At 33.6% G+C, this 72,089-nt stretch overlaps 6 protein-coding genes across 6 annotated transcripts in view; 2 read left to right on the forward strand and 4 right to left on the reverse strand.

Moving 5' to 3' along the window:
• Window positions 1-2,115: 2,115 nt before the first annotated feature.
• On the reverse strand, window positions 2,116-2,691 carry LOC114712503 (uncharacterized). The gene has a single exon (XM_028897049.1). The coding sequence runs from the start codon at window positions 2,689-2,691 to the stop codon at window positions 2,116-2,118; it is 576 nt and encodes a 191-aa protein (XP_028752882.1).
• A 19,247-nt stretch (window positions 2,692-21,938) lies between these two features.
• LOC114712504 (coiled-coil domain-containing protein 22-like) lies at window positions 21,939-25,534 on the forward strand. The gene is made up of 6 exons (XM_028897050.1): window positions 21,939-22,201; window positions 23,046-23,438; window positions 23,683-23,906; window positions 24,154-24,300; window positions 24,744-24,968; window positions 25,182-25,534. The coding sequence occupies exons 1-6, from the start codon at window positions 21,941-21,943 to the stop codon at window positions 25,399-25,401; spliced, it is 1,470 nt and encodes a 489-aa protein (XP_028752883.1). The 5' UTR covers window positions 21,939-21,940; the 3' UTR covers window positions 25,402-25,534.
• An 11,799-nt stretch (window positions 25,535-37,333) lies between these two features.
• Window positions 37,334-38,621, reverse strand: LOC114712505 (oligopeptide transporter 1-like). The gene is made up of 3 exons (XM_028897052.1): window positions 38,600-38,621; window positions 38,000-38,454; window positions 37,334-37,927 (listed from the first exon to the last, which is right to left on the reverse strand). Exons 1-3 carry the CDS (start codon window positions 38,619-38,621, stop codon window positions 37,334-37,336), a joined length of 1,071 nt encoding a protein of 356 aa, XP_028752885.1.
• A 6,835-nt stretch (window positions 38,622-45,456) lies between these two features.
• LOC114712523 (oligopeptide transporter 1) lies at window positions 45,457-51,387 on the reverse strand. Its single transcript, XM_028897077.1, has 7 exons — window positions 51,304-51,387; window positions 50,512-50,987; window positions 49,070-49,167; window positions 47,270-47,842; window positions 46,913-47,180; window positions 46,629-46,811; window positions 45,457-46,152 (listed from the first exon to the last, which is right to left on the reverse strand). Exons 1-7 carry the CDS (start codon window positions 51,374-51,376, stop codon window positions 45,532-45,534), a joined length of 2,292 nt encoding a protein of 763 aa, XP_028752910.1. The 5' UTR covers window positions 51,377-51,387; the 3' UTR covers window positions 45,457-45,531.
• A 10,827-nt stretch (window positions 51,388-62,214) lies between these two features.
• Window positions 62,215-63,960, forward strand: LOC114712513 (red chlorophyll catabolite reductase, chloroplastic). The gene is made up of 2 exons (XM_028897058.1): window positions 62,215-62,622; window positions 63,111-63,960. Exons 1-2 carry the CDS (start codon window positions 62,236-62,238, stop codon window positions 63,723-63,725), a joined length of 1,002 nt encoding a protein of 333 aa, XP_028752891.1. The 5' UTR covers window positions 62,215-62,235; the 3' UTR covers window positions 63,726-63,960.
• A 5,580-nt stretch (window positions 63,961-69,540) lies between these two features.
• The window catches only part of LOC114712506 (uncharacterized), a 5,273-nt gene continuing 2,724 nt past the window's right edge, over window positions 69,541-72,089 (reverse strand). The window contains exon 5 of the mRNA XM_028897053.1: window positions 69,541-70,179. Coding sequence (XP_028752886.1) covers window positions 69,729-70,179 — 451 coding nt within the window. The 3' untranslated portion in view covers window positions 69,541-69,728. The remainder of the gene's footprint in view (window positions 70,180-72,089) is intronic.

The following is a 72,089-nucleotide window of genomic DNA, read 5'->3' on the forward strand; positions in this document are numbered from 1 at the left end:
ATCTTTAGGATTCCTGCCATAAGGGATCTAGTAGCCTCCCAATTCAGCCTAATTTTAGTATTTCTAGGCCCAAAATCCGGGATGTGACAATCATCCCCCACCATGCACAAACACAAGACACACACTGGTTGCTCCCTCCTGAAATCCATAGACCTTGCGGAGTTAAGATTGAATTAGGTATTTAATATAAAAAATAAAATATGTTGATTATCAAAATGATAATTAGGAAATTCAATATTTAAGATCATTACTAATAGACAAATATTGTATAACATATAAAAGAGGTTGACTATTCAATATATTAAGAAATTGAGTAGTTCCTATTGTTAAAGTTTCATAATAGTAATAAACAAAATATCTCAGCTAATATATTTAAGCTTGTATTTCTTTTTTTTTATTAAGCTAATTCATAAAAGACATTGATTGTTTTTCTAAAAATTAATGTTTTATTTTATTTTAAAACAAATTTTAATTCTAAATATCAAAAATTAAATAATTTTCCATTAGAATTAGAATAATTTATAAACAAAAAATAATAAATATTTTAGGTATAAACAATAGTTTAGATTTAAGGCATAGGATACTATTTTCAGTACATTAAGAGATTGACCGAAATTAAATTTCAAGCATAATTAATTTTAAAAAATACTATCAAATTAATAAAAATTTCAAATTTTGAACATATATCATGGCCAGTGTATATGCCATGATTTTCGGGATTAGAGAAGTTATATAATTTTATTTATATAACTTAATAGACATGTTATTTCCATTTCTCAATTTAAAATATTTGCAAATAAAGGGTATCTTGGTTTTTACAAAAAAATAGAAAAAAAAAGGCTCATTATTTGGGATAACTTCAATAAATTCCGTAATAATTCAGAATTAATTGAATTAATCAAAAAATTATTTAAAAAATAGATTTATCTCCCATTAGAAACATGGGTAGAAAATGAGTGAAAAATGTGGCCTTTTTTTTAAGGAAAAAAGAACATTTATCTACTCATAGGTGACGCCACATGTCGTGCTGTCAATAACTCCTGCTTTGTATTATACTTTTATACATTAACAGATTTAATGGGCCATTTTTTTAATTTGAATAATTTAAAGTAAATAGTCCAAATAACCTCTTTTGTTAATATACGGGAACCCACTAAAAAGCTTCTACATTATTTAGGATGAGAGTATTAAATTTTATTATTAAAGACATGGTAACAAAGGCATCCTAATAATATAGGGCACTTCAAGACTTGGCCCGTCCTCAACCTAACTTGGGCTCCACAATGAGGCGGTCCATGTTTTTAAATACGGGACCGTGCTTTTACGGTCCGCCCTTGAACTACATTTGTGTTCATATAACCATTATTTTTCTCTTTCTTAATATAAGATTTATTTGACTAATTTAATTAGATTAAAAAATTAAATAAATTAGTTAATTATAAGAAACATGACATGTTTTTTCTAAAATACCATAATTATCTTTCTTAATATCCTCCATCCATGTCCTACTTAATTATAATTGAGAGAATATCAATAGGGTAATTTAAAAGGAATTGCTAAATGTGATAAATAGGTCTTTTATTTAAGATCAAGATCAATTCAGTAATTAGATTCTATATAAAGCATCAGAGGAGTATCATTTAGAAATATGAGTGATTAAAATTGATTTTGGATAGCACTGATTCAATTAAATTTTTTTGTTTTATGTTTTAAAAGATAAGATTCAAAATAACCATGTTAGAAGAAGAGTAGGTACAGTTTTATTGAAGAAAAAAATAATAAAAAATTGTTTGTGGGGCCAACCAACAAAAGTTACTGCTAGAGATTTGCACGTCGACGCACATGTACATGCACCGTGTTCGAGAAAAGTGGGCAAAGCGGGTTTTTTTTAAGAGTTAAGGTATGCGCAATATCGCAAACTATTTTTTCAGGTACATCCAGTATCTTAAAATAATTTTTGATGCATCTATCATCTTAAAATAATTAAAATAATACACCCATATCTTACTTTAACAGAAATGTTTTGTTTGACTTGACTGTTAACCATGACTCAATTCATTTTTTTTTTTTTGCGTACAAGAGGCAAGCATTAGCTTGAAAGGATGGTTTCGAGGTTTACATATGGACATTCGATCCCTCTACAACATGGTGTGGATCTAGCAGAATTCTACTTCGACAATATGAAGGGATATCTGGTAGGAGGACAGTTTGTCCATCAACATCATGCGCTTTCTTGGCCAAACAGTCTGCGCATTCTATGGCCTCTCTATCAGCATATTGAATTGATAAATTCCAGTTCTCATATAAAAGCTGTCGGGTGGCCTCAATCTCATCACGAAAAGGGTGTTGTGTCCCACTGTCTCTCATCAGGATGTTCACAGCCTCCAACAAGTCAGAAAATACCTGCACATGTGTGAATTTCAAATCTCTGCATACTTCTAAACCTGTTTTAATGGCAAGGATTTCTGCTATCATGATTGGATGTGTTCCAAGTAGCTTTTGAAATCCCATGATCCAGTCTCTGTTCTCATCTCGAATCACTCCACCGCATGCTGCATATTGATTGTCGCGAACTGATGCATCCACATCGAGTCTAACCACCCCAGGTGGGGGAGCTTGCCATCGTTCATTCACTTGTTTCATCCAGGGGAAAATCTGATGATGTAGTCTCCTGCGCGCTACTTCTTCCATTAGGTGGAACATGCACTGCTGGAATATTTCGTTGCTTGATCCTGTGCTACCCTCGAAGGTCTGTCTGCATCTAAACTTCTAGATGAGCCAGCAAGCATAAGCAAAGATCCTTGTCTAGTTCCATTGCTGGAAGCGTGCCTTCCCTGGACTACGCGATGTATTCCATTGAAGCCATTCCTGAAAATGACAAGAGAAGAAAGTTTGTAGCATGTTAGGATTAAGTAATATCATCCACACTTCTCTCGCTCGCTTACAGTCCCTCAGAGTGTGCAAGACACTCTCCTCTCTGTCACACCCTAGAGGGCATGTTGCACTATCAGAGAGTCCTCTTTTTGCTCTTAGCGAGTTAATGACTCAATTCAAAATTGACCTCTCTCTCTCTCTTCATTCTCAATCCCTTCCCTCCTCCCCCCCTCTTTTCCATTCTCAGTCCCGTCATGTCTTTTCCTTCCTTTTCTTCCCCTTCTCATCTCTCTCCTCCTCTGCCTCCTCTTCTTCTTCTTCCATCCCACCATTACCACCGCCACTTTTCGCTTCAAATAGGCCCCTTGCTTCTACAACTCTCCCACTTACCTTGTTGTATTCTGAAGTGTTAAGGACCGAATCAGAGCCGAGCGGCGAGCTTGGCAACGTCATCTACCTCTATTCCAATACGACGACATATATGCAATCAATTGTATTTTTGGATCAGATGAAATCCTAACCGTCCTTTGAATGATAAAGTGGCAAGAAATCTCCCAGTTAAATGACCATTTGGGTCCCACATAGACCCAACGTCAATGTAGTTCCAACACGGTTAGGATTCACCAAGTCGGAGTCCAAGTAGATGACTTTGCGGACGGACGGCGGGAGGAGGTTGGTGAGGTAATTGTGGGCATAGTTGAGAGGGCAGTCCAAGGCGGAGCGTATGGAGGAGGAGATGAGGCCGGAGACGAAGCTATCATCAAAGAGATAGATTTCAAAACGAAGGGAAGGAAGTGGAGAGAGTGTGGTTGAGGATGGAGGAGGAGGAAGGCTTGGAGGCAGCGGAGATGAAATGGAAGATGAAGTTGTGAAGACAAGAGGAGTGTCAGAGTTTGGAGAAGATGGCAGCCATGGAACCTTGAAGGTAGAGGAGGTCGAGGGTCATTGCCACGTGGACAGCGGCGGCGTCGTCGTCGAGGAGCTCCGATTCGGTCCTCACCGCATCGGAATACTACAAGGCCAATTTCGCCTACTGCCTCAGCTGGTGTTTGCAGGAACATCACTCTGGGGGTCAATTTTGAGCTGACTCATGCGGTTATCGGTTAAAAAAAAAGTTTCTGTTAGTCTGGATAAAGACGCACCATTTTAATAGGATGTTCTGGTAAAAAAAAGTTATTTTAGGATGCTGGATGTATCAAAAATTACTTTAAGGTATTAGGCGCATCTGAGAAAATAGTTTAGGGTACTAAGCACACCTTAACCTTTTTTTTATTTTTCAAAGTATTTTTTAATTCTCTCTGATTCAGAGTGTGTGCAAAGGTGCGTGAGGCATCTGCTTGAGGTTCAATTTGTTGTTATAAATTCCTAAATTCAAGTTCTTCATCTTGATATACTATTTGCCTATTTTTGCGCAATCCAAAATCTATTTCAAACGTTTTCAATGCATCTATTTATTATTTTTATATGTTAAAATTTTAAAATAATTGTAATAATTTTCTTACGATTAAAAATGAAACAAGAGGCTATTAGGTACGCCGAAACAAAACATTATATTCCTTTTGGCGACAATTTTGTTGAAGAGCCAATCCTAAATATGTGTCTCTTAGTGATGATTTAGAAGAGGAACTCATTAAGGAGTATGAAGCTTTAAATGAAGCTCCACGCCTGCATGGACCCAGTGAAGGAATATTAACCTCTAGGTGATGATCGATTCAGTGAAAGAATGAGCAGAATTCTTTAATGCCAGAGAGTAATTTGTTATTCTGGGCAACGTATTAAAGAATTTTTTAAAAGAAGTATAACCATTGGTACTGAGTTTCATTCTAAATGTCTTCGAGTTGCACTTTAGATCATTAATTCTAGTATCTTGACCCCTCATCTGAAGCCTCGTCTTCATATCGGCTGTGTTGATAGATGCTTCTTGCACTTTCCAATGCTCTCTTCCAATGTTACATCCATCCCTCGGTAGGAAATCTTTTCTCTCACTTATAAGTTCCCCTCTTACCATATTGATGTAATTTCTAAAATTAGTTTTCTTTCTTTTAATGTTGCTAATATAGGTTACCTGACTGTTTGTAATATTTGAACTCTTTATTTTAATATATCATTTTGTTGTAGTTCAAAAAAAAAAAGGGAAAAGTATTTTTGGGTCAATAAATCTTTAAAAAAATTAGGTTACAATATATGTTATGTTAAACTAAATTTTAATTACAAATACGACAAGAAGCAAGGGGATCCTAAACTCCTAATTATGATTTTATTGAATTTTTTTATTTCAATTTGTTCTTTGTGATTTTAAAAAAATTTGAAATTTACAAATTAGAATGTTAAAAAACTATTATTTTTCTTCTAATATTTATTAATTATTTTATGAAATTAACATAGCATGTTTAATTTCAGTGCATTATAAACAGAATTTATTAATCCTGATATAACATAATATATAAAGATAAATGTGAATCTGGTACCCTAATCTTATTTCTCATGTATATCCAACATCCTTTTTTTTTTTTTTATGGTGCGTTCAGCATCCTAATTTTTAGGATGCAAGATGTAACTAAAAAATAATATCAAGATACCAAATGTATAAAAAAATAAAATTAAAGTACTGGATCCACCATAAAAGAAATCAGGAGAGTGAACACACCTTAAAAAAAGGATTAGAATATTGGATCCACATTTACCCAATATATAACGCATAGAAACCCATGGTGAATGGAACGGCTTGCTTTTCATGCTTTGTGTGAATATTGCAACGTCGACCCACTTTTGTTAATTATATTGCTACTTTTGCGTCACGCCGAGTCAAGCTTGAAATATCCGTGCCGTTCGGGTGGCCCTTCATCGTACAAAACATGGCACCACCTCTTTAGGATCCCAGTGCTAAATCTTAGATGATTGTGTTCGTGTTATGTATGTGTGCGTGTGTATTTTACTTTTCGTCCTATAATTTTATTTAATTGTCATTGTTGGTATATGCGTGTCTGTGCGCCTCTTAAATATTTATATCCGAATTCTTATATTTACAAATTTTTATTTCAATACTTATTATAGGGAATGACATAAAATTAACTCCAACGTATAGTACATAAAATAACCAGCACTAAATATAAATTCATAAGTGTTACGCTAAACATTGAGTAAAATTACCAACTCATGTTGACATAGATGGATGAGGGTTTGTGTCCCTTGACTATCACCTGAGTTTGATTCTGCTAAAAGATGGGAATGGAGCTAGCTTGCTTGGAAGGATAGTCCCCCATAATTGAGCCTATGTAAGTCTCGAGAGATTAATCTCCCACTACTTGAGCGGGGATACTTTGGTGCTTTACCAAAAAAAAACACATTAAGTAAAATTATTAAAAAATATTTTATCTAGTGTACATGAACTCAATATTTATTTATTTGAAATAGGCTAATATTTTGTTTTGGAAATATTTCAGAATTAAGGCATGTTTTGTTTGATCATATGAAAGGGATTAGATGTAATCCTAATGCAAATGATTAATTCACATGTTTGATTATAGCCTTATGTAATGTAAAAGAATTACATTTTGTAATGGAGATTACCTTATATAATATAAAAAGAATTACATTGCTACGACATATAAATAAAGATTACAAGTCCACAGCATTTGAGAATATAAAAAAAAATTATTATTTACCCTTACCTCCTCCATAGTTTTTCTTTACTTGACCATCCCATCCACATTGCCGCCCAAACGCTACCTGCGACCCTCCTTCTTCAACCATATAATCCTCCTCCAACGACTTGAGGTCGAAGACAATGAGGAAGAAGGAAAAAAACTGGGGGTTTGGAATTTCCTGTTTGATAAGAATATTTTTGTCATTTTATATCTATTCATATTTAATTATATATAAAAATATATTTACCTAAATTCATACTATTTCTTTTTGGTCCAAAAATCTAAATTCATACTAAACATGCCCATCAGGATCACCCACTACTGCAGCACGGACCTCTTACTTCTGTTTTGGATAACTTTTTATTTTTGTTTTGTCGAGGACATAAAAAGAAGAAAAGTAAAAAGTACTCCCATTTTACTTCTGTTTTGAACAGAGGAGAATAGTAATGTTATTCTCATTTGTTAAAAAGAAGAAGTAAAAAGTACTATTCTCCTCTATTCCAAACAAAAATAAAAAGTCCATGTATTAACTTTTGTTTTGGAGAAACAGACAAGAATAACAACACTATTCTCATCTGTTTCTTCAAAGCAGAAGTAAATACGGGGAATTTTTACTTCTGTTTCTCACAAAACAGAAGTAAATATGGAGACTTTTTAATAGAAGTAAAAAGTCCCTGTATTCACTTCTGTTTTGGAGAAACGGACAGGAATAACAACACTATTCTCATTTGTTTCTTCAAAACAAAAGTGAATATGGGAACTTTTTACTTCTGTTTCTCACAAAACAAAAGTAAATATGGGGATTTCTTACTTCTGTTTTTGAAGAACAGGGGTAAACAGTGTGACTTTTTACTTCTGTTTTTTAGGAACAGAAGTAAAAGCTCATAGTTGTCACTTCCTTTTTTCTAGCAACAGATGTGAATGAGCATTTAAAAAAAAAATCATTTCTTGAGTAGCTTTCTTGCCACATAACCTGCACTTTCAACATATAAAACAACAATAGTTTTCAGCAATTTATCTGGCAAGTTATATATCCAGCCATCATATCAAGATAAGTCATCAATACATTAACTAGTCAAAAACCAAAAAGTGTAAAAGTTAAAATTGATAACCTAAACAGACTAAGTTATCTGTAAACATAAGCTTCTATATCACTCCCTAGACCACCATTCATGAAGAAGTTGTTGTAACAAAATATCTCGGATGAAATCAATATCATCGTTGGTGTATGAGGAGTCATTATCAAAAATCTATAAATTGAGAAATGAATAAATTCAAATGTATGAAGAAATATAAATAAGAAACAATTCAATTTAAAAATTGAACAACTATGACAAAACTAAAATTATTTTCTCTTACCTCTTCAAATTTTTTAGTACATCCACTCTCAATAATTTCAAACATAAAACAGATAATATAATATCCGTACTTTGTTAATCCTTGTTGCTTAGGACACTGCAAATAAAAATGAAAATGGTACAATACAAATGCATATAAGTAGTGATTGTAATCAATGAAAAGACTTGAGTTCAAACTACTTATATTGGGATATATCCAGTTGTTGGACCACACTACAAAAAAATATGTCAATTGTAGCGGTTAGAGTGAAACATTTCTAGCGGTTTTAACCGCAACAAATACAATTTGTAGCGGTTAAAAAAACCGCTAGAAAACCAGGCGCAAGAAAAAATTTCTAGCGGTTATGGCAACTGCTACACATCATGGTCAAAACGCTAGAAACTTTCTAGCGGTTTTTAACCGCTAGAAAATGTGTAAATGAAAAAATTTCTAGCGGTTTTGTAACCGCTAGAAATGTTCAACGGAATAAAATTTATAGCGGTTTTATAACCGCTAGAAACATGCTAAACCATATTGCCGGGAATTAAAAATTTCGCGCCGAAATTTCTAGCGGTTATAGAACCGCTAGAAATGTTTGGGAAATTAAATTTTCCCGCCAATTAAATTGTTGGAATGGCGGCAAAAAAAGTTTCTAGCGGTTAAAACTGCTAGAAATTTTGGCGCAAAATTTAAATTTGACGAAATATTTCTAGCGGTTTGGAACCGCTAGAAATGTTTACCGTGCCAGAAAAAAATTTATGGTTTTTCATATATTATAATTTTAAATACCATTAAATAAATTATGTTGAAGAATTTTTGTTAATTTGTATAATTAGTTATATGTTACATTTTATATATTTAAATTTTGTAATAAACAATATGTAATTAAATTATGAGTGTGTCAAAAGAAGTGAATTTAATTTAATAAGATAATTGAATTGAATATTTAATAAGATAGTTGAATTGAAGATGATATATTTTGTAATATTGAACCTATAGTATTAGGTTGAGGAGTATTTGAGGAGGGTATGACAAGTGTGAAGCAGAAAAATCTGAAAGAAAAGGAGAAATAAATATGTTAGTAAATTTTAAATAAAAACAAATAAAAGATACAATGAATTATGAAATAAAATTCACTTACCATACAGTAAAGAAAAAGAAACCACCATATGAGATAGTAAGAAAAAAAGAGAGAATTATGAAGAAGAATAGGAGAGGAAAGAAAAGAGATGGAGTAAATGAATGTAGAGAAGATATGGTATTTATAGGGATCAGCGACACATTTGTAGCGGTGTTTTTGTAGCGTTTTATTGCATTTTGTAGCTGTTATTCATTTTCTGGCGTATACCTAGTATTTTGTAGCGGTTAATAACCGCTACAAATAAAATTGTAGCGGTTATTTAATCGCTAGAAATTTAAATTTTTTTATTTTTTAAAAATATGAACGAATTTTAATTTATAGATATGTATTTGTAGCGGTTAATACCGCTACAAATTATAATTTTGTGTAATAAATTTGTAGCGGTTATGTAACCGCTACAAATTTAATTTTTTTTATTTTTAAAAAAACTGTACGAATTGTAATTTATACATATGTATTTATGGACGGAAAATTTTTTTAATAATTTATTTTGGATGCTGCTATTCTCCATCATCATCCGGCCTGAAAGAACACATTTTAAAAAAATTTGTTAAATTTATAATGTATTTGGAAAAAATTAGTAATTAGTAGTTAATTATTTAAATAATTTAAGAAAAGACGTGTATCTGATAATTGGCAAATTATCATCTCCTTAAGGAAAAAAGTCTTCAAAATTCGAGGGTTGGAAGGGTTCACTGTCGTAAATAATGTCACCATCACCCATATCATAAAGATCCCGTGGCTTGAGGTGAACGACCATATTCCAGTCTTTATGTTTCTCGTCCTCGACATAGTAAATTTGGTGTGGCTCAGAAGCAAGGATATATGGCTCATCATCTTCAGATGCCCCCGTATGAATAAGTCTAGAGAAATTAACTGAGGTGATACCCAAATGGTCAGTAGCGAGTCCCCGTGAAGTTGTCGTATTTGCCCAGGAGCACTTGAACAGTGTCACCGTGAAAAGCTGGTAACTCAACTCAATAATGTCAATTAGCTTTCCATAGTAAGTGACGCCTCCAAAGCGCATATCGCCATCACTACTGCTAGCATAACATCTCGTTCCGAATGTCCCGCAAACTCCAGAGTTTTGTGTGAGCAATCCCTGATCACGTCCAACCGTACAGAACTTGAAGCCGTTGACATTGTACGCGGTAAACCTTCGTGCATGGTCTAACGGACCGAGAGAAAGAGCTTTGAATTCATCTGTGTATGGGCTGTTGTCATTACGTATTCGACGTGTAAACCAACTGGGAAACTCTTTGTGGACTCTTTTATCAATGTCAGCAGAACGCGCACGGCCCCGTAGCTGACGCCTGAGATAACTCCTAAACTCACTATAGTAAAGTGTAATTTGTTAGAAGAGTCAGTAAGAAACAAATATAAAGTGTAAAAGTTAGTGAACTTATATGATATATATACTTACTGCATGAAGGGTTCAACTTGGCTGCAATTTATCAAAACGTGTCTGTGTGCCTAGAGTTTCTCTGTAGGAGTGAGTCTGAAGAATTCATATCCTCCAACTGGTTTCCCAACAGGAGGAAATAAAGTTGACGTGGAAGGACCAGGAGGAGAATCATCTATGCGATGCGGGCGGTTAAAAGATGTCTCCATGTCATCAAAGTACCTCGAACAGAAAGTTAGGACCTCATCTCCAGAATAACCTTCTGCTATTGACCCCTCAGGCCATGCCTTATTCCTAACATATGATTTTAATTTTCCCAAGTACCTATAAGTTAAAATTGCATTAATAATTACGAGTAAATGAAAGAACAATGTGAAATTTAAAGAGGCGAGAATAAAAGATAATCTAGTACCTCTCTATAGGGTACATCCATCGATAGTGAACTGGGCCAGCAACCTTTGCTTCTCGAACAAGGTGGACAGTCAAGTAAACCATAACAGTAAAGAATGATGGAGGAAATATCATCTCCAAGTGACAAAGTGTAAGAATAATTTTATTTTGCAGCTGATCAAGCTCTTCCGCTATCAAGACCTTCGCACACAATTTCTTGAAAAATGAACATAATTCTACCAAAACCACCGATACATCAGAAGGAAGTGTGTTTTTCAAGGCCAATGGAAGTAACTGTTGCATAAGAACATGAGAGTCATGACTTTTCAACCCAGTAACCTTTCGAGCCTGCAGATCGATACACCTTGAGATGTTGCTAGAATATCCATCTGGTACTTTTATGTTCTTCAACGTCGAGAGGAAGATATCCTTGTTATGCTTTGTCAAGGTGAATTTAGCTGACTGAAACTTGTCGTTTTCATCAGGCCAAGCCTCTTCAGAAATTCCCCAGGCCCGTAAATCTTTTCTAGCTGCGAGATGGTCTTTGGACTTTCCAGCTTCATTGAGCAACATATATAGCACATTATCGCACACATTTTTTTCAATGTGCAAACATCCAAACTGTGTCGTAGCAAATTAGATTCCCAATAAGGAAGAGTGAAAAATATGCTTCTCTTCCGCCATTGCATAGGTTCGTATCAGATGTCCCACGAGATCGTCGTCCCAATCATTCGGGATCCACACTCTTACCAAACTCGACATTAACATCTTCTAACTGCCGCAAAATATCCATACCAGACAAAGTAACAGGAGGATCTCTCTTCTCCTGTTTCCCATCAAAGTGAATCCGTTGCAATCTAAGTCTGTGCTTGGAATCAAGGAACCGTCGATGTCCTATGAAGCACCACTTGCGACTGTGTGGAAGGCGACATGGCACAGAATCAAAATTGCACTTAGGACAGGCCAACCCAATATGCACATTCCAGCCAGACAAAGTTCCCAAACCGGGAAAATCACTTATTGTCCACATCAAGGCTGCACGGAGATTGAATAGTTGCTTGTCATGTGAGTCATATGCCTCAACACCATTCGTCCATAGGTCGATCAATTCGTGTATCAACGTTGCAGGTATACGTCAATATCATTTCCTGGTGCTTTCTTGCTAGGAATGATCATGGAAAGCAAAAAGGAGCTCTGCTTCATGCACATCCAAGGTGGTAGATTGTATGGAATTAACACCACCGACCAGATACTGTAACTTGTGCTCATGTTTCCGAAGGGATTGAAACCATCGGTTGCCAATGCAAGACGTACATTTCTAGGATCATTGGCAAAGTCTGGAAATTTCGCATCAAATGCTTTCCATGCCTCCGAGTCTCGTGGGTGCCTTAACCTACCATCTAGATTTTCCTCAGTCGCGTGCCACCTCATATGCTGAGCCATTTTTGATGACATATACATTCTTTACAACCGTGGTTTCAAAGGAAAGTATCTAAGAAAATATATATATTAAAAATTTAAAATACCGAATATTTAAATACTAAATATCGACTCAATTTAAAAAAATTGATGACATAATCAATTGTTTTAAGAATTTCAAATATCGAATATTTAGAGACGGAACAAGTAACACACTGTAATAATTTGTACCTGAGAATTTTGGCCGGTTTCTTCTTTTGCTTCTTGCCCTTCCGTACCGACTTATAGCGTGACATCTTGCATCTCGTACAAATCTCTTTGTTGGCATCATCTCCCCAGTATAGCATACAGTCGTTTGGGCATGCATCTATCTTCTTATAGTTCAAGCCAAGCTTGTTAATAATCTTTTTTGCTTCGTAAAAAGATGGAGGGAATTCAGCTTGGGGGAAAGCATCTCCCAGTAATTCCAGCAACATGGACATCGCCTTGTCAGTTATACCGCACAAGCATTTGATGTGATACAGCCTCACCAAGAATGACAACTTCAAATACTTTGTGCACCCAGAATAAAGAGGCTTGTCAGCTTCGGTCATGAGGTCAAAAAATTCCCGAGCAGTTTCGTTTCTTAGAAACTCCGGTTGAGGTCCCTCTACTTCATCTTCGTTGGGATTCAGGCTTTCATGAACACCAAAAGCATCACGCACAGCATCATTCACGGCATCGGCTTCATCCACTCGAACTCCCATTGGAACTGACTCAGCACCCATATCTAGCCGTTCCCCATGTAGTTGCCAAAATACGTACTCTCGCGGAAAAGGCTTAAAGATTAAATGTTCCCTAACAATATCTTTGGGATGCCACTTTTTGAAATTACATTTAGGACAGGGACACTGAATCTTACCATTTACGGCAGCATTGGCGAAAGCAAAATCCAAGAAATAGTTTAGACCAGCCAAGTATTGCGGAGTCGACCGGTGCAAGTTGATCCACGACCTATCCATCACTAATAATGCTCAAATTTCGTGAAAATATGACACAAGAAGCTCAAAGAGAAGTTAAAATGGAATTCAGTTGGAGTGCTTCAGCTTATAAAGGAGGCTGTTGGAAAGGTCATTTTTTTGTAGCGGTTACAAAACCGCTACAAATTTGTAGCGGTTTTAACGGAAAGTTTCACTTTCCAACGGTTATTAACCGCTAGAAATTCAAAATATCGGTTACAAACTGATAGAAATTTTGTCTCCAACGGTTTTTGAATTTTCTAGCGGTTTTTCATAAACCGCTAGAAAATTAGGTATTTTCTAGCGGTTTTTCATAAACCGCTAGAAAGGATCGCGTTGTAATGAAATTCGGTTGAATTTTCTAACGGTTTTAGAACCGCTACAAATGATATTATTTTTAAATATTAAATATAAATCTGCGCAATAAATTAATAACATTACAAAAATAAATATTTATTAAATTAATAAATGATTATAGAATTATTTTGATTAATTAACATGTTTAACGTGTTAATAAATTGTAATGTTCATGTTGTAATAAATAAATAAATATCCAATATTAATTAATACTTGACATAAATAAAATTATAGAAAATAAATAAATAAAGTAAAAAAATAAATAAATATCTAAATAGTATATAAAACCATAAAATCAAAATTCTAATAAAATCCTATACAATGAAAGCAAGATAAATCATGGGTGAGGGGCAGAAGCAGCATCATCGTGATCATCTTCTGGATCCTCCGGTTGGGGGTGGGCAGGCCGCTCAACCTGTTGGGACTGGACTGGCGGATGGGGGGGTAGGGGCGGGACTGGTGGCAGGTGTAGGTCGGGGATCTCAGGAACCGAGATGTTTGGAGCTATACTGACCACCACATGACGCAGAGCCGTAGCAGCTGCCAAGAGCTGGTCAAGCTGCGACTGGAGCTGACAATCACGCTCCTGCAGCTGACGATCACGCTCCACGATCCTGGCCTCCATCCTGGCCTCAAACTCTTGTCTGAGCTCCTCTCGCAATTCCTCTGAGGATGAGGGACCCGGCCGCTTCACACTCGCCTGAGAACTCCCGGCAGTATATGAAGGGCCAGCGCCACTTGAGCGGGGCAACCTAGTCGATGTAGATCCAAGTCCAAGCCCGCTAACTCGACCAGGGTGCTGCGGCCGGCCATGACCCGCTAAAAGTGAGGCGGTGGGATCCAAGGCAGACCCCTGAGACTCACGCAACTCGGAATCGACCTGAGTCATCCGTGCCTACCAAAATTAATATAAAGAAGTTAATTATAATATAATGATATCTACACTGTGATATTATATTAATATTTAATTTATTACTTACCGCTATCTCCTCAACCTCATCCAACGCACGCCCGTCTCGAGGTCTATACACCATCGGCCACATCTCGCCATAAGTGGCCGTGTATCCCCTCTCTTGCCGTATCTTTTCCCTCTGTAAATGAAATCAAAGAAATAATTAGTTACAAATTAAATACATATACATATTTAATAAATTTATTTCAAGTACTCACAATCTCGTCATAAGTGATCGCAAAGCTCCTGGATCCAGCCCTATGACGTATCGTCTGATGCCTGACGCTCCCAGCATTTCTCCTAGAAAGAGCCTGAAACAAAATGTAAAAAAATTAAATTAAATGAGTCAAGTCGGATAAAAAATAAAGAAACTATAATTAATACAATATTATCATACCATCTGGTCAGCCGTCATCCTAAAATAGACGTAACTGGACCAGTCTTGTTCCGGGACTCCACCAGGTACATCTGCCAGTATCTCCTAGAGGGGCCTCGTCCCGTCACCTTTCTTCTCCCTCCACAGGTCGGCCCTCCTGTTCTTCCATGCCATCCCAAGCCTCTTGATCGTGTCAGCCCTCAACTCCTCCCACAGAATAAATTTACTCTATGATTAAAATAATAAATTAACTAAATAACAAATTATAAACAAATAATTAAGCAATTTCAATAAAAATATTTAGTTTTTAACTAATTAAGAATATTATAAATAAAATATAAATTAATCAAAAAAATAATAATTAAACAATTAAGTAATTTAAATGAAAAAATATTTTTACTCAACTAAATTTAAAATTGTTATAAGTAATAAATTAATGAAATCAATAACAAATAATTTTCATTTAACTACTTTTAAATAATTTAAATAAAAAATATATATTCATTTAACTACTTTTAAAATATTATAAATAACAAACAAATTAAATAAATAAAAAATTATAATCAAATAATTAAATTATTTGAAAACAAAATATATAATCATTTATTTAAATTACAAAAAATTATAAATAACAATTTTATATTACCTTCATCATTTCCCAACCTTGCTGCTTCTTATCTGAGGTGATCTTCTTCCAGTCCTGCACGTAGATGGGGAACAGCGTCCACTGCTGACCAAGGAGGCGCACGTACTTGTTGTACAACTGGCCACCTTTCTTTGTCGGTTGGCCCAACTCATTGAGCGGCACAACCACTCATCCGCTCGTCATCATAGACAGCTCTCTGGCTGTCAGCCTCCTATAGGACCTGTTCCCCTCAGTGTCTGCAAAATTTAATTAAGAAATAAATTATATATCAATGAATTAATACAATTTCTATATAAATTAAATACTGATCAAAATTTAAAAAAGTTAAATAAATACTTACCGACAAATTCCACCTCAAAACCAGCCTGACTTCTCGAAGCAGGACGCTGCGCAGCCTGGGGATTCTCATTCCCCTGATCCTGCTCCTCCTCCTCCTCCTCGTCATCAGCATCAGCATGGGGTTGCTCATCCCCAGTAAACTTGAGCCTCCTCAGTCCGCTCAATATCATCCTGCTCCATAAAACTGAGGATATCCTCCTCGCTGAGATCGTAGTCATGAATGCTGGGGAATGGCTCACCAGCATCATGATGAACCTCACTGGGTCCAGCTCTCTCAGGATCAACTGGGTCCTTCCCGTGTCGACGACTCATCCTAATAACAACAAATAGTAATTATTTATAAATAAAATAAAAAGGAAAAATTATTTATAAGCCACAACATAATAAATTAAATAACATAAAACATAAAATAAAAATTATTTATCAATAAATTACTATTTTTACCTGATAATAAGGATCTGCAACTGAATCAGAACTCGAATATGTTTTGTGGAGAAAATTCAACAGAGCTTCGCTTCCAAAACGAGTGAAGAAGTGAACGTGGGGGGGTTTATATAGGCCAAGCATTTCTAGCGGTTTTTCCAAGAACCGCTAGAAATTTCTAGCGGTTCATGGAAAAACCGCTAGAATATCCTAACGGTCAGATATTTCTAGCGGTTCGTGTAAAAACCGCTATTAATTTCTAGCGGTTTTTACACGAACTGCTAGAAATTTCTAGCGGTTTATAGATAAACCGCTAGAAATTGCTAAACTCCTCGAGAAATTAAAATATTTCTAGCGGTTCATGCATCAACCGCTAGAAATTTTCAGTATCTAGTGGTTTATTGGCCTGAACCGCTAGAAAATAAACGCTACAAATTTGGCGCCAAGTTCCCGCCAAAACCCGGGAAATTTTCTAGCTCTAAATTTCTAGCGGTTAGGTGGTAACCGCTAGAAATATGCGGGCAATGTTCAAACCGTCAGTAATTTGCAGCGGTTTTTCTAAAAACCGCTAGAAATGTTGGAATTTCTAGCGGTTTTGTTGAACCGCTAGAAATGTTCCGCTGCTAACCCAACATTTTCTTGTAGTGCCATTTTTGCCTTCACGCTTCACACTAGTTATATAATAAGTCTTTAAAGCCCTATAAGTAATAAAAATCACAAGTTATTAAAGCAATTTGCAATAAAAATCAATTTATTTAACTTTAAACTACTGACGAGTTGAAGATGCCTTTCATCTCAGTGTTTGGACCACGACCCACAGAATCAAACCATTATACGATGTTCTCAATAGGACAAGGAACACACAAACTCCAATGACAACTGCAACATAGAGAGGGATTTATATAGTGATGGATGCCCCAATAATTCTTAGCAATTCGAACATGCATAAATAAATATAATTAAGTTACTTGCCCTTTAATAATTGGTGCTCGATAAGGTAGTTTTGTATCTCTAATTGTATTACCCACATACCTCACTCTCTTATCTAGTGAGTTGTATTTCTTCTGTACCGCTGCAAGGCATAAAATCCATATAATATCTTTTCTTCATAAATGATGCGCATTTGTTGTGGAAGTAGCTATTATTAAATTGAAATAAGATAATAATTAGTAAGCATGTGAAAGATAAAAATTAGAAGTTTAAGCTAAAATAAAATGAAATAATTACATAATTGCTAATTGAACTCATGCTTTGTCCAACTCTTGCAAAGATAGGAACTTCCTAATATTTTATTGTCAAATCCAAATGAATATGATTTTTCTTCACCTACAACACTACAAAAAAACATGGTTTTAGCGATGGAATTTAGCGACAGAACGGATTAGTGACGAAATTCCGTCGCTAATTCTTCTGTCGCTAATTGATTAGCAACGGATTAGCGACGGATTTTCCGTCGCTAATTACCCACGGAATTTTTTCGTCGCTAATCCGTCGCTAATTTGATTTTTAAAAAAAAAATAAAATGCCACGTGGCACCTCTACCAATTGCCACGTCATCAATAATACCACCTCCACGTGTCGCTGCCACCTCACATCTACTGCCACGTGTGCGCCACGTGTCACACCTCTGCCTGCCACATGTGCGTGCCACCTCATCTCTGCCTGCCACATGTGCGCCACGTGTCACCACCACATAATTCCCTTCTCAAAGTGCCTTCTCTATGGCTTGAACCTAGGACCTCCTCCGTGCGCACGTGCGGCTTTACCAATTGAGCTGTAATGAACCTGTTGACTTATTATGTAAAATTAAATATATATTATATTATTTTACACAAACAATTATATATACATATATATTATTAAAAACTAAAAATATACTATATGATAATTTTAATCATAACTATTTTAATGAAAAAATAATTTTTAAATATTTGTTTTACTATTTTTATAATGTTTTTTTTAAAAAATATTTTTAATATAATTTTAATTTCTAACGACACTAATTTTGAATTTTACATCATAAATAATTTTTCATAAATAATTTTTAAATTTATTTTTTAATTAACATTAATAAGATATACAATTTAGTTATATAGATATATATTATATTACATTATATTATATATGTATATGTGGTTTATATATTTGAAGAAATCATTTACAATTAGTGAAAAAATCTTGTTATTCAAAAATTCAAAAAATAACTACTACAATAAATCTAATAAATTATTCTATATAAAAATTAAATGATTTAAATATATTATGATAAATAGTATTTTTCTACTTGTATATATATCCTAAGTAATTTATTTTCTTAAAATTTGCGACGGAATTTGCGACGGAAACAAATTCCGTCGCTAATTTTTGACGGAATGCGACGGAATTTCCGTCGCTAATTTTTTGACGGATTAGCGACGGAATTGTCTGACAAAAAAAGATTCCGTCGCTAATTCCATCGCTAAATACGAATTAGCGACGGAATCCGTCAAAAAAAATTAGCGACAGAATTTCCGTCGCAATTCCGTCGCAAATTTGTGACGGAACAAATTCTGTAGCAAATTTCGTCGCTAATTTGCGACGAAATTTATTTCCGTCGCTAATTTGCTGTTTTTTTATAGTGCAATCCCTACAAGCATCTTCACATTGATCTTGTTAATTGTTTATAATCCTTATATAATTGTGCCGAGCAGGGAAATTTGTGAGTAGCTTATTGTCCTAATGAAATAGGAAATAAAGATAAGTGTTATAAGTCTATGTTAAAGAAAATTTGAATAATATAGCAAGGCACTTCTTACCATGGCAGGTATTATCTTCTCAGTACAAGTCTTTTAGGCCAAGAATGAAAGTTTCTATTGCTTGACCTAATTTCACAACTTTAGTAGTAGGAATAGCACATCTGCACCTGCCTCCCCTTCTCAAATATTAGTTACCGCAACCCTTACTTGATCTTCTTGAATTTGTTGATAATGAATGGTGCTCCCTTGAGTACAAATAAGAGCATTGGCAACAACACACGTCCTTGGGACCTCTAAAAAGAGACAACAAGGTTGTCTAACCTCTGGTGTAGGACTGCTAGGATTATGCATTATTAATACCCTTTGTGGATACAGCCGTCTTTAGTGCTTTCAAAGCCAAGGGAATCCTAAATGAAAGGAATACAAGGATTAATTAAGTAAAAAAATATGTTGGCAAAACTCAATATTACTTTACGTAAAATTAATTATAAACTTGAGGTGTGCATTCTTGTTGAAGCGTCCTAATTTGCTTGCTACAGGCCATAGATTTCATTTGAATTCCAACCATTACATTCTCATCAATTCTACGAACCAAACCAGCCAGTGGATAATATACGTTTGTGAGTTTGTATTTCATACTTATATCTAATCTTTAATATAAGACTCAGTTAACTAATTTAAGGAGATTAAAAAAGTTATCAAATTACTTAATTACAACTGATGTTACATGATCTCTTTAAAATATTTATGCATATCATTAGATTATATATCTATTTATATGCGAGACAAAATTAGTTTGGATAGCAACGATAAATATAGATACTTTAAAACAGTGCATATAAATACTTTAAAGCGGTGCGGTGCTAGTTGAAAGTGGTGTGGGCTACAACCCACTTCTTTCTTAAACGTAAATATTTTTTTAATTTTGGAAAATAAAAAAAACAAACATAAAGAAAATGTTCTTTTATGTAACCACCTGCTCAGTTTCATTTTTATACAACCATCGAATCGTAATCATGAGTATAGTAAAAAATAAAAAATATAACATACTTATTATTTTATTAAGTATTTGAATAAAAATATTAATTATTAGTTATTTTTTAATAAAATACAAGAGTTAAAGTGAAATAGATAATAATATATCAAGTTATATAAAATATATTAAATTATATATATTATTTATTATATATTTGTATTTGTTATTAAAAATATTATATATATTTATTTTTGCATGAAAAAATTATAGGAGGTCCTGGGTTCGACCTAGACGAAACCTTACATTTCACAGTTAATCGATCTAAAACAGTTGAATTTTATTTAATAATAAATGACGAATATACTGTTATAGATTATCATTCTGAAAGAATTTGAGAGAATAATCCTTAATATCATTAGTAGGCATAAATCAATAGTTCGATCAGTTTATTGTGTGTATTATTATTTCGTGATTATTTATTGCTTACCCTTTCAATTTTTTTCCCATTTTTGTTACTTCTGCTTCTTACATTTGTTGATTATGTTGTGAACAAAACATGGATGGTTCTGGTGGTCAACAAGGTGACAATCAGCATGGTTCTGATGACCAATTTTGCAAATTTAAATTAACCGATTATTTTTATTAAAAATGGATCTAATTAAATCAAAACAAAGTTATGATATAATAGGAAGTCTGATTCAAATTAAATGATTAAATTCTAGGATCACATTAAAATAAAAAACAAAACACTTATAGAGTTTCACAACATGTTTGTTTCAGTTTTTTATTTTTTATTCTCACAACAATTTATAAAATATTTCTTAAAATAAGTTTTAGATATATATATATATATAAAGAAATTGTTTGGATAATTATCTTAAGAACATTATATTTCAAAATATCAAGTTCTGAAATGCAGAAAAAGCCATTAAGTATAGAAGGAAGGGTCTCTCAATTTTCCCAAACAAAAAAATATAAAATTAAAAATTAGCAAACAACTAAAAGTTGTTTTGATTTTTTTAGTTTTTAAAAATAGATTTTCTTTTCAAAAACACTAAATTAAAGTCAAATTACAAAACATGCTTTTTAATTTTCTCGTTTTTAAAAATAAAAAACTGTTTTTAAAATAAGAAACCAAATAAAGCCTAAATTATCATTCATCTTTTTCTTTCTTTTATAAAACACGTCTTTGTTTCCTTTTTTCCCCCTATTACGCCTTGCTTCATTTCTATCTATTCAGATTTTGGCTTGAATATTTATTCATAGCCACTGTTTCACTTTCCTTGTCTTTAGCCTTCGATGGGGGAAAAAAATTCTTCCTCCTTGCTCACAGTATAAGTCATTTTGATTAATTTATTAAATCTATCTCAAATTTAATTTTTTTTTTCAACTTTACTTGATTAAATAAGCTTGTGAAAGAGAGAGATACAAATAATTATATTTAAGTACTAATCCTAGGAATAAGATTAATAAATACTACATCTAGTCCTTAATATAAGAGTATTTTAAGAAAAATAATACCTATGTATTATAAATGATTAATTTAATTAATTTTTTAATATATTCAAATTAATTAACTAGTCCTCGTATTAAAAATAAGAAGTAGTATATATTACTTACCTTCCATGTTATTATTTTTTTTGTTGACACCCTCCACATTATTTTGTACCGCAAATCATTCTCCTCAAAGCAGTTTATATTGTGGACCCGAAGGAGTAAATGTATACTACCTCCTGCTTTTAATAAAAAAATTAATTGACTAATTTGATTAGATTGAAAAAACTAGTTAAATTAGTTATTTTTAATAAATAAATATTATTTTTTTTAAAATATTCTTGTATATTAATTAAAACTATTACCGAGCAGTGAAACGGAGATTTCCCAGAACGAAAATAGACAGAAGCCTAATCGACAGCCAAGAGATAACATGGAAGAAGAGTTGCCGGAGATCTTCTTGAAATTGAAGAGAAATGGGATTGTGATCCCATCGAGTTTATCGCCCGTTAGAGAACTCAGTCCTAGTAGTTTTGTCTCGATCTGCGCTCAGTGTCTGAACTCGATTGATGATTCGGCTTCAATCCCCATTTCTCTGCCTTCGGAACCAGAATCAGAGCGCGTCAGGATCTGTACGGATATCTCATCGGCAGTTAGGAATCTGGGTTACGCAGGAGATATCAGCTTCGACAAGGTACGTGACTGGGAATAGCGCGTAAGTTCTGGTTCCCTATTGTTTTTGTGTGTTGTTGTTTCAGTCCTGAGAAAAAAAATTGAGCGGGATGACTTTTGAATTTGTAAATTGAATAGAGGGAAAGTGAAGGAAGTTATAGGGTTTATCTTTGCTTGATGAGAAAATAATCCTTGCTAGATGTTACTGAAACAACAACGCGTAATTGATTGTTTATATGATGTCTTTTATGTGTTTATTTATATCAGTTGTTTTGTTTTGTAGGAATTTTTATGGGTAATTTAGGTTGATAGTTGAGGGGCAGTCCATCTTCGATTTTATTTATGCTGCTTTGTTTCCCCTTTGAATATTGCTATAACAAGTCTGACAAGAATTTTTAGAATCTTAATGTAAGCTCTGAAAATGATCTTTAACGTACAAAATTAGGCTGTGCAATTGCTCCTTTGGCGAAGCCATCCTGCTTAGCTTACTTTTGCATCGTCTGTAGAACTGGGGCATCAGATACCTTTTTCTCATTAATTTAAAACAAATGCAAATGCACCGGAAAATTTTGTTAGGATAGGACAATTATGAGCAATGTCTTCACAGTCATTTCTGATGACAGGGGCTTCCACTTTACTTGATTTATTTTGCTTGCAATTATGCTTCTGGTCCATCTTTCTCCTTGATACAGGAACATAATGCCCTTTTTTAGTGGCAGCATGCTTGTGTTACAATAGATGTGATGCTTGTTAATTGTTACTGATTTGGTGTATCGGCTCCTTTTTGTTATTACCGTTTGTTGTTCTTATGTAGTTATGTTCTGGATTTATGCTTAAAAACAGAATGTATATGTTGCTTGCGGCAGTTCCTGGACCCATCTGAAGAGGACCTTTATAACTTGACAAGGTTCATGGCACAGAGGATTTCTGAGTCTTCTGAAACAGGAAGAATTGCTGACACTAAAAATAACAGCAAACTAGGAGATTATAACTTGAGAAGCTCTTTGGAAGGCTCATCTAAAAGGCCAGATGATATCCGCCTGGATGGCCAAACTTCTTACGAATCAAAAGAAACCAATGTAACTACCGCTGCTAATCTGTCCAGCTCCAGCAAGGAAGATTTAAGCAAGGATGAACTGACTTATACATCAAATGAGAAGGATTTGAGCAAAAGACTAGTTAATTCTACAGGTGATTCAGTTGGAAATGAAGAAACGGATGCTCATATTGGCAATGATATGCCAGTGTTAAAACTAAAGGTATCTTTCCCTAAAGAGATTCTGATGTGATATACTTATCTTAAGTAAATGTCATATTTAACAGGAGAATTTCGATAATTTGGCTCTCACTTCTTGATTTAATGAATCTCAAACGAGTATAAACTGTGGATAACAAAACAATATTCAAATCCAAATAACAGATTTTATCTCGTTGAAGGACACGTAGGTAATTTTGACCTATTAAGCTGATGATTTCTTTTATTGATGTTTATGTATTTATCAGACAAGAATTGAATCTGAGAAAGTACAAAATCAAGACAAAGCAGTGATAGATGATCTGATTGCAATGCCTTCAGAGCTAGAGCATCTTGAACAAGAATTGGATCTGACAACTGTAGCAGCTGAAATGGTGTTGAATGACCAACATTCTGTTGACTTTTACGTTGACCAGCTCAATGAACAACTACAATCTAAAAGGAATTCCTTTTTGACGTTAGAGTCAGAGTGGTAGGTTTCCATATGAATTCATCTGAACTGAACTAACTGCATTTGCTAGAAAAGTCTACTGTGAGGTTTCTCTTTAATTCTGTGTCAGCGCTGGCATTGCTTACAGTAGTTCCAAGTTCATATCCCCTCCAGACGACTGATTGGATAAAACTGATATTTTATTGGTTGCTAGCAAATGGATATTTCCTTGCTTGCCATGGAAAGGAATGAAAAACATGTTTTCACTGGCTTTCAATATATCTCGCAGGGATGCTGTTAGAAAACCTTTGGAAGAGAAAAGGAGAGGTCTCCAGGAGTCTCTATTTTCAAACATTCCCGAAGCACAGGAAATGCTCCAACAGTTGAAGGAAGTTGAGCAGGAAGAGCAGTCCATTTTGTCTGAAATTCAAAAGCGGTATACTTCTATCAATAGTTCAGTTTACTTTTGAAAAGCTAACTGTAAATAAATGTTCCCGGAAAGCAAGCAATAATGTCTTAGAAAAATATAAGTCAAATGGTTACCTGAATTTCTACATGTTAGAAGTTTATAAAACTGTTGTCTGTTAAAATATATAATTCACAATGTATCAAGTTTGCTTTGGAAGTTGATAAATCTTAATAGTTGTATGGTTTGCTCTTATCTATCATCATCTTGCTTTCATGAATTCATTGTGAATCTGATTCTTTAATTAGGAAAACGATGGTGTTAACTACGCTGGATTTATCTAATATAATTTAGTGGATGAAGAAAATTCTCAACTGCTTCCAGTCTCTTTCTTTTCCCATCTGGATTGCTTTTGGTAGCATGTCTGTATTCACAGAATCACATTCTCTAAGAACGTATTGCCTTCTTGACAGAGATGAAGAATATTCAAAACTTTCTGCAGATCTTGGGAAGCAGCCAAAAGTGGGGTCTAGGAAATCCTATGTTGAACGAATCAAGGAGATCACAAAAAATAGTCGCAAACAAGATGCTGATATTCAGCGGATCTTGAAAGAAACTAGGGAGGTTCAATTAGAGAGTAATTCTATCCAAGAACGCTTGCATCGAACATATGCTGTTGCAGATGAAATTATCTTTAGGTATGTATTTTTCATTGTTGCCAGCAGAACCACACACATGTGCAGGAACAAATACAGAATAAAGAAGAATTCAAAAGCATCAAAATACAGCAGAACAGAGACGAGGAGAAAGAAGCCAGATCGTCCAAGGAATAGTTATAAATGTTATTGATATATCATTTTGAATGGCTCTGTACGTCCCCAACAAGTAAATGAGCATGCTTTATTTTGCAGGGAAGCAAAGAAAGACCCTATGGGACGGCAAGTTTATAGGCTCCTCACTAGCATCCACGAAAGTTTTGAGCAGATGTCTGAGGAAATTCTGGCAACAGATAGAATTCAGAGAGAAGTAGCCGAGTATGAAATGAAACTAGCAGTTATGGCTTCTAGAAATTTAGATGCGGACAAAAAAAATGCTGATCTTGATGCTCGCCTGAGGCAACCGTTGGGATAAATGATTTTGTTCATTAAGAAATTCTTCCAAATTTCAATTACAATATTATTTGGATGTTCTGAGAGAGGCCTTCATGTTTTGTTCGTAGGTTTTGTCCATCTATGAGTTCCCATATCTTTAAATTTAAGTTCTAAATAGCAAGATTATTTTTGTTGGATATTCATCATGTGTCTATGAATTATAAATTGTTTAGTTGATCTTGAAACCTTTTGTTGGTAATAAGTCAAAATATATAATCCAAAAAATAAAAAGATACATTAAAAAAGACTCATAAAAAAAGCCTATACCATAGCCCATTTGAAATATTGAATTTAGATAAAAGGGATAAAGACCACACCGGCTATAGCCTATACTTCAATGTTAATATCAATATTCAGGTATAAAGTATTGTTAATAAAAAAAAAATTAATTTCCGAAAGGTTATTATGTTTAGGAAAAATTGTATGCAAAACAATTTTATTCAATATAAATAAAACAATTATATAAAAAAGTCAGCTAGTCATATTCCGTCAATTTGAGCAAAGCCCAAATAAATTAAAAGAGGAGATCGGCCTAGAATGTCTGGACGGAGAAGAATACTACATTGAACGTGAAGGATTGCATTCTCTATGTACATAGTGTGGCATCTACGGCCACCATTTTAGTTCCTGTCCTTCTAAAGTGAAAGAACCAATGCAAAATGGTGGGAATATAGAGCAGAGTGTTGAAATGAAACAAGGAATTACAGAGGCTACTGAAAAATCCTTTAATGGGAATGAACAGTGGAGAGTAGTGCAGAAGCAACGCCGGCAGAGAAAAGGAAAAGAGAAGCCGGAAAATTCTTTCCGGCAACAGACGAGGGGAACAAGGTATGACGTACTTGCTGACGTGGAGGAGCCAATTGACTTATCAAAATGGTGGAGGAAAATGTTTTATTTGTAGAGGATAACGGTGATGTCGTACAGATTCGTAGTGCACATAAAAACTACGTACGTCGGCAAAAGGGAAAGAAGACTGAGCACCAAAATTTGCCCAACACGACCAAAGACAGAGCTCTAGTAGTGGTCCCACCAACAGTTATGCAGCGGCCACCGTCTCTTGAGAACAGAGGAAAACGAGAGAAAAGAACGAGGGAGATGTTCAATAATCACGTGAGAAATAACGAGATTATGATGCTGACTGGGGATGATTCGAATGAGCAGGATTTACCCCTAGAGGAAAACAATGATGCGATGAAAAATTTTAATGGTGCTGAGGAATCAAATGAAGACAACATGAAATGCCAGCAAGAGAATCCTGATGTGCCGCATGATCCTAGTGAACCATCGAATAGAAGTGGGCAAATTAGGGTCCTTGGAAATGGCTGGGTAATAAAAGCCACTATCACAAAATGAAAACCGAGTTTGCAGAGTAATGGGTCCATGGTACCTGAGACCCAATTTGGTAATACGTGCTAAATGGGCTGCAGCCCTATTTCTAAAAAACCATTTTATGGATTGTATATTTTATTAGAACTCAAGGGGGCCGTGGTAGTGGGCTCCTGTGTAATCTGAAAATTGCTTTTACTGGGCTTAAACCCATGATTATAATTCTCTGAGACTTGATGTGAGGAGGCGTCCAGATTTTGTTTCCTTTCACAACTGGGTTTTGATGACTCTTCTTTTGTACTGAGTGTGGGCAGATTAGGCGGCTTGGTAGTAGCTTGGAGGAGTAGCGTTGTACAAGTCTGCCCGATAAGAATTGATAGGCAATTTATTCTGCTTCGTTGTACTATGCCTGGATTACCAACATTTCTTCTCACCCCAGTCTACGGAATTCCCCACTCAAACTTGCGTACCGAGCTGTGGGAGAAATTGAAGTTGATCTTGTCTAGTTGCTCTGAACCGTGGACTGTATTAGGAGATTTCAATGATATCTCCGACCCTTCAGAGAGAATGGGTGGAGCTCATTGAAACCCAAGTCGAATTCGCTGGTTTAATGATAAAATTAATGAGTGTCATTTGTCCGATTTAGGATCAAAGGTCCCCTGATGGCTTTTTTATCAAAATACGATAAACAGTAAACTATATACCAAAATACTACACTTTTAAAACTATTTACTAATATGCTACACTTAAAATCGTTCTTGAATGACTTTCAAATTATATACAAGTCGTTCTTGGCATGAACAATTTCAGAAATCGTTTTTGGCGTGAATGATTTCACTTTTAAATTTTTTTTAAATCAAAAAGTGAAATTGTTCTTGGCGTGAACGATTTTTGAAATCGTTCATGCCAAGAACGATTGCACTTTCTGCCTTGCATGTAAAAATAAGAATCCTTGAAATCGTTCATGCCAAGAACGATTGCACTTTCTGCCTTGCATGCAAAAATAAGAATCCCCGACGATGCTCCTGTGAGGCTATAACATATATAGTAAATATTACTTCATCTGACTTATAGTGGATTAAAATTTGAAAACCCCAGTTTTTAAATTTTTTTTTTTCAAATAGAGCTTGATGAAATTTTCTATCATTTCCTCTTCTTTTTATCTTTCTCATACCAAACAGCACGTGACAAAAAAAGTTATGTTTTGATTGTAAATTTTTAATTGTAGCAATTAAGTTGTAAGACTAAATTATTATTTTGGTCACAGGCATAAAAGACCTATGCCCAATACTTGATTTCTTGTCAAACCGAACAAATGCCACACGACAGGCTTTTTTATCAAAATACTACAAGTAGTAAAATTATATATCAATATGCTATACTTTTAAAAGTATTTACTAATATGTTACACTTAAAATCGGTTTTCAAGTGAATAATTTTTAAAGTCATTTATCTGATGAACGACTTCTTCATAATCTGTCCTCGATGTGCGTGAGGTGAATGAAAATCGTTCTTATGGCGAAAAACTTCAAAACTTCATCTATTATTGAATGACTTCTCCCCTTCTCTCCTGACTAAAATGATTGGTATAATGATTTATCAATCATTTGAATGACAAAATCATGACTAAATAATGAGAGAAAAATGTTATAATGATGTTAAAACTAATTGTGAAATAAGTATAAGATGTATATTAATTAAAAATAAAAGTAATAAATAAAGTTTAAGTTTATGATAATAAAAAATTAAAAGTAATAGATAGTATTTAATGACAGAAAAATAACAAATAATTCTATTTTTTTAAGAAGATCGATATTCGCGGCACGCGCATTGTTGTTCTTGTATTACACTTAAAAAATGGAATTATTTGTTATTTTTCTGTCATTAAATACTATCTATTACTTTTAAGTTTTTTATTTATCATAAACTTAAAACTTTATTTATTACTTTTTATTTTTAATTAATATACATCTTATACTTATTTCACAATTAGTTTTAACATCATTATAACATTTTTCTCTCATTATTTAGTCATGATTTTGTCATTCAAATAATTGATAAATCATTATACTAATCATTTTAATTAGGAGAGAAGGGGAGAAGTCATTCAACAGCAAATGAAGTTTTGAAGTTGTTCGCTAGAAGAACGATTTTCATTCATCTCACGCACATTGAGGACAGATTATGAAGAAGTCGTTCACCAAACAAATGACTTTAAAAATTATTCACCTGAAAACCAATTTTAAGTGTAACATATTAGTAAATACTTTTAAAAGTGTAGCATATTGATATATAATTTTACTACTTGTAGTATTTTGGTAAAAAAGCCTGTCGTGTGGCATTTGTTCGGTTTGACAAGAAATCAAGTATTAGGCATGGGCCCTTTTATGCCTGTGACCAAAATAATAATAATAATAATTTAGTCTTACAACTTAATTGCTACAATTAAAAATTTACAATCAAAACATAACTTTTTTTTGTCATGTGCTGTTTGGTATGAGAAAGATAAAAAGAAGAGGAAATGATAGAAAATTTCATCAAGCTTATTTGAAAAAAAAATTAAAAAAATGGGGTTTTCAAATTTTAATCCAATATAAGTCAGATGAAGTAATATTTACTATATATGTTATAGCCTCACAGGAGCATCGTCGGGGATTCTTATTTTTGCATGTAAGGCAGAAAGTGAAATCGTTCTTGGCATGAATGATTTTTGAAATTGTTCACGCCAAGAACGATTTCACTTTTTGATTAAAAAAAAATTTAAAAGTGAAATTGTTTACGCCAAGAACGATTTCTGAAATCGTTCACGCCAAGAACGACTTATGTGTAATTTGAAAGTCATTCTTGCCAAGAACGATTTTAAATATAGCATATTGGTAAATAGTTTTAAAAGTACAGCATTTTAGTATATAGTTTTACTGTTTATCGTATTTTGGTCAAAAAGCCGGCCCCTGGTTTACCTGGAAAGGACCTTAGCAAGTTGGCTACAGAAGACTTTTTGAACGCCTTGATCGAGTCCTGACTAACCATTTGTTTATATCTTCCTTTCCAGAGCACTTCGTCAAGGTACTTCCTAGAACTAATTTCTCTGATCACAATCCTATTGCACTGTCTCTGAATGATTTGACTAGTTGCACAAGAGTTAATAAATCTTTTAAATTTGAGGCTATGTGGCTAGAAGATGATTCTTTTAAAGACTTTATTAAGAGTTCATGGACCTTGGGTGGGAATCTTGATGCTTCTCTAGATTATTTTAGAGAAACTGTTCAAATTTGGAGCAAAGATGTCTTTGGTTAAGTCGAAAAGAAGAAGAGGAAACTCTTAGCTAGATTAAATGGGATTCAAAAATCTACTAATTACCCCTTCTCTAATTTTCTCTGCGATCTGGAGTTACAATTACAGCAAGAACTAGAGGAGGTTCTAAAACTTGGAGAATTGAAATGGTTTCAAAAGTCCAGATCAAAATGGATTTCTCAAGGAGATAGAAATACCAGATTTTATCACCTTAAAACCGATATTAGAAGAAGAAGAAATAAATTCAAAGCTCTAAAGAATTCTGATGGAGTTTGGGTAGATGATGATAATAGGTTGAAAGCACTGGTGGCTGAATATTTTAAGCAGCTTTTTAAAGAGCAGAATCCTGAAAACTACCATATCTCCACTATTTCGAATTTTCTTCCTGTGGATGCTTCTTCTCTCGCTGCATTGAGTGCTATTCCATCGAATGACGAGATTAAGGACGCCATTTTCTCAATGGGTGCTTTTAAAGCACCAGGACATGATGGCTTCTCACCTATTTTCTTTCAATCAAATTGGCAGATAGTTGGCCCTGAGGTTTGTAAGTTTGTTCAAAATGCCTTCCAAGGCAACTCCTCACTGACAAAAGCTAACAAGACTCTCATTGCTTTAATCCCAAAAAGAAGCAATCCTAGTCTGGTGACTCATTTTCGTCCCATTTCTTTGTGTACTGTACACTATAAATGCATAACAAAGGTTATCACTCAGAGGCCGAAACGGATAAAGAATGATTTGATATCCCCTTATTAGGCTAGCTTTATTAAAGGGCGAAGCATCCAGGACAATATAATTATTGGTTAGGAAGTTCTACATACTATGAAGAAAAACAAGAGTCGCAAAGGTCTAGTTGCAATGAAAATTGACCTTGAAAAAGCTTATGACAGAATCAAATGGGATTTCCTGCAATAGGTCCTTTATGATGTTGGGATGGATGATAATTTTGTTTGTCTTATTTTGTCTCTTCTCACCTCTGTCTCCTACAACATTCTCTGGAATGGGGAAAAGACTGATTATTTCTGCCCCCAACGTGGATTGAGACAAGGAAATCCTATTTCTCCTTTGCTTTTGTGCTGTTCATGGATCGGTTATCCCATATTATAAATGATGCTGTTAATAGGGGGAAATGAAAACCAATAAAAATGTCTAAATGGGGTCCTCATATTTCCCATCTTATGTTTGCAGATGATTTACTCTTATTTGGGGTTGCAACAGAAGAACAAGCTTGTTGCATGATGGAACGCCTTGATACTTTCTCTAAAGCTTCTGGAGAACTCGTCAGCAGAAGCAAATCTTCTATATATTTTTCTCTAAGAGCAGCAGCTCCTGTTAAAAGGAAAATTGAAGAGATCACTCAAATGAATATCTCTTCTGATATTGGGAGATACCTGAGATTTCCTCTTAGTAGGAAAAGAAAATCAAGTGAAACATTTTACTATATTGCAGACCGGATTCGATCAAAGCTAGCAGCTTGGAAGGCAAATAGTTTATCTATGGCTGGTAGAATCACCCTTTCTAAGTCTATCTTGAGCTCAATACCTCTCTATCCGATGCAAGTAGCCCAAATCCCAAAGAAAATCTATCATGAGGTTGAAAGATTACAAAGAAATTTTATTTGGGGTCACTGTGATTCTAATAGCAGATACCACCCTATAAGCTGGCAGCACATCACTCTTCCAAAAGATTTTGGAGGACTGGGTTTTAAAAAACTAACCTCGGTTAATAAAGCTTGTGGAGCAAAGCTTGCTTAGAAACTGGTTATTGGGGAGGAAGGACTTTGGTTTGATATCCTTAATAAGAAATACATGATGAGAGATGACGAAAGCTTATTGAATATCTCCCTCGATGATTCCAATCTGTGGAAATTCATTTGTCACCAAAAGGACCTTGTTGAGATAGGGACTGTTTGGAAGGTTCGGAATGGGATGTATATTAATTTTTTTAATGATCTGTGGTTATTCACGGATAAGAGAATTAAGGATCTCTGCCTACGGCCTCTCACCCAAGAGGAAAACGATAGTGTTGTTGCAGACTGGATACTTAATGGCACCTGGAATTTTCAGCAACTTGCTTCTATTGTGGATCAGAGTGTTTGACAGCGGCTAATTAGCATTATGCCACCTATGGAGAATGCAGGATATGATGTCATGTCTTGGAAAGGTACTTCAAATGGCTCTTTTTCCATTAAGAGTGCCTACCAAATGATTGAGACAAGCCCTCCTGATAAATATGACCCGGTATTCAAGTTGATCTGGCAGTGGAAAGGAGCTGAGAGGATTAGAACCTTCCTATGGAGAGCTTATAACAATCGTTTGCCAACAAATGAGTGGAGAAGCACTTGGGCACATACTTCACCCCTTTGTGGCTATTGTCAAGACAAAACGGAGGACATATTACATATCTTACGGGATTATCATTTTGCTCGAAATATGTGGATGGAGAAAATTAAATGAAGGTATGTACAATCCTTTTTCTCCCTCCCTTTGAAGGACTGGATTGCTGCTGATCTCAAAAATTAAAATGGGACATTCCCACATTCAGAGTTGGAATATTTTTTGGGGAGTAGCTGTATGAAAATTATGGAGTTGGAGGAATAATGTGGCTTTTGATACGAACTTTATGAAACCACTTAATCCTACTGCTTATTTGAGGACATGTAAACTTTATGGCATGAACACTATTTGTGGCGAGGCGAATCTGATTGGTGATCATGATGCTGGAACTTCCTATTCCTGGCCTCCACCTCCTCTCAATTGGATTAAATTAAATGTGGATGGTGCTGTGGCTTTGAACTCCTCTAAAGCTGGTTGTGGAGGCTTACTTCGGGACTTTAAGGGCTATTGGATTGTTGGATTTACCCAAGAACTAGGAATCTGCAGTGCACAAGAGGCGGAAGAATGGGCCATTTATAGGGGGTTAAAACTAGCCTGGGACTTTGGATTCAGGAATATCATCCTGGAATCAGATGTCAAAATTCTGGTACAACAGCTCCATACTCACCATTCAAGTACCAATTCCAGTCTTCTTTTTATTCAGATTCAAAAGATGCTGCAGTTTGATTGGACTGTCAAGGTGGACTATATCTCAAGGAGAAGTAACAAGGTTGCTGATGGTTTGGCTAAAATGGGAATTTCCCAATCTCAGTTTTTTGATGCTTGCCCGACTAGTTTAAGGGCTCTCATGCAGGAAGATTGTATGGGATATGATCCCAATATTGTCTAGTTTTACTTTGGCTTTAGCCTCTTTTGTAGCCCCAAAAAAAAAACAATCAATAACAAAAAACTAATAACGGAAAAACATAAAATACATGTGCAACAACACATCCTGCAACACCAACCTCATCTTAAGCAAGCTTACATTAGGCATGCAGGGGTGAGGAAATGTTGTAATCCTTGCTCTGAACGAATAAACCGAAAAGTAGCTCCTCAAGAAAAGCTCCAGTGGGAGTTCAACCAAACATGAGATAGAAACATGGACAAAAAATGCAGCAACTAAAGCTTCTAAAAATTGCACCTTGATGAAGTAACTCAAGACGAAGGAATTCATAGAGACACGAACTTAAAAGAAGATGTAGCATAAAGCCCCAATGCACAAACAAACACCAAGTAACCACCGATACTATCTAGCCATGTATGAATGCACCAAGAGGATGAAGACCATCATGAGCATCTAAATCAAGTTATGAGAAGCAGAGCTCCAATCGTCAAACCATGCCATTTTAAGCCAAAGCCCTACGGACACTTTTGTCCCTGATGATATTAAAAAAAGGATCTGAAAACACCAATAATAAAACAGAACCATAGCAACAATCACCATCAGCTCGAATGAGAATTTTAAAAGCCCGTTAATTTGTCCACAGACAGAGAGAGTAATTACATGCAGGCCTAATAAGGAGCCCAGCATCTCTGCGACAACAATATCTAGAATTTGCAGAAATTATTTAGGCCGTGCAAGGCCCAATAACTAGAGAACAAAATATTCGACCAGACGGCAACCTTGCACAGTAATTATGTTGAGATAAACTCCCTTATATATTTACTTTGTATACTCTAAAATTACTTCTAAAATTTAAGTTTGCTTTCCATCCAAACACTCAATTGCCCCAGCTGCCCACATTGCCGGCAAATTTGTGTGGCTTGCTCAACTTTGACGTGCAGACCTTTTCCCTGGACGTGTGAGAAGCATTAAAATCTAAATAACAACCAAACAAGGTTCTCAGTTCCCTCGCAACTAACTTTGTATAATAATCTAGAGGGAGTCCCGTGACCTGAATCCATACTTACCTCATTTACAATTAAATATGCAATTTTTTATTGGGTCTTTATAATTTTCACAATTATAGGTATTTTGATAGAATTTTCCCTTACAATGTGTTAATTTATATATATCTATATATATTTATATTTATATAAGACATTAGTAGCTGATGGCATCACTCTTAGTATGCATCTGGATTAATTTTGTTACATGAATTTAAATAAAATAAAAATGAACTAACTTACAGATTATATAGAGATTCATTGATAAGGATATAAGTATAATAATTTTTTATGTTGATAATAAAGAAACTTTATTTTAAAAAGCCCTTTTTTTTTTGTTTTGTATTTGATCAATAGATTATGATTATAAATCAGATAAAATTATAGAGATTGATGAATTAATTTTTCTCCATTATTTATGGGCTCTGATCAGTGTGCTTGTAATTGGTTGAATGCCATTTACACACACACACACACGTATACATATCTTATGATTTTTTACCCATTTTATTTATTAGGTTAAATACAATGTTTTTTTTAATTATTTCAATGCTTTTATGTACATTTCACATTAATTGAGGGGCTGTAATGAAAGTCATCCCTTTAGAGAAATTATAAATGATATTAGATTGCTTTTACACATGGATTGGCAAATCAAGTTGTACCACATCAGTAAATATGATCTTACCTTCGCTGATAGGCTAGCCAAGTTATCACAAGAAAGTTAGTGTCTCTTTGCTTAACCACCACCTCTTAATGAGGAGGTGGAACTTGATGAAGGAAAGTAATCAAATCTTGTTGTATTTGGTCTGTTTAGTTTTGTTATACAGATTTTTTTTTTGTTAAAAAAATATGTAAATTTCAATAATTCAATTAGGAATTTCTAATTAATACTTCCAAGAAAAATAGTTCATTTTAGCGGCGGTACCGTGGTTGTTTTATTCCAAAATAAAGAAGGTAAAATTTTACTATATTTGATCCTTAATATAAGAGTTAGTTGACTAATTTGAATGGATTAAAAAAATTAGTTGAGTTAGTTATTTATAATAAATATGTGTTGTCTTAAAATACTCTTGCTAGTTATATTTATTTATTAACTAAAATTACCATGCGATAAAACTCTTAACACGTGTAACTACTATAAGGACTATCTTGAAAAAAGTTGATAAATATGAGATAAAGTGAATCGTGAAATCTTATATTTAAGACAAAATTGTATGCCAGCTAACTCTTATATTAAATATGGGAGGTAGCCCAAGTCAGGGCTTTCTTTTTCTTTTACATACGTTGCCAGAAGTCTCTAAACGCGCACCCAAACAAATAGAATGACTGATGAAGAGGACGAATTTATATGCATATATATATATATATAAATATCCAATAAAACTAACTACACCAAAACCAGTAATTGAATCAATGATTGCAAATCATAGTTAATTATGTTTAGAATAATAGATGTAATGTTAGATTGTTTGTTTTTCGATATAATACTAAATGAAAAAAAAATCAATTTCTTAACATAATTTTACTGCAGACCTGGAGTTACACATTTTGGTGTTAGAATCAATTTGTGGTGATGACAAACATTGGGTAGCAAGTTGGTATTGCTACTTTACTGTTAACTAATAGTTAGTTAAGCATACTTATAAGGGATTTAGCTTCATTGATCGGCTTTTATGACTTCAATCCCTATTATTTTTCGAACCTTGATGCCCAATTGTTTTGCTGCCATTAAACTGATTTCAACTCTATTAGTTGACTTTGTTTATATCACTCTCATTCTAAATATAAATCACTTATATAGAAAAGTTTCGGTGCCAAATATAAGTCATTTATAGTAGATTTAATGCTTGTTTTTCAATTTTATCCTTATTTAATTCTCATTAGAAAAACAAAAAAAAAATGAAGAGATCAGATACGAGAATGATTTGTAAATGTATGAAGAAAGAGAAAAATTTAATAACAGTAAAATTGAAAAAAATTTGTCAACTTAATACATTTATTGATATACTAAAATATGTTATTAGTGACTTATATAAAGAACTAAAATGACATTAATTGTTGTTCATAATCGTTAATTGGGTTTATTAATTTGTGTGGTTGCGCTTTTTCTATGGTATAAAGTAGTCCATGCTTTTACACTGGCCTAAAACAAAGAGTCCATACTTTTGGATAGAGTCGATTCTTGCAAATGGTAGCATTCTTTAGAAATAAAGTGAACAAATTTTGGAAGAAGCAACACAATTTTCAGCAGCTCCACAAAATTTGGAAAGTCTACTGTACCCTAAGAACCAAAGTAAAATTGAATTTTGCGGGTAAAAACACATTATTGCCCTCGAGTTATAAACGACTTTGTTTCTTTTATGAATCACCATATCTTGTAAATTCCTATATATATTCAACTTGTGAATCCTAACTTCCTGACCTATTGTGCATGCTAACTCCACCTGTAAATGGCTCTAATCTAGTTGTAAACAGCCATATTTCTATTATGAATCACCTTATTTTGGTTGTACATTCCCGTATTTCACTTGTAAATCCTAACTACCTAACTTATGAATGTTAGCTCTACTTATAAATGACCTTAGCTTACTTCAATTGTAAACAGCATTATTACTCTTACGAAGGGTCTTATATTAATTGTAAATTCTCATATTTCACTTGTAAATTCTAACTCTCTGACTTTGAAGTTATAACATTTTAATATACATAGAATATTTAGGAAGAATTAAATAGTGGAACAAAATCAATTTAAACTCACTTCTCCATGTTTTAAAATCAAAATTAAAATCTCTATCCCCTTTTTTTTTCTTGATATAATACAATCAAATGTGCTGGGGAAAAAATTAAACGCACACACAAATATGTTAACACCGAACTCGAATCCAGAATCTTATCTAAACATGGTGGGTAGCGTTGTCGCCAGGGCAACTAGCCATTAACATATTTCTCTCCTTTCACTTGTTTAGAATCAAATATATCATGAAAATTAATAAAAATTAAACATTGGAATCGATCATATAACCTAAAATCTCAAGACATGGGGCATCCGGAGGCTCTCACACCTCGTGCGGTAGGGCACTTGGCGAAGTAACAATGGTCATTAGCTTCAAGTCCTACCCAACTGGGTCCCACGATATCATAAGTTTGAAGAGTGAAAAACATAAGAACAGCACAAAAAACAACCCCAGCATCAAGTGCAGCTGAAAGAACACAGGTATGTTTGGCCCACCAAGCCTTGTACCTTTTATAAACATAGAAGTTGAAGAAAAGTCCAACGATTCCCCACATGATAAAGTTGACAGATCTTGCGGGAAGTAAATTCCCAGGTCCTTTGAAGATGATAGGCATTTTTATGAGTGAAATCCATTTCTGGTTTGGGAATTTGCGTGAGAGAAGCCAAACTGGGACTGGGGCTAGCAAACCAATGAGGAAGAACCAGTTCATGCGTGAGTAAATACATTCTTTTGCGAACATATTCTTTGGGCCAATCACTCCCCAGATAATTGATGCATTGTAGAACACGTACCTGAATAGAGAAACAGTCACAAGATTTGTAGGCCACCACATGTAAGGGGAGTCAACAAGAAGTTTTCTAAACACTCCAGCCCATCCATATCCAATCATCTGTTCAAAGTTAATCACAAATTCAATAATGTTAACAAGCTTTTAAAGAGTTATTACTAATTTATGCCATACCTGAGTTGTTATTACAAGCAAATAAGCTGCCAAAGGATGGATGCTCCTCCGATAGAAAACCTTACCAGTGTTAATTAAGTTCATGGCATAAACCCCGGTAGAACCAGACGTTGCGAAGACGGTGATAAGCACGTGTTCTTTCAGAGCAGAAGGCCCTCGATTCAACGAAAACGACCACCTCGTAAGTGGAAACCTAATTTCTTTGGTCGGAAGTATTGCGGCCATGAGTTTCCCAAGTGGTAGGCTTGCAATCTGAGCCGACACAGAGGAAATCGAGAGCTGGTTTGTCCTGTAACTGAAGAACTGGTTCACGAAGGAAAGGATGATACAGGACCCTAAATCTAGGACCCATGTTCGGAACGTCAACGCCGGTTCGCTTGGATCGTCGGAGATCGGAACTGTCAGCCTCACTTGTTCGATCGGACTATCGTCGTTGACCTCTTCGGCATCATCATCTTCATCAACCACAAGAAATAAAACGACAGGTTCAGTAATTTTAACCTACGTCATAGGCATTTGTAATAATTAATAAGTTATTTTAACATAGGATTATACGAATAAATATTGAGTTGTCGGGCATCAAATTTTAGATGAACGTACGTTCCACTGATGAGCCTTCCATCATTGGAGGCAGCTTCAACTTTGAGTTCTGTCTCTCTTAATTTTGTGGGAAAGAAATATGGATGAAGTAATTTAGTTTATTAATTACAAGAGAGAAAAATGGGGGTATCTCTTTTATTTCCCTTTTAGTCTTAGATTGTTTATTAATTAAATTATTCTTATTAATTTCAAACCCACCCATTGCGTTTTGCTAATGGCCTCGTGTAACCTTTCAAGATTATTAAGTGACTCCTCTGGCCAGTTTGGTCTCTTTAATTATCTCTAATATTATTTTTAAAAAGTAAATGTATATTCTTGTGACTTGTAAAAGTTACAGTAGTTTAATCAATCAGTAAGAGTGTGATCATAATTCATAATGACGCGGGTTTAAACAGCACTACAAGTGTGAAAATCTCATTAGTTAATAAGTTGTAAGCACCTTTTGTGGCAAGGCCTATTCTAATAATTCTGATAAACGAGCTGGTTCAACTAAGCTTGTCTATAACATCTTATAAACAGCTTTTTAATCCTGATTTATAAAATAAAAAATAAGTATAAAAGAAGAGTTTTATTTCAATTTATATAAAACATGGTTATAAACACTTAAATAAGTAGATCCAAACAAGTAAATACACACATACTTGGGGTATGCTGAAGAATCATGCAATAAAAGATTACATAAAGTATGAAGAATGATTATTTTTTTTAAAAAAAATATAGGCTTGAAATTAGAGCTCGATGTGACTAGGTTTGCGTGCATATTTTTTCCCATTAATTTATGTTGCTTGTGCATTTAGTTAAAGAAGTGTCATATCCCAAATCCAAGGAAGTTTGTATACGTGAGGTACATGGTTGAGCCAGGAGGGCTGGAACTTATAAAATATCTGGGTTGAGAATTGTTTTTGAAAAAAAATAGTAATTTTTAACTTGGCCTCTTGGCTGGACTGAGTGATAAGAGCTGGACTCAAAACCCCGTAATTAAGGTCTTGAATTCAAATCATAAAATTTAAAGGGGGAAAACATATCGAGAAAGCTTGCCTCCTAGTGAGACCCAACCTAGCTCTCAGATTAGTTGGTGAGAATAAATATTAAATAGTATGTCGGGAGAGAGAAAATAAAAATAACTTCATTTGCTGAATATTTTTGCTGCGTTAACACTTTTTTAACAATGTCATTATTAGTTGTTTTTTGTGATAGTTTTGATGCATATATGGGTACTTTGTTCAATTGAAATGCATTCCCCCCCCCTTTTTTTCTTTCTTGTTATGAGGATGAGAAGCAAAAACACAAGCTAAAGTTCTCCTTAGCCCCTCCCTTCACTCTCACTTTTCTATTGCTTCATGTATGTATTCAGATAACATGAAATCTAGCAAGCTCTTCATTTGTAATATAGGTTCATACTTATTTCTTCATAGATTCTTATTAATTAATTGCTTTATAGCTTGGGAAAATAACAAATAAAAATCCCTGAATTACTAAAATTACAAGGAAGTCACCTGAATAAGCCAAATTGCCAAGAAGGATCCAGTCTCAAATTGTTATTATGAAATCAGGCTAAAAAGACAGAAATGCCGTTATTCTCTTTCTTCCATCACCCCATCTCTTTCTCTTTTCTTCTTCTCTTTCTCTCCATTTCGTCCTTCTCTCCCTCTTCATCTCCCTCCCTCTCTTCTTCCTTCTATTCCTCTCGCTCTCAAAAACATTCATCTCTCGCCTATGCATTTATTAATATGATTAAGGTTGTAGCCATTCCCACCAATATTTATTATAAAAAAGATGATGACCCATCATTAATGCTAGTTGATGACTTTCGACTTTCATTTCCAAATATGTTTTTGATATAGTGTTGTTTGATTGTCGAGAATACTGTCTTCTTTTTGTTTACTTGTATTTGGGAATTGATAATCTCCTCATTTGATTCAGAATTGCTGGTTGCTGTCAAAACACCTCTGGTTTTTTGTTATTTGACTTACTATTATTGTAATTTTACTTAGTAGTATTGTAACTACAGATTGGTTAGTTTGGTTACAACAACATGGCATGACAATCCAAAAATGTTGGTATTTTGTTTATGGACAGAGTAATGTTAACATTTAGTATTTATAGTTGTAAATGATATCAATGTAGATCCAGTTAATGTTCTGAAATTCATGACAAACCTCCTCACAAACTTATAATTTCACTTACCATAGTTGTTATTTGGATTTCCACTCTTGTCAATTGATTTTCATAACTTGTCATTTGCCTTACCCAACTTGTCATGAATTACATATTAGAACTTGTTATCTACTAAAGAAATCTGAAAATTCTGTCATTTGAAAAGAGAAAATTAAATTTTTATGAATTGCTTATCAGAAGTTGTCATTTACCTTACTAAACTTGTTATTCATCTTACTCAACTTGTTATTCACCAAGGATGTTTAGTAAGGTATATGACAACTTTTGATAAGCAACTCATAGACAATTTGCACAATTTCTTAATGAATGACAAGTTTAGTAAGGCGAATGACAACTTATAATAAGCATTTCATACGAATTTAATTTTCTCTTTTCAAATGACAATTTCTAGATTTATTTAGCAGATGAAAAGTTCTGATAAGCAATTTATGATAAGTTTAGTTAGGCAAATGACAATTTTAGTAAGGCAAATGACAACTTCTGATAAGCATTTCATACAAATTTAATTTTCTTTGTTCGAATGATAGAATTTTCATATTTCTTTAGTAGATGGCAAGTTCAGTAAGGCAAATGATAGAATTTTTGTGTTTCTGTCGATGCATTTCTGTTACCACATTTCTAATTAAGCGGACAACATTAAATAGCTCTACATTGTTACAATATAGAGCTGATTAACAAAAAAACGTTAATATTCCTTTGCACAATATAAAAAGACCATAATTATCAAATTGTCATGTGTTTCTATCACTGCATTGTTGTCATAATAGTTAAAAGTCTGCATTAACAACACTAGCAAGCGAAATTACAACAATGGTGATCGTTACATTCCCTCCAATATATGTAACTTCCCTTTCATCACTTGCTTCAGAATGTCCACCAACATGGACGTAACGTAACAAATTCTATGTTTCTGTTACTACACTTCTATCATCTTTAAGATGATTGTTTTTTACTTTAGAAAATCACAACTTAAGTATAATATATGACAAGTTAAGTATATCAAATTATAACTTTGTTTATTTTCATATTTCTTTGGCGAATGACAAGTTGAGTAAGACGAATGACAACTTCTGATAAGCAATTCATAAAAATTTAATTTTCTCTTTTCAAATTATAGAATTTTTAGATTTTTTTAACAGATGACAAGTTCTGATATGTAATTCATGACAAGTTGGGTAAGGCAAATGACAGGTTATGAAAATCAATTGACAAGAGTGGAAAGCCAAATAACAACTACGGTAAGTGAAATTATAAGTATGTGAGGAGATTTGTCATAAATTTTAGAACATTAAATGGATTTACATTAATATCATTTACAACTATAAATACTAAATGTTAACATTGCTCTGTCCATAAACAAGATACCAACATTTTCAAATTGTCATGCCATATTGCTATAACCAAACTAACCAATCTATAGTTACAACACAGCTAAGTAAAATTATAACAATAGTAAGTCAAATAACAAAAAACCAGAGGTGTTTTGATAGCAACCAGCAATTCTGAATCAAATGAGGAGATTATCGATTCCCAAATACAAGTAAACAAAAAGAAGACAGTATTCTCGACAATCAAACAACACTATATCAAAAACATATTTGAAAATGAAAGTCAAAAGTCATGAACTAGCATTAATGATGGGTCATCATCTTTTTTGTAATAAATATTGGTGGGAATGGCTACAACCTTAATCATATTAATAAATGCATAGGCGAGAGATGAATGTTTTTGAGAGCGAGAGGAATAGAAGGAAGAAGAGAGGGAGGGAGATGAAGAGGAGAGAAGGACGAAGACAGAGAGAAAGAGAAGAAGGAAAGAAAGAGAGGGTGATGGAAGAAAGAGAATAAGGGCATTTCTGTCTTTTTAGCCTGATTTCATAATAACAATTTGAGACCGGGTCCTTCTTGACAATTTGGCTTATTCAGGTGACCTCCTCGTAATTTTGATAATTCAGGGATCTTTATTTATCATTTTCCCTTATAGCTTCTTTATGAGAGAGAGAGAGATATATATATATATATATATATTTATGTACCTTCCATATACATGTATCTTTTTTAATTAGCTAGAAATATGGGTTAGGCTAAATATGCTAACCATCCAAAAAGTGATGGCTTTTCCTACTTATATATTTAAAGACAAGCTAGAATATCCCGCAGCACCTAACTGGTCATAAAACCATACTAGCCCACTTAACTCTTATTTTATAGGATTACGGTGCGTCTAATATCTTAAAATATTTTCTCATGTGTATCCAGTGTCATAAAATTATTTATGATACAGTTTCACCCCTCAAGTATTTAAAAAGGTGCAATCCCATCCAAATTGTTAATGGGAGAAACACCCGTTAGTTTTTTAGTTGCAGGTGGCCATTTTCAAATTTTGAAGGATGACTTTTCTTGGCAATTGCTCACTCCTCCTCCTCCCTTTTCGTCTCTTGGTCTCCCTCGACAGCCCTCCCCCCCCCCCCCCCCAAAAAAAAAACCAACAAGACCCTCTCTCTCTCAGTTATTAATAAATGCTTTAAAGTGTGTGTATATACATATGGGCAAATTTCGCAGGAGAATCGATTATTCCAGTGTGTTTCAAGATTCACCCATTATGCCCCTGCATGAAGTTTATTATAACCAATTCATACCCAAAAAGAAACCAATCCATATCTAAGCATCTTGCTCTATCGGTGCAGGATTTCTCTCTTCATCACTGTCCTCTTTGTTGTCGCCCGCGGTCGTCCAAATCTGCATAATATTCGTCATAAGCTGAGATTAAATTAGTAGAGAGTGATATTACTGAATGTTGCAGGCCTCAGCAAGCACAATTGAGCAGAAGTTGAGCGCCTAAATTTCCACAATAAAAAGTCATATGAGAATCTACCACAACATGATCTGTTTTTGTCTTTTGAATCAGCAAAAAAGTTAAGCATTCAAAATAAGGCATCGGATGGTTGAATTATTCAGGATAACATCAGAGTTCGCTCAAATAGAGATTTCGGAAATTGATTTAGATGAGGATTTTTTCCTTCTACCATTTTTCATGGCTCTTCTAGAAACATCGACAACCAGATAAAGACTACAAACGTGGTCAAAATCCATATCGGAGTAGGGGCTTCATTGCTGATCTCTGAACTTCCTGTAATAAAGAATTTTTTGTGTTTGCAAACAGCAAGGAAGTATTATAATGTGCCTTTGTTCAACTGGTTTAAGACTGTACTTTCAGTCTATTTGTTATGGCCAAACAGAAAACTTGTTATGAATTGGAATTGATAATAAAATGTACAAACAGAGACTTTTCAATTTTCATACACTGCAAAATTTATAATTAACAACGTAGCAGCCAACCCCTGCTTAGAACCAATCTGCTGGGGTTGCTGCAGCGTGTCTAGCTCCAAGTGCGACGTATAAAACAGAGGTATATGCCCAGTGAAGAAAGCAGCCAACGAGTACGAGTGAGAACCAGCGAACGCCCTTCTTCTTTTGACAATTTCTTCCCACGCACGACCTGCGAAGGTTTTCGGAGGCAAAACTATGAATTTCCCGCTCACCTGGAGAAATACGGGAGATTGAAATGAATTTGCAATGCACGACTCTAGATTCAAAAGAGAAAATTGCCCCAGTTGTTTTTCATCCTAAATGCTGCGTCCTAATTAAATGGAGAATAAGTGGAGAGGGGTTTCAATGGAGACGTTCTGTGCTGGGTTACGGCGATGGTGGAGTGGCCGGATACCGGGGGATACGTGGCACCTTGAAAATTCCAGCTGTAAATAAAAAGTAACTGACGTTTTTCCAATTGACAGTTTGAATGAGATTACATCAATTTAAATACTTGTTAGGCGCACCTTAACCCTATGATATTTGTTTTATTTTTTAAATAATTATATAATATAGATTATATTACTATATTTGCAAGGTGGGACCAACTCAATCGTATAAGTTCATGAAAGCAAGAAAACTTAAATTTAACCTGTAAAAATTTGTAATTCAAATTAAAAATCAGAAAAAAGAATTGAAAATTTTGTCCCCCTGCACGTGCGTGAAAGTGGATTGGCAAATTAGTCTGTTACCCTGTTTACAGTGGGCCAGGCTGGACTTTCACCAACCTATTAGGAGGTGGGCTGATTTAGCTTGCTCCACCCACCCTCCATGGTTATCCTGTATTCCAAATCTACGTGGTTTTTATACGGAAACCAAATAATAATTTTAGAAATAATTTTACAGTATATTAAGTAAATGTGTAAAGGAATCTGTTTTGATTTACAAACATTCTCTTTCATCTAGTAATGGTAGCCTACCATATATACGTTGAACCAGCACATATCTTTGTTGAAAAAGTTCAATGATCTCAAGGCCAACTATCCGCTCATGCTAGTTGAGATTTTCTTCTTTCTAGGTTGAAACTTTGAATATGTTCAAATTATATTGTTGAGAACTTTATTATAGGATTTAGGGCTCTTATAGGATTTAAGGCCCGTATAAAATGTCTTATAAACAGCTTTTCAATCATGATTTATAAAATATAAAATTAGTATATGAAAAAAGTTTTGTCTCGTATTATGTGAAATGTGACTGTTGACAATTGTCATCCCAAATGAGGCCTTGGTTGTTTCAAATCTACCTAAACCATAATCTGATCTCTATATATATTTGCCAACCAAATCCTTAAAATTGAAAGTACTATCTGCGGTACGTACATATATACATTTACAAATCAATGATGCAGTATTTTGGTCCAGGAGTCCTATAATTTGACATTAACACTTAAAAAGTAGGGCACCCTGGAGCCTTAACACCTGGTGCTGTGGGGCACTTGGCCAAGCTACAGTGATCATCAGCTTGTAGGCCCCACCAAGTGGGACCTATAACATCATAGCTTTGCAGCGTAAAAAACAGAAGAACACCAGTAAAAGCAACACCAGCATCAAGACCAGCAGATAAAATATAAGTATGCCTGGCCCACCACCCCTTAAACCTACCATACACATAAAAGTTGAAGAAAATGCCAACGATTGCCCACATTATATAGTTCACTGATTTTGCTGGAAGTAAGCCTCCTGCTCCGCTGAAAATGATGGGCATGTTTATGAGAGGAATCCATTTCTGGTTTGGGAACTTGCGTGAGAGAATCCAAACTGGGACAGGAGCAAGAAGACCGATGAGGAAGAAACAGTTCATTTGTGGGTAGTTTCCTTCTTTTGTGAACATTCTTTTTGGTCCTATCACTCCCCAAATGATCGATGCGTTGTAGAACACATCGTCGTCTGGGCATGTCCAGGGACTTCCTTCTGATAATAGACTAGGGTCACAGATGTTTTCTACTGTTGTTAGAAGCCACCATGCTGTGCCGAAATACACTATAGAAGCAACTATGGTTCCAGCCAACTGCGAATAAATAAACCATAATAACCTCAGGTATAGGGTGAGGATCCATTGTGAAGAATGAGAATATATATATATATATGGATAATGAATCATTTAGTCCTTATAATTTTGCTTCAATTGTAACTCGATTCTTAAATTTATCTTGACATAACTCTATCGCTGTGTATAGTTTTCACTCATTTAAAACTCATGCAATTCAATACCTATATTTAGCCACTGAGAACATTGAAATAAAAATAACTCTAGTTTTGGTAATTTTAGTTTAAAAAATATCGAGACCCATATTTTGAATGGTTAAAACTTCAGGGACCGATGAGTCTTATTAAGTCAAAGTTCATAGATTAAACTTCAACGAGTCAATAATACAGGAATTGAAAACTGAGTTGTATTGAGTCAAAACTCGGGAACTAAGTTGTAACTAAGGAGCAAATGATTAATTTATCCATATACATATACAGATGGATAGATAGATATACCTGCACAATGAACATAGATTTTGGAGGAATTTTCATGTAGTGCCCTAATTTGAAATCAGAAACGAAGCTAAGGGCTTGAGCCATGCTAACGGAACCGTAGGTCTTGAAAGCAACATTAGCAAGAGGTCTTCCAGGGTAAATGAACCCAATGATTAACTCTGTGATGACGTTAAGGCCTACTTGCTGCACAGAGATTGAAGAAAGCAAGTCATTTCACAGAGAAAGAAATAATAGTAATTAATCGAAGTTATAATGTGATTCAGAGCTAGAACGAAAATCCATACCATATTTGTTGTGGCTTGGACGACCCCAATAGGCAAAGTGAATACAAATGCAATTGCGAAAGAGAATAAGACTCCCCACCATGGAAGTTGAAGCTGACCTCCAAATCCTTGACAAGCAAATAAGGCTAGACCACCCATTATAACCAAAATAGAAACAAACCACCAATCTGGAACTTGTTCGTAGTTCTTCTTCATAATCCTTGTGTGCACATCTGCAAAATGACCTTTTAACTGATCTGTCGTCTTCTTCCACATCTGATATATAGTCCTTTCAACACACAAAACAAACATGTTTTTAGTAATTTCCAAAGTGAAACCAAACATAAATGGTTGGTGTGGCAACTTAGGAGAACTTACTTTCCATGAAAGAGGCAAACATGTGAAATAGTTGCAGTGAGAGTTGCGAAGCTGAGGCCATAGTTAAAGGCAAATAAGACACTTAAATAGAGTTTGCTATAACTGTTATATTGGTCCATGTCAATGTCAAAGTTAGCTTGATTCAAAACCCTTGTGACATTGTACTTTGCACCAGTGGAATCAAAGGTGTGAGAGCTAAAGAGAGGAAACTTCTTGGCTTCAAAAGAATTGGACCAATAAGCAATGGGGATGACGACGTAGAGGAACAAGCCAAACCCTACGAGGACGTTGACTATGACGAAGCCTGGGTTAGCCAAGGGACTGCCCAAGAAACCGGCCACCGTGTTCCAGTCGAGGCCGAAGGAGCCAATGCCGAGGCCGGACATGCCGGAGCCGATCTGCTGGGCGGTTACGGAGTTCTTCCAGATCAAACAAACGAAGGATATGGCTGAGATTGATGGGAAGAAGTAGCCGGGGATTATGTAATAGGCGAAGCTTGTTGCAAAGACCAAGGAGAAGAATTGAAGTCTTGTGGTCCCACCCCTTGGCCTCCTTTCTTTCTCATGGAAGGCCCTAAAATGTTAACAATATATGAATTAAAAACAAAAGAGACTGAGTTTAAAGGAAAAGCTTGCAAATGAATGACAATTAATTGAGTTTGTGGCATAAACAAGATCATAAACTTATGCTTTGGAAGATGTTGAAAGTGAGAGCGTAACTTGTTATGGATCATAGATGTCATATATTTGTTCAAAAATCATACATCTAGATAACATCAGTTCTCATGTCAATAAATAGAAAACAAACAAAAAGGAAACAAAAATATTGAATTATTTATTATTTAATATTATCTATAAAGAAAATAAATTCATTTTTGTGAATATTTACCAACATACTAATATAAAATTATACTACGTAATGTTATAGATTGGGTTTGGTATTAAATTAATATCTCATTCCACTTTGTCACTTAATTATTATTCTTTTTTCAAACTAATTTATCTAAGTTATGAATTGATATATAATTTAATGTTACACGGAATTATATTGAGGAGATCAAATCACATTTGTTGTTAACTACTTGATCTCATTTTCTTAATCTGTCAAAGTTAATAAATAGCTATCATGTTAAAGAACAAAGTGTACATGACAAAAACTTGTATATTTAACTTTATATACATAAGGTTCTGGTTTCGAACCAAAGACAAGTGGACCTATTTTAATTTTTTTTATTCTATAACAAATTCTTATTATCAATATCATTAATATTTTAAAATCATCTAGTCGTAACTTGATTGGACAAAAAAAAACCTCCAATCTTTAATATAAAAATTTGATAACTAATTTGTCAATATTAATAAAATTAGTTAAATTAGTCATTTATAATAAATGAATATTTTTTTTAAATAACCTCTTAATCACGCACATTTAAATGAAAACCTTAAACATATACTATCATCATAGATATTTTAGATGAAAATGAATAAATATGAGACACAAACTGGATTAAAGTCTTATATTTAAGGCTAAAATTAAATATCTAATTAGTTCTTATATTATTACTATTTATCACTGAAGGTAGTATTAACTCATTTGTATTTAAGTCTGCCCCCACTCCTAGATAGGGTTACCAAAACTTATGATATTATAATACTAATAATATTTTTATTGAATTTATCTAAACTGATAAACAAAGGAGATCACCAACAAACAATTACTTCAAGTGCAAGGAGAACAGAAAAAAAGGCATTGAACAATTTTTTTTTTTTACTTTAATATATTCATTGAAATCATAAATACCTGAATAGAGAGACCTGAACAAGATTTGCTGGCCACCACATGTAAGGAGAGTCAACAAGGAACTTCCTAAACACTCCAGCCCATCCATATCCTATCATCTGTCCTCCCCCCCCCCCCAAAAAAAACATCACAGACACAATATAAATAAAACTGAAATATTGGCAGCCTGTAAAAATCTTTTCATGTATGCTTATTTCTTTTCTTTTTAACAATTCACAAGAAATCAGAAGTATCATGTGGATATTATTTATGGGGACGGTATGATATGAAGCAAGTTGCGAGAAAAATAAAAGCAAAGCCGCACTTCTTTTAAGACGCACATGACATGCCTTGTCTTTTGCCTCAGCGGTTCACGCATCCATATACGCATCCTCGTGTCATTTTGTTTTCCTCTCTTGAGGGATTTCATATGAGGTTGTAATATCAGACCAAGATCAACCTCATAACGTCTAGGTGACCAAATATTTGGGGAGTGTTTGGGAAGCTAGAAAAATGTTTTTAAAAAGCATTTTTTCACAAAACGAGACAGACTTCTTCATATATTTACTTTGTATACCTTAAAAATACTTCTAAAATCATGATTTGGTTTTCATCCAAACAGCTTCTTGGACTTTACAAACTTCTATATTTGAAAATTAAGAAGTTGATTATAAATCATAATTAAGAAGTTGATTATAAAAAATTTTAAATGAGCTCTCAAAAATTTAAGGATAAAGTGAAATATAAGTTTAACGAGCGCAAATCCTTTTCCATAATATTTGTATGCAACTTTAACTATAATAGATATTGCAACGAGAGAATTTTCGACAATTCTCGCTTCTTTTTAGTTTTCCCTTAAAGAAGGTCACATGAAGTGTTTGTTTGAATTATTATGAAAATTAACCTCTATTATAATGTTTTTAAAGTTTAAAAATATCCGGATATTCGTAGCTTATACAATAAAAAAATTAGAACGCAATCGTGTATTACATAAAACCATTGAATGAACAATGACTAAACGCTATAAACCAGAAAATTATAATTTTCAAACCATCGAATTTCACGAAAGCATAACACTAATTTTCCAAAAATAAAATCTGATAAAACCTTTCGGAAAATTGTTTTTGGAAATAATTACGACTTCTAAAACGAAAATCTTTCCCTATAATTCCATCATGCAATCAATACCCTAATTGTCGTGTCGTCATCAATTTTTGCAGATACCATTTTCACCCATGAATCTCCTCAGATTCCTAAGAACATACATAATCTTCTATACTCCACATATACCCAAAAAAAAAAAAACAACACACACACAGAGACACACACTCAAGAACACAATTTAGAGTGTTTGAATTAACTTATTCGACTGATTTTGTCCCCTAAAACACAAAGAAGCTTTTTTAATTAAGTGATTATATAAGAGGTTTGCCAAATTTAAATGCCAAAAGAAAAAATCATACCTGGGTAGTTATTGCGAGCAAATAGGCAGCCAAGGGATGGATACTGCGATGATAAAAAGCTTTAACAATGGTAATAATGCTAATGGCGTAAACCCCACTTGAACCAGAGCTGGCAAAGATGGTGATGAGCACGTGTTCTTTCAGAGTAAAAGGCCCTGGGTTCAGAGAAAACGACCAGTTCGTCAGTGGGACCCCTATCTTCTTTCTGGGCAGCGTCGCCGCCATGAGCTTCCCCAGCGGAAGACTCACAATCTGAGCCGACACAGAGGTAATCGTGAGCTGGTTCGTCCTGTAACTGAAGAACTGGTTCACGAACGCCAGGATTACGCACGACATTAAACCTAGCACCCATGTTCGAAACGTTAACGCCTGTTGGCTTGCGTCGTCGGTGATTGGAACCGTCAGCCTCACTTGCTCGATGGGGTTGTCGTTTATCTCTCCTTCTTCTCCACCGCCACCGCCGCCGCCCCCATCATCTTCATATCAATAACAACCAACAATGGTTTAGGTTTTTAAATCGCCAGTGAGACAAATATAGAAATATAGTATGTAGTTTTCTCCAATGAGTTGACCCCATTATATTGATACTGATATAGCCGCACAAATTTGTTCATCATCGCCTTACTTAATAATCTCGTTGTTTCATTGGAGTCAAACATAATGACCAGAAGAAAGAAGGAGAAAGAAAGCCAAGGGCTTTCTTCAGATAATGATGAAACCGGGAGGGATATAATATATATAGAGAGAGAGAGAGAGGGAGAGGGAGAGAGAGAGAGAGAGAGTTTGTGATACCTAGGATGTCGAGTTTGGATGGCTTGTCTGGGTTTGGCTGATCGTTTCCATTGACAGCAACTCCTCCGGCCATTGCGGTGGGGCGTCGATGGCGCTAAGCTTTCCTTTGTTTTTGTTTCCCACTCAAGAAATGTGACATTATCATATTATGTGTGCCTCTGTGTGTGTATATATATATGTGGCGATATTTTAAAAATAATAATAATAAATCCTTTTCTAAATAACGAATTTTTCATTATTAATAGTTGGTATTCTGATTATAGTAAAAACATGTCATATTGTTAGGTGATAGTTATTTGTTCAAATTATGAATCGTCCCCGACTTTTGGTATCATTCATTGGAAAAAACCAGTTTAATTTATCTATAAATTACAATTACAATTTACAACTAAGAAACCATCTGTAAATTTTAACTAACAGATTTAATTTTCTCCTTCTTTTTTTTTTTGGTTGTGGATTTAATCTGCAAATAATATTAATTATTTCTTTTTGGTCTTTTTGCAAGGCTCAGTAGACAGCGAAAACAGGAGCTTCCAACAGTAGATCCGCAATCTAGGAATATGCACAAACTGACAAAAATGATGGGAAATATTGCCTGTAGAATGACAGCTGTAGTTGGCTGTAGTAGTCCTGTGCAATAGACGGTTTAAATTTTCTTATTATTTACTGTAATTCTTTTGTATTTTGTTTTTAAAGAATAAAATACAAAAAATAGACGGTTCAAACTTCAAAATTTTTCTTATCATTGTTTAGGTATAATAATAGTAATAATAGTAATTAATGCCGTAATAGAATCCTTTGAGCATCTGAATCCCGGAGTTTCGGCATTATTCAATGTCATTGGCTAAGGAAATGTGTGTAATCGATATTATTCCATTGTCAATATAACCTAATTAAGTTTTGGGAAAATTATTATAAACTCCTAAAAACTCTCAATAACAACTCAATGGTATAAGTATTATCATTTTCCTGCGGTGGAATTCATCATTAAATATCAGTATTTAATTGTTATGGAAGTTTTTGATAATTTGTATTTTTAACCTCAGTATTTCTTTTAAAAAAATTTCAAAAAATTCTTATTTACTCTTAATTATTGGTTTACGTTTTTTCTTATAAATTTCCCAAATTTAATGAGAGACATGTCGTAGAAAAGGAACTTAATGGTTGGCCAAATAAAACAGAAAAGAAAAAGGCATTTAATGGCTCGAATAAAAGTGAATAATGAGCATCATGTGGGTCACCAAAAGTTTCAACGACATACTTTTAATTACAGGTTTCTAATATCATTCATCACCACTTACAAGCGTTTAATGATTCAAAGACGCATAAATATAGGAATTACTCATTGTCTCCAAAACAACTTATCTTGTAACATAATTTGGCATGCTAAGAATATACTCCTCTGATCATATTTATAAAGCACTTTCAACATATTTCACACAAACCAAAAAAAATCTTAAAATACATTAACTCTCTATCAAGACGTAATAAGTTTTCAACTTTACCCATATTTAATATATATATATATTTCAAAAGAAATAACTACCTACAGTATAATAAATGAAGGATAAGATAGTATATTTACACTGAAAATTTAATGAAGTGACTTATAAATAGGACCAAAAAAATTCTTCTCTCTGCCCTATAAATAGGACCAAAGGAGTATTCAATTGTCAATTTTTTTAATTTTTTTTTATTTCTCCATACTTATAAATCATTCTCATATCTCTCTCTTTTTTCTTCTTTCAAATGAGAATTAAGTAAGGTAAAATTAAAAAAAAGCATTAAATATGCTACAAGTGACTTATATTTAGTACGAAAATTTCTCCTACAAGTGACTTATATTAGGATTGGAGTGGTAATTTTTTATTTGGAAATACAGAATAAAAAATTAAATTAAAGTAATTAACTTCTTATGATTTTTTCTTATAAAAATTAAATTACTAAAAAATGGATAAATTAGGATTAATGAATCCATCAAAAGAGCGTTTCAAGGTTTAGTCTATGGTCAGACCAATCACAATTAAAATAATATTTGATGAAAATATGCAGAAATATTTATATATAATTCTAAAAGAAGTAATCCACAAATAAATAAAATATTCATGTATAAACACATAATCCCATAAAAGAGGGTTACGAAAGCACAAATTTGATTTTCTTCTATTTTTTTAAGATTACACTACTACAAAAAAAGTCTATTTTCATCTGAAACTGAGAACAGAGGAGAATAATACCTCATACTCGTCTGTTGGCCCATAACAGATGAGTATGATGACCTATACTCGTCCGTTTATATCAAGCTCGATATGAAAATAAGGAAAAAAAACATGTGTGTGTAATTTAATCCGGTAAATCTATTCAAAACTCTTAACCGAACTGGCCTAGGAATTCGTTGATTGATTTACTAGTTTAACTGGCTGACTCAGTTTGTTTTTATCACTAATCCAACAGAAGCAACTTAGGGCCTGTTTGTTTGTTTGTTTTTTTTCTTATTCGCAAAACAATTTTATAAAATTGTTTGGAAAGTAATTTTGAAAAAAATCACATTTGAAAAAAAGAAAACCATACTTTGACAAGTGGTAGTTGTGACTGGTAGTGATAGATAGCGGGTAATAAGTGAGAATAGAAGAAGATTTTTTCAATTTTTCAAAACAAAAAATAGAAAACATAAAAAGAAAAACACGAAAATATGTAAAAGTTTTTTTGGCTTTTTAGTTTTTAAAAACATGTTACTGTCTTTTATTTTTTAAAGCAATAAACTAAAAACAAATTACTACACAAGTTTTTTTGTTTTTCTGCTTTTAAAAACAAAAAATTGTTTACAAAACAGAAAACCAAACAAGCCCTTAGTCACTCACACATGTATCTACACCATCTTAAAAATACAATTTTCTCTGAGGCACAGATGAGCTCAAATTTGAAAATTCTGAATCCAAGAGGATAAACATGAAACCTGGAGGAAGATCTTCTATATATCTCCAATAGCTGTAAAATTTATCAAGGATCCATACACTTCTAGTCGAAAAGCGGAAAACAAATTTGACATTTCTTCTTTCTATTTATTCTTCAAATGAACCACCCATCACTGGTTAGTAAGTAAACGTGTTGAATCATATCTCTATATATATATATATATATATATATATATATTTAGTGGCATGTTAATTATCAAACCTGATATATCGATTACGACGATGATCAATTACTCTACCATCTAACATTGTCTTTTGATTCATTAATAGACGCTCATAAAATGGATAATTGACATACACAAACATAATGATCAGGATTTTATCAACTTGGATTATAACGTGATTCGCAGTTGATGATGAGATTCAATGTCCAGCTCTTTAAATTTTCATATGAAAAAACAAAATCTCAATTGGTAAGAGTCTGCTCTTTCTCCATTGGATTTTCAGGGAGACTTGTTTCTGCTGCTAATAAAAGATACTCATTTTTAACCCAATTAAAGTATTTTTTATCAAAAGTTATTTTTTGAAGAAGTTATAAGCACCCTAATTAATAAAATTGTAGAGTAACGCAGCATATATTTTTCAAAAGCGATCCAATGATGCCTTTTTTTGAACTCCACCGTTAACTTCACGAGTTAAACGGACAAATCCATTTGGTGATGAATTGGCTCGTTTAACCCGTTTTTTTTTTTTTTTTTAGAGTATTTGCCTTGGTTATAAGGCCATGTCAGTTTCTTTTTGGAAAATTATCATGCAAGTTCTTATAATATAATACCATGTCATTTTTATTTAAATCCTTATAATTAAGCTTTTTTTTAGTTATTAGGTCCTTATAATTTCTTCAATTATATAAGTTTTGGTCCCTGTATTTATAATTTGTTAATTTGTAAGAGAAACAAGTAGTAGTTAATTAAAGATTTGGTTCTCACTTTAGTATACTCCTGGATTAATTTTATCAGATAAATTTCAATAAAATCAAAATCAACCAAATCATAGACTATATATGGATGTAATAACTTTTTTATCTGTATATCGACGATGAATAAATCTTATTCCATAATGTTATGTTTAAAAAAAAGGTCTATTTTTATTTTGTATTTTCTGGTGAGTTACATGTCATTAGCCAACATTTACATCAGTAATACTTAACAGACTACGATTATAGATATTAATACATATAATTGAGAAAAGCTTTGAAGACCTGATGAAAAGAAGCAAAATTACAGGAACTAAACTATAAATCAAATGAAATTATAAGAAATAACGAATTAATTTTTCTTAATTATTTTGTGAGATAAAAAATTACTTAAATTTAGTTAAATACGAAAAAATTATAGCTCTTTCAAAATTATTCTTTGATTGGTATAGTTCATTGAGGGTGTGTTTTGTACAAGGGAAATGGAGGGAAATGAAGAGGAGAAAAAAGTTTAACGAGTGTGTTTCAAAAAACTGAAGAAGTGGGGTTATATATTTTTTTTTTGGCTGATAAGAGGGACTATGAAATTTTGATAAAAAAAATGTAAGATAAAAGAGTAAAACAAAATTAATTAAAAAATTTTCCCTCCCCTCTCCTCCTCTCTATTTGCCTCATACCAAACAAACCTAAAGGGAGAGACGGGGATGCAAAGTCATTATTTAGTTAATAACAAAACAGAAAAGGGTGTTGTTATTTGAATGAATTATAAATGTTTTATTAAATGTTGTGAATGGTTTTGTGTTAAAAATCATATTCTAAGCATCTTCATCATCATCTTCATCTTGAGTTAATTAATAATAAGTTTTGTCTATGTACTTGATTAGGTGCCTTATGGTGGATGAATGATGATGAACATATCGCGTGAATACTGTCTTCTCTTTTGATTGTACTCCTTTATTTTCATCTTAAATATAACATTTTTAGCTAATATCGTAAGTTAAGAAGGACAATTAATAACCTTCATTTTTTTTTTCAAAAAATATACTACTTTTACCAACATAATCCCATTCAATTTTATTGAAAAAGGTATGATGATAGGTATACTTTATTGGGAGAATTACAATTAAGTTTCAAAGAAAGAAAATAATTACTAACAAGTTCCAATAACAGCCTTACTAGAGTAAAGAATGACAACCTCTTGAACTTGTTTTGTGATTATTTTCCTTCATTAGGATCTAATTATAATTCTCTCTACTTTATTACCTCTCCTACTTTTACGTAAACTGAACAGGGATGTATTTGGTAATTACGATTACGAATAAATATTATATCCTGACACAAGAAATAATAGATATTATACCATACTTTGTATAAGGTTTTATATATTTAGGACAAAGAAAAAGGTAGAAAAAAACTTTAGGAGCAAAGAGAGTAATAGATAATATTGTCAAATTTATTTCTTAGATAAATGTGGTAAAATATGAGGAGAATGTTTAAAAACTTAAAAAATTGGACAAAACCTGAAAGGGATAGTGAGGTTTTATGTAATTAAGTTTTATATTTTATATTGACTACCATAAAATTGTAACTCCTCTAATGCAGCAATATGTGCACCATGGATGCTTGTAGGAACGGGTCAATCTGTGTAGAAAGATGAAGGACAATAATAGGATAAAAAGTAAATAATTACAATGACATGCATAGCATTAGGAAGTTAGAAAAGTTCGTTGGGATTAATTAAAAAAAAACAAGGTAGATGAAAAAATTAATATTTTGCATGGTTTTAGGGGCATCTAACTTTTTGTCTAAAAACTATTTTGAAGTTGAAATAACCTTTTTTTTTTTCCTTTCTGATCTTCGGTCTTTGATTTTTCGTCTGATTTGAACTTTTTGTTTTTGTTTCTAAAACTGATCAATATATCATCTAAACAAGTTTTTCTTAAACTTATTTTTTGATCAGAATATATCAAAATAAAAATCATACTATACTAATTAATTTTTAGTTTAACTTTAATTTGTAAAAGTCAGTTCAGATAAAAATTACTTTTACTAATATTAATCTAAATAAGCATGAAACGTTGACAACACAGACAAATTTGGTGAAAACATCATATATTTGTATGTATCTACATGTATGGTTGAGGTAAGTGATAAGAGAGTGGTCCAAACTGCGCGCTATAGATAAGTGGCAAGGACCACCATTTGTTGATTAGTGATCGACAACAAATATGGCTATTTTATGATTAGAAATTGTGAACGTTTTCTTTATATATCCTTTTGTCATTAATTTAGAATGAATTGACTAACTTTTATTGTGAAATATTATATATATATATATATATATATCAAATACTAAGCTACACAAAGATCCAAATAAATTTATATAATTTAACATATGATTTAATTCATTACTTACATCTTATATATTAAGTATTCTTAAACATTACTACTATTATTAAATATTTTTATTAATTTCCTTATTTTATTGAAAAGTTTATTTATAATTGATATAACTAATATTTATATTATATGTTTTATTATAATTTTTGTCTTTATAAAAATATTATTTTTAAGATAAAATTAATTATAAATGAAATAAATTTCAAATATTTGTGATGGGATAAACTTTCATCGCTAATTTCATGTATTTTGACGTGTTTCTTTGTGTCTTTCTTTTTCTTCCCCCTTCTTTTAAAAAGTCTAGGTAGGTATGATATTTGTAATTCATTTATTTATGTTGGAATAACAGAATCATGGACTCATGGTACAAACCGTGGGAGCATGAACACCCCAGCTGCCGTTTGGATGCTGCCCCGGCTTCTCCTTAATTTTGGGACTCTTTCTAAATTTTTTTTTAGGATTTTTTTATCATTAGATTTTTTTATAAAATGAGTAACATTTTAATATATTATTTATAAAAATCGTTTCATTTTCCATTTTTTATAATTTTTTAAAGATTTAGTACTTCAAATGGTTCAATTTCTTTTTAACTTGGAGTGCCAAATCTTTAAAAAAATCATTAAAAAAATTGACAACTAAACCATTTTTTGCAAATAAGATACCAAAATGTTGCTCATTTTATGTAGAACTTAAAGATAAAAAAGAATCACAAAATATATTTGGAAAGAACCCCAAAATTAAGGGGAAGGAGGGCGTAGTACCCAAGGGGCAGCTGACGCTCCCTCCTATGAACACACATTTAAGTTATACTATATACCCACTTCCGGTAATTAATATAAAAGTTAGTTAGTTAATTTAAATATATTAAGAAATTAGTTAAATTAGTTATTTATAATAAATATGTGTTGTTTTATCTAAAATATTCTTACTAATCATGTATACTAATTAGAATTAATATATACAAGTATACAACTACTATAAGAACTATTTTAAAAAAATGATAAATATAAAAGATAAAGTAGATTTTGATATTATATTCAATACTAAATTAAATATTAAACAAAATCTTCTATTAATAATCAGAATAGTATCAGAGGGGAAACAAAAGCCATGTACCTTAGAGAGGATAATATTGAAGTTATCGTAATTTGCCCTATGATGAGCAAAATTGGTACATGTATTCACCTCTCCAGAGATGTGGTCAAAGAGGTGACAGTCCAATCTCGGATGGGACGGTGAGATTCCTAATCATGCTAGATATATGTAATTTACCTTATTGCCTATTTTAACTCACAACAAAACCCATCCATTTTACTGTACGCTGGATGTTTGGTGCTCTTTTAGTATCCTATTACCTCGTAACTTAAGTTTTTAACATAAGAGCTAGTTAATTATTAACAAATAGATTTGGTATTAAATATGATATTTCAATCTTTTTTTTTTCAAATTGATGATTTTTTCTTACAAAGTATTCTTATTAATTGTACACATTAAGAAGGTTCACACCAAAAAGTCATTTTAATGCACGTAATTAAAAATGATGGTTTAAAAAAGTGAATAAATATTTATCACAAATAACTGATCTAATTAGTTTTTTTAATATTCGTAAATTAGTTATCTAACTCTTATATTAAGGGAGATTTGATATGTCAAGCTATTAGCTGGCCCTTAGTTTCTTTTCCCATTTTTCCAATGTTAAAACCCTTGTTTCTTTTGATTATTAAATTCTACATACCACGAGTGACATTTTGATATTTTACGGGCAAAGATACATAAAAAGACATTTGGGAAGTGAAAAAAAAAACAAAAGAAAGAAAATTAAAGGACAGTGGGAGTAGCTGACACGTTAAATTCATATTATGTTTTTTTCCACTTACACATAAGTATTTTGGCGGCAATTCACTTAGAGATAGTATCAAGTATTAAAGATGAGCATCCCTCCTAATAAACATTTAAATATTAGTTTAAAAAAATTAGCTTTTTTTTGTGGGAACTAACTCCTGTTAGTATAGTACAATTTTATGATTTATCTACCCAATGCAAAATTGATGGAGGATGTGAACCAATGAAACAAACCCCGTGGCCCAATTACCCAAACACACTGTCATGCTGGATTACTGGTTGCAGCTTGGGCAAGCCCAAGTTATCGCGCTATTGTAGCTAATCTTGATGCATGACTAAACCATTTGAATTAGCCAATTTAAATATATCATCCCAAAAAAATTTAAATTGGCTAATTTAAATAAGTACTTAGTATGTACTAAAAAAATAAGTATTTTATACTATACAAAATAAATATATAAAAAGAATCTTGTGTAAAAATATTTTTTGGGATGTACCCACTACTCAATAAATAATAATTCAGGTCATTAGGTTTGGCAATATAAACCTACAATGGGAAGGGATTTATTTTTAAAAAAAAAGGCAAATAAAGACCTCTTAATATGTGAAATTGTGATTTGGAACCCTTAATTTAGAAAATAACAAATAAAGACCCCGTCTCATATTGCAAATATGAAATTTTGGTAAAATATCTAAAATGCGTATCAGCTAAATGACAAGTTGACTATAGGAAATGACAAGTTCATTTTAGCGAATGATAACTTCAGTAAACCAAATCACAACTTAGCTGAGGGTATGCCAAATAACAAGTTGACTATAAGAAATGACAAGTTCATTTTATCGAATGACAACTTCAGTAGATCAAATCACAATTTAACTGAGGGGTATTTCAGACATTTCACTAATATTTCATATTTATAATATGAGACCAGGTCTTTATTCACAATTTTTTAAATTGAGGGTTCTAAATCATAATTTTATATATTAAGAGGTTTTTATTTACAATTTTCTCTTTAGTTAACACTCTAAATATGAAACTATATGTTTTTTAAAAAATTACATGTTTTGACTAAAGTTACTTAAAAGCATATTTGACCTTGACAAGTTCCTGAAACCCGACTCCAATAGCTTTTTTTTAATTTTAAAAAAACAAGAGTTTTCAACGAAAACATGCCATGTGTTATAACATCAGTTAGATTTTTTGCCCTTTGGAATTAATGATTAACGTTAATATTCTTTAATTAGTTTAGAGGTGGCAATGTAACAATTTTGACAACTAAGAGGCACCTGTTATTTCTTCACAAATACTTCAATTTTGAGACAAAAATGCATTTTAATGAATTGTTTCTTTTGCCAACCATTTTAATGCAAATGTATTTTTACACAAACACTATGCGTTAGTCAATTTTTTTTTTTTTGGAGTGAACGTTGGTCAAATTTTTTAACAGTCAATAGACAATTTCAATATCCCTTAGTTTGAAGAGAATATTATAACTTTTTTTTTTGGTTACAGAATATTACATAGCACACCAATTGCTCATCAAAGAATATTTTAAGGACGAAAATATCTTTTAATCTTTATTACTACTGCTATCATTATTAGTTTCTAGGCACTACATGTTCCACGCAGTGCAACTGTGCAAGATAGGTTGGGTTTTGATACTCATAACCTTTTGAGAGGCACCATTATAAAATCTAATTTGCCCAAATATGATTTTTTTTTTTGTGGCCTGAATGTCCAAATATGATTTAAACGGTACATATTTAAAATTATTATTTTAACGAGTTTTAGTGCAATTTTATCCTTACAAATAACAATGTAGGGCGTCAGGTACACCAAAAATAATTTATGGTGGTAGAAGCATTTGGAAAAAAAAAAATTGAGTGCTTGATGCATTAAAATGTATTTTTGAATGCTGAACATATCTAAAATAATATTTTAGAATACTAAATGCATCATAGAATATTTTATGATATTAGATATACTTAGGAAAAATATTGCAAGCCGTTGAATGTACCTAAACCCAAATAAAATAATATTAAGATTAATATAATTTCTAATTCTTATAATTTGATTCAATTTTTATTTTGAGTTTAAATATAGATAGTAAAATCAAAACTCGGTAAAAATATAAGGTTATTTGTTCAATTCAGACCACAAAATTATAGAATTATAGAAACTAAAACCAACAACTTTTTTCAATCCAAAAAAATCAACAATATGAAATTACAAGGATAAAAAAAAATTTGATACCTATTAGAAGTAACAATAGTATTAAGGGAAAATTTGGGATAAATCTTTCATTGAAAATTTAATTGGAAAATGGGATCTAAAGAATTTATGCAACTTAATTTTTATTATTGGCAACTTAATTTCCTTGTGCACAATTTAATTTTTCTTGTATACAATAATCTTCCTTTATGTGATGTACAACTCCATTTTCTTTTGTATAAATGAAATTCTTTTATTTGGAAATCATCTTCTTTAAGTGCAAACTAATCTCTTATATCCAAAGAATTTTGTACAAACCATCTTCTCTTTATGCAACTTATTTTTCTTTATGTGTAACTAATCTTCTCTTGTCAATTATCTTAGAAATCATTTTAAATTTGTAACGAGCGATTTGTTCCTAATTTTCTCTATTATTAATCCATAATATTAAATCTGAAACATCAATTTTTTCATCCAACGGTTCAGGTCTGGCCTCAAACTCATTCGCCGACACATTGGAGACTTATAACGTGGCTGAAGAGCGACGTTGCTTGTTCCGTGCGGGCGACGTACGGTTGAACAGAGCCATGTGGCGCTGCCATTTTTCACATTCATCGTTCTCCGTCTTATCTTCTTCTTCTTCCTCCTCTTCCTCCGCCTCCTCTGTTAGGGTTCTTCTTTCTTCAGCTTCTTCTTCTTCTCCTTCAAGGACCTCAGTTTCCATTTCTTTATCCCTCTCTTGCTCTGCCACTGCCATGGCGACCCACGATGAAGGGCGAAGGAAGTTCCTGGACTTCCCCTTCGTTTCTACTTCCCACAAGAACCTCATGCTCGATCTCGTTTCAGCAGTCGAAAATCGATTCAATTCGCAGCTTCTTCCTTGTACGCTGCCGCCGGACGTTCAGTACTACCAGAACCAGACAGGTACTGCCCAAGCTTCACTGCAAATTCGATCCGGCCAGAGTAACTCCCCTGTAATTTCACTTTCTACTGTATACCATCAAATTTGTCTTTAAAACTGAATTTGCGTGAAAGCTTATGCTTTTGGGTTTGACATTGGGATGCACTTCACCCTCCCAAACAGCTCAGAGGTTATGGCAGAACTTGTTTTAGATTTGTAGTCAAAAGATTTTATCAGCAATCATTTGATATTCCATCTTGCATGAGAAAGATCACTGTATATGTTGAGAGTAACCTCATGAATTGTACCTGAAAAAATGGCTTGAACTTCTCGAATCTTTGAACTGATGGGCCTGAACCTGTGCGTACATGAGTAGTTGATTACTCTAAAATCTTGAATTTCCATACAGAAGTAGTTATTTCTAAAGCCATTTGATGCAGTTTCCTCCACAAACAATATGTTCCATTGACATGTTTTTATGGCACCACTCTCTTAGCACTTTAATCAAGTGTTTTCCCTGTTATATTCTGAATTTGGGGGTATTTCTGCGTTAATTCTCAGGTTGATTTTGTATTGGGAAGTTGGGTACACTCTGAACTACCAACAGGAGGATCCTTGGATATAACAAGTCTTTCAGCTTATCTCAATCTCACAAACGACTCACCAAACTTTGTGATTGAACTTATTCGGAGTAGTCCAACAATGCTGGTCCTCATTCTTGATCTGACTCCTCGCAAAGATCTTGTGCTTTGGCCAGACGACCTCAAAACGTTCTATGAAGATACTCAGCTGGACAAACACAGGCAAGCTATTGAGAAAATCCCTGAGGTGAAGCCTTACATATCTTCCTCACTTTATATCCGGGCCGCTTCCTCTCCTACAGCTATCATGGTTACAATTGGGACACTGGCTGATGGCGGAGAAGAACGCATGGAGGAGATCATTAGAGACCATTTGGATCCCGTTTCAAAGCAAGTGTTGGGGATATGGTTGGACCATTGTGCGTGTGGCAAGAGAGAAGTAGGAGAGGCAGAAAGAGCTGAGCTGAAGAAAAGGGATGGGATTATGAGAAGCAAAACTATTGAAATTGATCTAGGCTCGAGCTTCCCAAGGCTGTTTGGTCCAGAAGTTGCAAACCGAGTTCTTGAAGTCATGAGGGAGTATTTTAGTATGTGATACGATGTTACATAAGAATATAACTTCTTAGTCTGGTTCAATGTGTGTAAATAGTATGACTTCTTGGTTTGGTTCAAATGTTCAATGATAGCCAAAGTGTTCGTTCAACATATAGTTAATCAGCACTTTTGAAACGAGTACTTTGGCACCCTTTATTGTAAAATGGACTTTTATTTGGTGAACAATATCTACTAGATCATCTATAGATCATATCTTCAAATGATTGAGGATGAAACTATTGGATTTGTGTTCTGTGCTAATATGAAGACTGATCTAAATGCTGGAGTCGCAGTTTTTTAGCTAGAAGAAGATGCAAAGCCTTGTGGTGCAGCCATTTTTCACTTGCACTGCTCTCCATCTTATCTTCTGTTAGGCTTAGTTCATCGTCATAATCATCATCCCCAACAGTTTTCTAGTAGTAATTCCAGTGGCTTTATTTCTACCAAAGAAGAATGGCATTGTAAGCTAAGCCACCGTTCTCACTGACTGTTAAATCAAGTAATCAAGGATGATAGAGTGAAATTTGATACTAAGAACCTGAATTCTGTATTTTCTCAATTTGAAAAATCACACTCGTTACGTTTTAAATTGTTCCACTCACATGCATTTAAGCCACACAGATATTTGATTTGACGACCATATATCACTAGTTGTTTTCACATATGGATCCAAGTTTTCCATTTGTTCCTTGATGGATACAGGAGAACAACAGATGGGCCCATTATTCAAAACACTATAATGAAGAATTAAGTTGCCTTCACTCACATATGGATCCAAGTTTTCCATTGACATGAGGGGACTGTACAGATTGGCTAAAATCAAGTAGCAAATAGACGGTTGATCTAGGTAAGACCTTAAGAGAATATATCTCTTACAATTCTAGTTATGAAAACACCATAAGGTCGACATTCTCTTGATACTATCGAGTAGTCTCATGAGAATATGAGGATGCAAGCAAAGCTCACATAGAAAGAAATAAATTCAATTTTGATTCATACAAAAATTGTAGCTTATACATAGGCAACCATAAAACACTCTAGAACTAGCATATTAAAACCTAAATGTTAGGAATAATGTCTCATTAATGATTATTTGACTATGGGAGGCACTATTTATTAGATAAAGATAAAAAGAAATGATTTAACCTTCAAGAACAAATCTATTATTTGAGAATAGAAAATTAGATCAGATTATGATCTTCTAAAACAATCGTTGACCAAAAGGCATTATTCAAAGTAAATAAAGAAATTTTTTTTCCTGAAATGAATTTAAATATTAATTAATTCATAATAATGCCTTCTTAATCCTTCTTGAATATTCTTAGACGTTACTTATTATCCTTGTCTAAGGCACATGCTTGTTATATGGTATTTTAAGTGAATTTTTCAATTTTAACTCCACATGGGCCATGTACATCATTTTGTTGGGCTTCTAACAATGTGACCACTATTTTTGGATTTTTTTTTTAGGCTCATTAAAATGCGCTTCTTCCAACGAAATATGTTCTAACTCTTTTAGTTTTTTTATTAGACAATTCAATGTCTCATTCATAACTTTGATTCTTGCTCTTGTTATTGAGCCTTCAATAGCTTGTAATGGATCTTTTAAAATGTTGGGCTCCTTGTCTTTCCTTTGATGTTTGATCTTAATCACACCATGCTCCTCTAATCTCCATCAATAGAACACATGGGCCTATTATTCACAGCACAACATTGAAGCACTAAGTTGCGTTGAATCACGTCAAACAGTTTGCGGAAACCTGCAGCAGAAAAAAAAATAAAAAATAAATACAGTTTGCAGAAACTCAATTTGAAAGTAAAATCAAATTTTTTCAAAATGATTGTGGTGGCAAGTGTGGTCAGTCTTTGATGTGAACCAGCAAGTTGTTTCTTCGACGTCAATTCAGCCCTCAAAATGGACCAATCACAAGAACAAGAAGCAAGAGAATTAAGAAAGTATTAAATGGGCTAATTTAAGAGACTTTGACAAAGTAAATGACAATTGGATCAACAAATCCACATAAAAAAAAATTGAGGGTGTCATCAATATAACTTGACCTGAAAGTTGAGCAATTTGATCATATTTTGGGCTTGGACTAAGTGCTATATATGGAAAGACTCATTTGGGAATAAATAATCACATTTTGAGGTTAATATGCTAATCATATTTTATTAAATATATTTGAGCCAAAATTAGTAATTAGGTAGGATATTTGACTTTTGAGTTTTCATTAAGTTTTTTAATTTCTTTTAAATTAGTATTTAATGTTTTGAGTCTCTAAGTTGTATTAAATGCTTTTTAGTTGAATTTGAATGCATCTTTAGACTTGATTTTGAGAAATAAACAGTTACACTTTTGTATTTTCAGATTTAAGAGTAGATTTTCTCTTATTATTTATTGAACTAACAGATTTATTATGGTTTGATCAAACTTGTGGAGTCTTCCAACACCTCGGGCTTTTGCTCTTCCATGCTTAATAGTTCAAGTAGATCACCAAACTTTTATTGTCTTGAGTATATTCAGATTGGTTTTAGGTTCGTGGGAATTTTTCTTCCGGTGGGTTCGAACCACTCTTGCAGACAAGGAAATATGGGCATCTATTAGCAGCCGGACTCGCTATGGCTGGTTAAGCTATGGTCCTGCTATGGTTTTCGTGGGAATCTTCTGAAACAGCTTTTAGCTTTATTTGCTGTCTCTTAACGATTTAGACTTTCCTCTTGCTTTGGGTTTTCTTAACTCCAAGCTGACACCTCAAGGCTCAAGATGAAATCCCGTAATTCAGCCTCTTGCATTTTTCAAGCTTCCTTATGTCATGGAGGCAAGTCATTTTGAAATCTCAAATCAGGATCAAAATCCGATAACAATCTTTCCTTCAAGTTACAATCATAATATCACCAAGTCAACGTCCATGGAGTTGAACAAACAATGGAATTTTTCTGAGCAAGTTTCTCATTATGCGGCCAACCTCAAGGAATCATAGAATTCAACTCGTCCTAATGCAACAACTTTAGAATATTCGGTTCATATCAACGCTTAGGATGATACTGAATTAAGGCTTTTACAATCAAACTAATACACACCCAGTTGTAGTCTTGCTCAATTAGTAAATTTTGGCAGCTTGATATAAATAATGACTGTTCGTATAGTTTTCTTCAAGGAATATTATATATGGTTTTGAGGGCCTCTCCGGGTGCTACCGAAGTAGAACACGGCCGAAAAATTAGAACACAATTAACCATAGCAATTAATAGTCCAGGACGTGCATGAGGACCTAGTTTGAAAGATTGTGTACTACATTAAGAAGGGGGTTTTAAAGTTCAAAGGGAGACAACTTGTTTTCTTTTCACAAGCCGAATCACCAGTAATCTTTCTTGTTCATGTGGTGAGGGAAGGTATGTTGCTTATCTTCTCAAGAACTTTGAAATGCCTAGTGCAAAGCCTTTTCCAACACCTATGGTGGTTGGTGAATACATTTCTCAGCAAATGATGGAAAACCATTAAACCCTTCAATTTTATACTAGTTCAATGGAAGCATTCCAGTACTTAATTAAGCAGAGTACTTGGCTTTCTGTAAATAAACCGTCAGTTCTCAGCTTCACCCATAGACTAAAATGTTCAAGTTGTGGAAAGTTTCTAGATATATAGCAAAAACTTAGAATGGAGTTCACATGGAACGTGTGTTTGGAATAGTGGTGAACAGGAGAAGAGTCAAGTTGTGGAAAGAAAAAGTCATGTTAAAAAACAAAAAAACTCCACCATGTTCTTTGGATTACGTTTTGTTGGAAGGGCTCATGGCCCAAAGCTAGAATTTTTGTTGGGAGAGATGTTCATATTTAGTACTGATAATATTTTGAACAGGGTTGCTTCTAATTAAAGAATAGCTGCAAAAAAAAAGAAGTCATGTTGCTACAGTAGAGGAGAAAATGACAATGGAAAGGGAAGAAGGAAAATTAGTCTTTTAAAATGTGGGCTCCACTTGATTTAGTAAAAGGAATTATAAGATTACTCTAAGGACCCAATAGTTCAATGTTTGCGAAAGTCCCTTGAGAAGGAAAAAAAAAAATTTAATTAAGCGTTTATTAGTATTTACAATTTTTTCCCGATAATTCATTAACTCTTTTCATTTTAGTAATTGTAATTTTTATATTTTCTAAAGTTATCAGATTATATAATATAATACGCACACCTCCAATTAAACTAACAATGCTCAAATCTGATTCAGTTAAATAACCATATCAATATATATAATAAAACTTATATATTTCTTTAGTTATTTTACATTTAAAATTCTAAATTTTATTATCCAAACAAGTTTTAACTTATCAAACTGATTTTCTTAACTATAATCAATCCTAACACAAATCACATTATACTAAATGACTTTTACCCGGACTTAGATTTGCTAGAGCTGGATGAAATAGAAGCCACCATTTGTCACTTCTAGTCCAAGCACGTCGTAAACCTTTTGGGCATCTTTTTCTCAGAGTTGTCATATGGTGATCAAGTTGTTAGTTGAGATTATCAGAGAGCTGTTGTCGGTCATGAGTCCCTTTTGGTTTCTTTGGCAGCTATGTCTTATAGCTTGATCAAGTATTTAGGGAGTGTTTGGATGGAAACCAAACCATGGTTTTAGAAGTGCTTTTACGATTTACGAAGTAAATATGTGAAAGAGTTTGTCTCGTTTTGCGGAAAAATGCTTCTGAGAAGCACTTTTGAGGGTTGCCAAACACAAATCCTATTGCAGATCTTTGGCTACTTTAGTAACAGAGATAGGGTAGACTCGGCCATTGTTAAGAGATGCTTGGTTGCCTTTAAGCAAGAACCTTTGAGCTGGTGCAAAATCTTAGAGTGCAGCTTCATTGATTCGTAATCCAATGTTTCTTGCTTTATTTCACTATGTGAGATTGATGTTCACTAGGTTTAAGATGGTTTTACCAAAGTAACTGGCTAACTACCAGAGAATGAATTGACTCCTTTTTGTGAGAAGTTAATATTGTTCTATGCTTTACCTAGGCCTATTTTTCTCGCCTTCTCATTGACTTTGCATCCCTCCCACACTTTCGGAGAAAGAGACTTCAACTTCATCCAAGCAGCACGCAATGAAGATTTCTTCAGACCTTGGCTCCCATGAAACAAGAAGCAGTAAGATGCTGTTATGTGGTTCATTTTCCCAATCAGACATGAATTTCACCATGTGGACCCAACAGAGAAACAGCCAGACGATGCCAGAATCACCCAGATCAGAGAAACAGAGTTACATGAACAGAACTAGAAGAATGGCCACAGCAACTCACTGATTGTCAATTTTAAAATGGGGAGATACTGGTCACTTTCTTCAAGCCTTATTCTGACCTCAAAGCCACTGCTGTTTACTTGTTTATCTAGTCATGCTATGATGTCATTGATGCCTTAGGAAGACTAAAGTTTTATGCCCAAGTGTTTTAGCCATGCCCTCGGAAGACTGAAGTTTTATGCCTAAAGTGTATTGGACATACCCGATATTTCAGTGGCATAGAGGAAATGCTTGCATAAAGCAGACGCAAACTTTTTAGAACAGAAGTTCAAGCCCCAGACTAAACACCCCCAGACAATGAATCGTAACACTGTTACTGTATTAAAGGTAGCCTTATTAACATTTTACTATGTAAATAACATTGTGCCTTTTCATTTAGCTGCTGAATGACTTCATGGGCCAACTAATTTAAAAGGATTAACAAGAAAAGGAGAGCATGCAATCCGTGTTCTTGAATTTAGTAGTCAATTCAAGAAATAAGCATGATCTCCATAAAATCAATAGATGTTACAAAGTAATTCATTGAAGGGAGAATTTAAATATGTACATAACTGATTTGCTTACTAAGCTCACACACTTTCCACTCAAGTCTAATTGAGGATGATTTTACAGAGAACCGCACTAGCATCATGCGACATCATATTGATATACAAAAATATTAAAATGAAGTTGCCTTACCTAATCCTAATCCATATTGCTAAAAGAGTCAATCAATTGTTGGTTTCTCTTAACTGTTTGTAGCATCTATAGGCAAAATAAACAGACACTGCAGCACAGGCAACAGCAAGTGCAGCATAGGTATCTTCATGCTCCCAGCTATCAAGCCAAGTTGGCACGGAAGGACGGAGTTTGCGGGAGGCTCCTTTTCTGCTATTAAATTGCGAAATCAAGGCCTCACCACTCTCATTTTCAGCTGGGAAATTCGCCTGTGTTTCAATGGCATCAGAATCATTTGTGTTTTCCTGTAACACATAGTTTTGACAGCAGGAAGAGTCTCCATTCTCTTGGCAGCAGCCCAGAAAGTTGTCTTCTTGATTTCCATACACATCAGTGCTTATCTCATCATTCTTCATCTGCTTAAGCACTTCCATGCTTTCTTTCAGCTGAAGCCTTTGGTCTTGGCTTTTCTTCTGCTCATCTGGTGATAAACCCATCTGGCCCCTAACGACAATATTCACAGAAGTTTGCACCATATACAAGTCAGCATATTTCTGTGCCAGTAAATAAATGCTAAAAGCACAATCCTTTACCATCTGTGGATCTACAAGCCAATATCGGATTTGGCAACATAGGCCGGAACTCAAAATTCCAGATCCCAGAGGAGGGGTTGCTGATGCAAACCCCTTTATTTATTTATTTGCTTGTTTACCTATATATATATATATATATATATATATATATATATAAAAGTTATGTTCCTTTTTCTCTTTTTGCCAACATATGAGTAATGTACACATGCATATATTGCGAGATGAAAACAAAATAAAAATTAACTCTAAAAGTTTTTTTTTTTTTTTTGGGGAGGAAGACCCTAAAAGATATTATAATATCATCATCATTATTATTTCAGTGATTTGTACCAAGGTTGGGTGTTTGGACATAAGAGTTCATAACATCAAAAATACGAGTATCACTCACTAGGAGAAGACTTTTACTCTACTTACCGGCAGCAGAGGACGTCCATTTCCTCACTTTTCCTCTCTCTTTATTCCCCTGCACTAATATAACGACTTCGACCTATAAAATATTTATGTAGATATTTCTTAATTATTATAACTCATATTTTTATCTGATTAAATTATGTGAGAAGATTGCTTGATCATATTGTTGTGCGCAGATTTCTATGAACACCCAAAATGTTGTGTGAATATCTGATTATTGTGAATCCACTTTAGGGGATGTCCTAATCAGTCTAGGTGACATGTCTCTGACGAAATCATGGGTGCTCAGAAAATTTATTATTTTGATTTTGTGCAGATTTTCCCACATAATTTCTACTGCAGGGCTTAGACAACCCCCCCCCCCCAAAAAAAAAGCTGGACATTATTGGTTAACTTCTATTAATTTGTATCATTCATATACCACATAATGTTCCAAATGCCGGTAAGAGAGATAGCAGTAAGAATTGAGTGGATGAGGATTGGGAATTCAATTCTCGAGTACTACCCCCAAAGCCCCCTGATAGGAGCCCCACATGTCAGATATGATGAAGACGGAACAGCACAACAGCAGTAGAACACTCCTCAGATTCTCCTAGCTTTATTTAGAATAAAGACCGTGATCTCTATTAGTGTTTAGCACCTTTATTTTTTATGTTATGAACTCTGATGTACGGATCCTCAACCTTTGTACAGATCATTAAAATAATAATAATAATGATAGTATAATATCTTTCAGAGTTATTTGTGTATATTTTTATTTTGTTTTACAGAAGCAGTTTATTTATTAAGGGGGTTGATAGAAAGAGATAGAAGTAAAGGAAAGGATTTACATATGGTTTTATTAACTTGGAAAAAGTTTATGATCATGTGTCAAGATAGGTACTTTGGAAGGCTTTAGAAAAGAAAGGTGTGTGGGTTACTTATATCAAAGTCATACAAAATATGTATGAGGGGACAACTATTAGGGTAAGAACGCTAGAGATAAGACAAAGGACTTTTCCATTAAGATTGGCTTACATTAGAGATCTACTTTGAGTCATTACTTATTTAATATTGTTCTAGGCATTCTAGCTAGCTTATTCAAGAAAAAATCCCCAAATACACGCTTTTCACGGATAATGTAGTCCTCATGGCTAAATCAAAAGAAGAGATTAACTCTAAATTAGAGTTATAGAGAAAGACCTTGGAGTCGAAAGGTTTTCGCTTAAGCTGGAGCAAGACATAATATATGCACTGCAATTTTGGGGGGAGGCAAGGCAATGGTGATTTGGAAGTGAACCTAGGAGATCAAATCATTTCTTAAGTGTCAAAGTTCAAATATCTAGGACCCAATACACATAAGGATGATGAAATTGATAAGGATGTTTCGCATAGAATACAAGCTTGCTGGTTAAAGTGAACGAAGACTAC

This window comes from Neltuma alba, unplaced genomic scaffold (genome assembly GCF_004799145.2).
Source record: "Neltuma alba isolate B1F8T4 unplaced genomic scaffold, ASM479914v2 tig00011367_pilon, whole genome shotgun sequence".
In the NCBI taxonomy this organism is placed as follows: domain Eukaryota; kingdom Viridiplantae; phylum Streptophyta; class Magnoliopsida; order Fabales; family Fabaceae; genus Neltuma; species Neltuma alba.

Coding starts and splice junctions, on each gene's coding strand:
- LOC114712503 (XM_028897049.1), bottom strand. CDS start 2,691: ATGGAAGAAGTAGCGCGCAGGAGACTACATCATCAGATTTTCCCCTGG.
- LOC114712504 (XM_028897050.1), top strand. CDS start 21,941: ATGGAAGAAGAGTTGCCGGAGATCTTCTTGAAATTGAAGAGAAATGGG. Junction 23,439..23,682: donor TGCCAGTGTTAAAACTAAAG/GTATCTTTCCCT, acceptor TGTATTTATCAG/ACAAGAATTGAATCTGAGAA. Junction 24,301..24,743: donor TTGTCTGAAATTCAAAAGCG/GTATACTTCTAT, acceptor CCTTCTTGACAG/AGATGAAGAATATTCAAAAC.
- LOC114712505 (XM_028897052.1), bottom strand. CDS start 38,621: ATGGAAGGCTCATCAGTGGAAC. Junction 38,455..38,599: donor GGAAGGCTCATCAGTGGAAC/GTACGTTCATCT, acceptor TGGTTGATGAAG/ATGATGATGCCGAAGAGGTC. Junction 37,928..37,999: donor TGCTTGTAATAACAACTCAG/GTATGGCATAAA, acceptor AACTTTGAACAG/ATGATTGGATATGGATGGGC.
- LOC114712523 (XM_028897077.1), bottom strand. CDS start 51,376: ATGGCCGGAGGAGTTGCTGTCAATGGAAACGATCAGCCAAACCCAGAC. Junction 50,988..51,303: donor ATCCAAACTCGACATCCTAG/GTATCACAAACT, acceptor ATTGATATGAAG/ATGATGGGGGCGGCGGCGGT. Junction 47,181..47,269: donor GTTTGCCTCTTTCATGGAAA/GTAAGTTCTCCT, acceptor GTGTGTTGAAAG/GACTATATATCAGATGTGGA.
- LOC114712513 (XM_028897058.1), top strand. CDS start 62,236: ATGTGGCGCTGCCATTTTTCACATTCATCGTTCTCCGTCTTATCTTCT. Junction 62,623..63,110: donor CCGGCCAGAGTAACTCCCCT/GTAATTTCACTT, acceptor GTTAATTCTCAG/GTTGATTTTGTATTGGGAAG.